Consider the following 72,089-nt stretch of genomic DNA (forward strand, 5'->3'; position numbering starts at 1 on the left):
TACATCTATTTTATTCATTATTTTGTAAGAAATTTGGAAATAAACCATCCCGGAAAATAGATAACTACCCCCTAATTTTTTTATATTACCCCAACTTATTTATATTTTGCCCCAACCTTTACACCTGCGAACCGCCAAATAGTGCCGTGAGGGACAAAAGGTTGGGCAGTATTGCTATCAGTTTCAAGAAAGAAAGGCAGTACAAAATTGCCTCGTGTAGAGCTCGAGCGCCATTATGAGTGATTTGGAGTCAGCCCTTTTCCCATCACTATACACGTGAAACGTGAGAGCTGTACAGAGAGTAGTACTTTAATACAAAGCCTGTTACCTTTGTCTGCCATCTTTCTTTTATTTTTCCCCACTTGAGCTCCCGAACAGAAGTTTTGGCTGTCAGGATTCTACGGTAATTTTTTTTTTACTTTTTTTCAATTTTAATGAAAATTGGCAACACTTTTTTTAGCACATAGCTACAATTGATTTTAATTACTATTTTATTCTTCGTTTTATCTACTATTTTTTTTATTTTCACCATTTTCCAATAACAAAATGTTTTCTATTTTTTTCCCCTCCCAATTCGACTTCATCATCTCATCATGTAGATAAATACAACGTATTATTCCAATTCCAAATAGTGTACAACTGTAAATTAAACCCGTCAAATATAGGCTATAGTTTGATTAATGCACTACTGAATAAATGCTGCTCCGGATCTTATCACGCGCTATCGCGCAATTATTCAATAAAAAAACAGCTATGGGATAGCCTAGTTTGTAACCAAGTACCGGTTAGGTTAATCAATAATAAAACAATAATATAAAAATAATAAAAGGCCCGCGATGGCTAAAATAAGTAAAATAATTGTAGGGCCAAAACGGTACGGTGGGTTAGGTTAGGTTAGGATCACACATTTCCATTCGAATATCGATTCTGAGTTTACTTTCAACACCTTTCCTTAAACGAGGAATATGAGTAATGAAATTTCACTTCAAGCAGAAGGATAAACAATTTGGTACTGAGTTAGAAGTTTGAGATTAATTCTTCCAAAGAGCGATAGCTTCTTGGTTGATGATAATTTCTTCTTGGACATCAGGCAATGGACAGATTTCTTCCCGTTTAACTATACTTAAAAGTTAGTGTTGTTCCAGTACTAACTCGACTTGGAACTTTCAGAAAGAGAAATATGTTCCGCCAAATTTCTTAATATGGCTGACGTCCTTTGAAGAATATGACGCCATCTCTAAGATAGGTAAAGTACACAACGAAAAAAAATAGACAACTATTCTGGGCCCATAACCTGTTGAGTTTTGCAGAGAAGTAAAACACTTTGATTAAATAGTTTTGTATTCAACTAGGTAGTTGCTTCAAGTATTATGGAACTTGGTTAACTCTTCTGAATCAGAAGGTAGATAGAAACGACATTCTCATAGCATGAGAGTAAAAAGACTGGAAGTCTTCTTCTCAACCCTTTGGGAAGAGGTAAAATAACTACACATAGACGATTGTGTTAAGTGGAAACAGAACGTTGATACAGAAGCACAACGTTCGAATATCGATTCTGAGTTTACTTTCAACAGTTTTACATGGAGAATCGAACTGTAGGAAAATTTCACCCAAAAACGAAAACACGCGACACAGGAGGGTTCCTAAATTCACCAACCAATCACAACCCGACCTATAAGACCGAAGTTTGAATTTTGATCAAACAAAAAATATATAGAAAATTAACAAAGAAACCTAGAGATTTGGAAACAAGCCTAGGGCACGTAGTTTTAGACGGCGAATAACGTAAAAAAATAAAAACGAAAAAGTTCCCGTTTCTGCACGCAAAAATTCGCAGCCAATCGCAACCCGGCTGGAACGCCTGGGGAAACAATAAACAGTTTGGGGCCCATAACCACGGAATAGCCTTCTAGCTTTACCAAGGTATATCTCTCAGGGATAAAAATACGTTCTAGGGCAAAATTTGAACACGGTAAAAATCTCCTCTTTTGGAACAAAATAAATTTCGACAATCAATAATGAAACTTAGCGATTGGACCCCGATTAGCTCTAATTAGGTAAACCGCACAACACCGAAAAAGGGCATTTGGGGCTGAATTGAGGTCCTTCTTTTTCAACTGGGGTGGGGCGGGGAAAAAATCGAAGTAAACCCTATTGCACTGACGCCACTTAAAAGTGTGGCCATTCTTACGGTTTCAGGGTAAAATCGGGTCAGGCGGGTAAAACGAGCTATTATCGGGGTTGTTATTGGATTGATCGGTTAAAACAGTAAATCGATTATGTTTTTGCATAAATCGATTGATTGCAATCGGGGTAGCTTCCACGACGTACCTCGATTTAACCCTAATTGAATTCGAGGAGAAGAATTCTCCACACTAAGCCACGCCTCGATGGCTCGAAATGAGAAACCCGATTGGCAAAAAAGCACCTTGATTGTCTCGAGGCCGATCCTGAAATGAAACAATTGCAAATCTTCTTGGCTGTTGGAAGGAGGTCCGTAGAATGTAATTTTTGCACATCCAGTGCACTTCCAAGGTGACTAGCCGACGGACCTCCCTGGAACTTCCCATTGAGCACATGGATATCTACCGGTTGTTCGGCCATGATTTAGACATTTGACAGCAGAAATGTGTTATATGAGTATGGTGGCAAGTCGTTAAACAGCGAGAGCTAATAAGAGAAAAAAAATGGGTCAGCGCCGCACTATTAACTAGTTAACCCCACATCAGCATCCAAAATAAATATAACACTTCTTATATTTACATTTACACATGAATAAATGTGTAAATTGATAAGGAATTCAAGTTTTTAAAATTAAAATAAACAATAAAAATACATAATTTTATTAATAATTTTCGTGCCTTTAGTGAATTTGTTTATTTATTTTTTGCTAGAATACTTTTAGTTTTTGTTAACAAGAAAATAAACTATTACTTTTAAAGCGTAAGTTTTACTACACTCGCTTCCATAAATATGTAGGCCACCGCCCGCGGGTTGTACCGCTTCAAATATACCTTTACGGAATGTTTACTTAAGCTTGTGAAAGGAAGAAAATAAACTTGAGGGATGGGTCAGCAAAACAAAGTTTTTTATTTTAGCGGAAAATTTTTTGTTACAGTGTTTTAGGCAAAGATCAATATTTCGTCCACCCCCCTTCTTCATTTATTACTTCTTGAAGTCGCCGTGGCATACTTTCTATCAGGCTTTCGATATACGTTTCATTACGCATTAACTTTTGCCATTCAGAATTTACTAGGGCGTATAACTCGTCAGCTCCATTTGCGTCGCGTGCGTGAAAAGGCAATCCCTGTTCATTTCTCGATTTGTTGAGGGCAACAACAAGATGACCCCACAAATTTTCGATGGGATTCATATCAGCTCCTTTCACGGGCCAATCGAGAGCAACAATTTCCGGGTGTTCAACTAACCATTGTCGGGTAGTGCGGGAATTATGGACAGAAGAACTAATAAAATATAAAAAAATAAAGTTATCTGCATTATGATTATTATTGTTGTTATAAATACTTGTCCTGAACAAAAACGACAGGTTCCCCATTTGGATATGCTTGGCGAATGTAAGGAAGTAGAGTTCCTTCTAAAACATTCGTTATGTATTGCGCTGAAGTTAAATTATTTTGAACGCGATACAGTGGCGTTAAGCCACCCAACCACACACCACCCCACACGCTTACAGTTGTTCGTCCGCTTCTTTTTATAGAATAGATATTCTTTTTGTTGAATCTCTCATTCTGATGTCGCCGAACGCGGATCTGACCGTGTGCTGCCGATGACCACGATTTTTCATCAGTAAAAAGAACCCACCTCCAAAATTCCACGGGATAGTCAACGTAGCGCCTAGCAAAATGTAGTCTTCCGGCTCTATGTTCCGGAGTTAGAATGTCTTTTATTGCGGCGATTCTAGATTGTAAACCCGATTCATTCAATCGTCTTGAAATAGATTGAATCGATAAGAAATTTATGCCGGCTTTAGCCGCGACGTCAGAAGAATTATCAAAATTATTTATAGTGGCTATAAATGAAATGGTAATTATTAATAAAATTTAGTAAAAAATTAAAATTATTCATTAAGACGATCATACACCTGAACATGCCAACAAAAAATCTTCATTTTCGGAAGTCAATCTTGGAGCCCCTTCATCATTAGCATAAACCTTCAGATTTCTGTCTTCGTTATATCTTTTGATCCACAATTCCACTGATTTTCGATGAATTTGTAATCTACGCGCGATTGTGCGCTGCCCTATGCCGTTTTTATGAAGTCTAATTATTTCAATACGAATTGCATCAGTCAATCTGTAAGATTCACGGTGAAATTCTTCATGCGGACCAAAAACTCGCCCACCTACTCTTGCCATTTTTAACACAGTGTAGCTTTTCATATTTGTAAGAAAAATTTTAAGGAAAAAAAGCCTTGAAATAATAGCTTTTTTGGTTTTCATACTCATCCCATCATTATTTTGGTTTCATAAGTAACCCCTTCCTACTCTATTGTCGAATATACCATAAAGGCGCGCATAAAGGTATTTTTGAAGCGGTACAACCCGCGGGCGGTGGCCTACATATTTATGGAAGCGAGTGTACCACCTTTGTGAACAATTTCCTACTTAAAGTTGTAAAAATTTATCATTTAGGAAAAAACCCTAAAAGGATAAGCTTTTTCCCTTTTTCTCAGTTACTTCACAAAGTAATATTCAAAATTTAGAAACTTCTATTTACATTGATTACATAACATGAAATAGATTATGTCTTTTTATGCAATTGGGATTTTAACCTTCTACCTCACATCAATAGATCTATAGAGGAAGTTATTATCTTCTTAGTATCGGTAAAGTGAGATAAGATACGATAAGATAAGATATTTAAAATATTTTTTGTATCTTTTATATTTAACATTTTTCTACTTTTCTATCTTATCTTATCGGGCTTTTTCCAAATATCAAAAGAAAAAAATTCTCTTAAAAAAATTATTCTCTATAAACACATTATATATACTGAAAGCATTGAACCTTTTTATCCCCTTCTTACTTTTCAAATCTTAGCAAAATAAATTGTTCGAACGCAATTTTTCAATCAATTTAGTAAAAGTGTAGTAAAAATCAATTAAGAAGTCAATTTATTCAATCAAAATTCGACATTTGTTTATGTTTTTGATATCTTTTGTTCTTTTGGCGTTATCTTATCTTGTCTTATCTTTTAAGATTGTAAAATTATCTTATCTTATCGAGATAATGAAAAGCAAAACGATGCAAAATATTGAATGGTGAGATAAAATGATGTAAATATTTATAAATTAACACAAATCTTTGTCAAAAAGGCGATTTCTTACACTCACTGGAATTCTTTAACTTAAAGTTACGATTATTAAGAAACTCTGAATCAAAAAATACATGGAAAGCTCTGTTATTGCTTAATTCCCCGAAGGTTTCCTGGACGGGTTTTTTAGTTGCTGACTAACTCATTAGATGGCCTCTGGGTTTTTTGGTGGTTTCTCTTGTCCATAGATGGCCATTCCAGCGAAAATAAGAAAACTGGGTTTAATGTTAAAGCAGAGTCATAGATGGCCTAACCACGGAGGATGAGAAGAAGGAGAGACGACACTCCATAAGCGCCTGCAGTAAGTATCTGACACACACGTAACCCCCTTACTGAAAAATGCCAGATTGGGGGAATTATACTCGGGAACCAGGAGTGCCAGTTTTAAAAACCCTGCTTTACGTTAGTTTGTTGGAAATTTTCTGCTTCCATGACGACAGACAGTCGTGTCGTCTGCACATCGTCACTCGTTTCGTTGTGTCGAAAGTTGTTTTTGAATTTGAAATGCCTGTGAGGTGCGAAAAATCTATTGAACCAACAGACTGTCGGTGCTCGAAGACGAATATGGCTATTGCGCCGACAGGCTGTCGGTAAAACAGTACAGCTAAAATGAATACAACTTCATCCGTTAGGTGCGCTACAGTCGATCTGTCGGTGCTCGATCCTGCCCTACCCTACGCATGCGCAAATGGTGAATCGCACCACGCTGTCGAAACGCCTTCAGTTACTAATGTGAATTGTGTGTGTATCGTGCTCCAAATCTATTTTTTTTACTGTGATTAGTGAATTACCTCTTTCAGGAATAACCTATATCTATATTGGTAATTATGATTGGGTGTTTTTGTAAATAGTTGTTATATACTATTAATTAGTAGTTGTAATAGTAAAGTGTAATTAGTAGAGTGTTAGTAATAGTAATTGTAGTAACAAACTGTGTCATTGCCCGCTAGCGTTTCACAATTTTTTTTCGCCGCCGGTAACCTTTTTCTTTTTTTTTTGTGGCGCGTGTTGCCCGTCTAAACCTTTTTTTAAGCACGGGTAACTTTTTTTGCGTTGCTTGTGCAGCAACCTATCTCCCGTTTTTTAGCACGGGTAACTTTTTTTGCGTTGCTTGTACAGCAACCTATCGCCCGTTTTTTTAGCACGGGTAACTTTTTTTGCGTTGCTTGTGCAGCAACCTATCGCCTGTTTTTTTAGCACGGGTAACTTTTTTTGCGTTGCTTGTGCAGCAACCTATCTCCCGGTTTTTAGCACGGGTAACTTTTTTTGCGTTGCTTGTACAGCAACCTATCGCCCGTTTTTTTAGCACGGGTAACTTTTTTTGCGTTGCTTGTGCAGCAACCTATCGCCAGTTTTTTTTTTGACTGGCCAACAATGAGCTGTTTAAGAATATTCCGTGTATTATATATTCCGTGTATTATACATTCAGTATTCAATTTGTAAAATATTTGTTGTCAATAAATCAAATAAAGGAAAGAAAATGAAATAAAGTTTCACAAAAAAAATGCACGTTAAATGCAATTGTCAAATTTTCAAAATAATAGTAGCAATAAAAAGAGGAAATAACAGTGTAAAAAACTTAATTAACAATAAAGTAATAAAGAAAGTAATTTTCGGCACAAAGTACAAATAAAAAGTCTTTCTTTTGGGTTTTCTTTAATTCCCTCGCAATGCCAGTGCAGCCACTGGCAACGAACATTGCAAAGAAGGGAGTTTGCTACCTTTGGATCCGTCGATAGGTCGTCAATTACTTCAGTGCATTTTGGACAGGAATATCCTAACTTGTTGTTCTCTTTTAATTTCTTCATCGTTTTCACTAAAGTTCAATAAATTTTAAATGATGCTAAAGTGGTAATAAACAACAACTTACATAAGCTGTTGACAGCTTCCCATGCGTCTTCATCGAAATATTGTTTCATTGTATCCATCTCTTTCTCTACGTCTTCTTCAAGAATAGCAGTACTCACCTGAGCGGGTATGGTCCTTAACTGATCTTCAGTTACCTTCTTTTTGTTCTTTATTGCTGCTTCTGCATAGCTAGCGCCAGTAAGCCAGGTGAGGACCACTAAAGAAGACAACGTAAATTTACATGTAAAATCTATCGTTTGAAATTCTATACTCAGCTACCATCTGAAAACAATAGTATTCTAGTCATTCAAATTCTAAACCTAATGTCATGGTAATTTACTCACCATCAAGCAGGTCCGTTGGCTCATTAGCTCTTAACCTGTTATTTAAAGAACGTAGCATGTTAAGTTTATCGAGCAATGGCGAAAAAGATGTGGTAGGGAATCTTATTTGATTTTCAAGTTCCTTCATATCCCTATCGAGTAGCCGCGAGGTTGCTATGTCCAACAGCGTTTGAAGGACTGTGTTGAATTTCCGTCCTTTTCGATTAAGTACGTTTTTAATGGTCAAATGATACCTGGAAGTGTACAAGACAAATCGTATTAATCCAAAATTCATGCCTCCAACTGAATGCATTTTACCTTTCTATTCTATTGGTAGTGTTATCTCCTAACGTGCAAAGGTTTCGGCGGTGAATAATTGGCCACGTAGTTACCCAATCGGTATTAAACCAAAAGGTGTCAAAATAACGGCCGAGACTGTCATCCTCTGCGCAAACATAGAAACGTTATTTTTAAAATGTTAATAGGTAACAGAAAATATAATCTCACCTAGTGCGCAAAGGTATTCCTGTCCTTCAATGAATGCCTCATTGGTCTGGGCGTATACAGTGTCGTGAAAAACCTGGTAGATTTCTTCTTTAAATCCTTTAGAAAGGTCAGTCTCATTGAGACGGCGATCTACTGCCATCAGAGCATGGAAGTGGCAAAGAAGATGTTTGGCGTTAGGGAAATGACATCTAATGGCAGCTATCTCAGCGCAGTCCTTATCTGTAAGAAACACCTGTGTGATGGAATTATCGTTGTTCTGCAAATAATAATAAATGTGAGTCTTTCTGCTATATAAAACACCTTACGTTGTTTTACCTCGCAAAACTGCTTAAGACCGATGGCAATCGTATCACCGGTTTCTTCCCTTACGAAAAAAAAGCAACCGGTTGGCCGACCCCGTAATTGTCCTTCACAATTAATGTGTATAACGGCATGGGTGTGTTAGTAACGCTATGGGTTCCATCGAGTTGAAGCACTTCGCCATAGCGTTGATAAAATCTTCTTTGCTCCGACAATTGGACGTAAATGCATTTTATTTCCTCTTTTTCGTCAGAGGTTACGTTCACGATGTTTTCTGTATTGCTTGTCAAGTTAGCAAGTATTTCCGTAGTAGATTGCCACACTTCCGAAGACAATCCTAATGTGTATAACATAATTCGTGATAAATAAATGAACAAAATTTATTTTTCATAGCTTTTACCTGTCATTGCCTGTTTCATGTTTTGAAGGTCCTTCCTTTTCAAGAAATGGCCCCAGGTTTGGCTCATTTCTTTTCTAGTTAGCGTTGCATTCCCTCCAACAGCTAAAGCGGAAGTGGCAAATTGATACGCAGCAGGGTTTTCTTTAAGCTTCCTAGGAATGGGAATAAGATTCGGATTAGGAACACATGAGAAATGACAAAATAAATATATTCTTACTGTTTTCTACGGTATAGTTCGATATGATCCTTTGAAATAGCATGGTTTTTATGCTCCAAATTACAAGAAGAAACCTTAAACTTGCCAAGCAAGGGAAAGAAAACTACCCTGAAGTGGAAAGGGCACCCAACTGAGTAAACGCTTTGATTCGGCCTAATTCCAGCTGATCTAGACTTGTGCTTGCCAAAATGTGAGCATTGTACATCTACATGTTTGTACCGCCACTTTTCATCCAATGGCTTTTTTATCTAAAAAAAATAATGGATGGCGTTTACCTTTATTACCAAAATGTAATTACTTACCGATTTGTTGTATGCAACTATAGTTTTTGCGTCACCAAAGTGCAGAGGATAGCAAAGCACTGTTTCTAATTCCTTTATTGTTTTCTCGATATCCTCAAAGGTAGCAAATTCCTTGTCTAACGCAATACTGTCTAAAATAGACATGGTCACAAAAAAAACAAAGATGACAGAGTAAATGTCGATTGTAACGTACGATAAATGTCAATAAACTGACGAAAATTTAAAAAAAAGCAATGAGAACAATGATAGCCGGAAGGAAGTGACAATTTATTGTTTTAAACAACAAAAAACCTAGGCGGGAATTCATTCATAACGCGGGAAAAATTTGAAATATGGGGATGCATTTAGGTCAAGAGCTGTCGAGGAAAACAAATAAATATAGTTCCATTCTATAGTTAGAAATTAAAAGTTAAAAATGTAGTTAAATTTGAAAAAAAACAGTGTATTTTAAACATAAATTAATACAGTACAATACATAATATTGACAGTTACAAGATACAACAGCCATTTACGCATATAGTTATAGTTAGAAATTAAAAGTTAAAAATGTAGTTAAATTTAAAAAAACAGTGTATTGTAAACATAAATTAATACAGTGCATTACATAATATTGACACTTACAAGATTCATTTAATGCCATTTACGCATTCCGCCGACAGCGTCGGTGCAATTGCCATATACGCATACGAGCACCGACAGGCTGTCGATGCAATAGCCATTTACCTCTTCGAGTACCGACAGTCTGTCGGTGCAATAGACCCGACCGTGAGGTGTGCCGTGCCAAAATGTTCTTCTATGAGAGGAAGCTTAACTGCTTCAAAGACTGGCGTTTCTTTTTTTTCAACACCAAAAGATTCGTTGATTCTTAGTCAGTGGGAAAACAACATTGGGCTAATGGATAGTCAGCATCTTACTTCTAAATCCAAAGTGTGTGAACTTCATTTTGCAGAAAGTGATATTATTAAAGGAAAAACGGTTAAGAAAGATGGTCGAGATTCCTTTATCCTCCACAAATATTGGAGATTGAAAGCCAGTGCTGTACCTGTACGTCTATGTGGTAGTTCACCAACATCTGACGTTGATGAACACCTATCCCAACAAGCTTCAGAGGGTAAAGTGTATTTATTGAGTTACGGTGCTTGTTGTCAATGATGAATATTCTATTGTTTTTACAGGAACGACCAGCAACAGTGTCATAGCTGTGAGAGAACCAACGTGTGGATTCGTACAATTGGGTGGAACTAACATCGTTAATTCTACCATTAAACAAAACGCTGGGGAAAAGTGACCGTTGGACACAGCTAACCTACCAACTGAATCAAATGCTGCAAAGCGGAATCGTTTAGACGGTGCTGCACTAAATGTTTCATCTGGTACCTCACCGCAAGTTGTAGGTTTTCCAAATGTATACATTTTATTGACTTTAATTGTTGCATTTCTTTTGTTTTCGTCACTAGGCTTGTGCGTAAATGGAACAACAAGCCATGCTGCCAGGGCTGACGCTTGAAGAGCGGGTCTTAAGCTCGATATTGTCGTCTCCTTACACTAGAGCAAAAGAAGCAGTTATGAACGTACCGTTGCCATCACTCGCGTGGACCTGGGTCAAGGATACGGTTGCCAATGGATGGTCTTGTAGCGAATTCATGTCATTTGATGTGTCAACAGCTACATATGCAATCCGAAAACGTATGTCGATTAACTTCGAAACATTAAAAGTGGACCTATCCGTTTATGGGATGGAGTGTCCTACCCAAGATGTTATTCCAAAATCATTTACGCATAACTCCAACTTATCTGAAGCAATAGCCCGTTTCAAGGAAATGAAAATTTTTTCGGGTGCCCGGTTGGGCAACCATGACCATGACCAAACCTCTCAATTAACGGAAGTCAAGAAGGGTCATTCCACGCCAAAACATCCAGAGCTTGTTGCGACCATCTCACGGATTTTGATAATTTTTAGTGGGTGGGTTCTTTATAGTTAGAAAATAAGGTATGCCCAAATATTATTCGTTCGGATGATATTTGGGTTCAAAGTTTCGATTTTTTCAAAAAAGTCGAAAATTGGGTATTGAGCGCAATAATTTTTAAAACCGATTTAAACTAAAGAATCAATTTTTTTTATGATTAGAATATAAAAAGGGTATAGAAAAATTAATTTTAAGACCAATGCGACCTTTATCAGAAGTTATTATCCCCCCAACGTCATCAGTTTAAAAATATGAGTTTTTGACAAGTTTCATAAGCTTTTTTAGGGTTTTAAAATCGTTGTAGGTGTATGATTTTTCTACCAAGTATTTTTCATGGTAGAGACATTTGACTGTTAAAAAATAAATAGTTTATCTTTTATTTAAAAAAAGATATTAATCTTTAAAGTTAGGAAAAACCACAATTTTGACGAAAATTGGTCTTTTTCAAAAAATTATATCTCGAAACTATAATTTTTTTTTATTTGAAACTTATAGATACTATTGCTCATTATGTCTTCTAAAACATATCAAAAAATTAGAAAGGTATTATTTTTTTGTTCTCAAGATATTTTTATTTTAGTTGGTGACATTTGAAAGTGATAGAAAATTGATATTCAGGTGGAGATTAGTGACATATACAATTCGAATTCTTTAGAAATCAAATTGTTTTCATCGGATGTTATTCCAAAGCTTCTTCCGGATCGTGTTCGTGGTTTAGGAGGGTTAATTTTTACAAGAACATCAGAGATTGAAATGAATACATCGTTTGTTTTGGGGGGCCAAGTATAATTAAGACAGGGACCATTTTCACTGAACAATTTGACATTCACTCCGTTATAGTCGACGTCAAGGATCTTTCCAATCCGCCACTGACTCATGAACACAACAGCAACGTAATCGTCTACAAACAAATCACTGATGGAGACAAAGTTTCTATCCGGTAAACTAGGCAAAACAATAAAAGTTACTTTTGGAAAACCACTATCTTGGACAGAAGTACGAGAGGCTTGTAAAACACCCTTTGAAATTTGTTCGTAAAAATGATATTTTTGTGTTCCGGTTATGGCAAGAGCAGAGTTTAACTTATTGGAAAGCCTTTCTGCGTCGGCCGCAATGATATCTTTAGTTACGTATACAAATTCAATCCCAGGTATATTATCCACTGCCCAGTTGTAAAGATCTAAGGGGGTTAAAATCAATGAAAGTTGAAGGGAAGCTCGTCGAGCTAATCGCTTGACAGTCCCACCGACCCCATCACATGCATTTTTCCCATGACAAGTAGCCCAAAAGTGCCAAACGGCAGGGACACCATGGTCAGATTCGAATAGGGAAAGATTAGCAAAATTGAATCGATTTTTGTAATGTGCCGGTCCACCGTGGCTAAAGAAGAATACCTTTTTTAAATTGGGAATCACAGTTTTATTTTGGGTAAAATTCCCCGAATGAACGAATGAACAGCTACTGCGTCGTGTTTAAGAGAATCAGATATGATACAATAACTTTTTGAGATCAATTCCTCATTTTCTTTGTAATAAATGACGATTGGATGTACTGTCGCTTGGTTGTTTGTCCAATGTGCACCCTGCACTTCATCCTGGCTTTCGAAAGTATAGTTTTCAGCAAAATCTAGCGTGACAAGGCAATCTGAGTTTCCCAACTGTTCTTTTAACGACTTGTAATGAGCTGCTTGGACTTTAGATAGAAAATGATGAGTTCGAAGCTTAAGAAGGAGAGATACTAGTTTCAAAACAAAATCCTCCACTGATTGCTGAACTTTAATCAAGGTAGTACGATCAACAGTTGTCCATTCGCTATACGTTACTGATTCATAATCATCTAGCTTTTCAAAAAGAAATTCTTTCAAAACATCGGAACTTGGACAACGGGAGCATTCTCCAAACATACAAGATTCGTTATCAAGGGAGCAAATGAGAAGTTCAAGAAGTGACTTATAATCAACACCAATATCAGCCCCAGCTAACATTAGCTTAGGGTTTTGGTGCTTGATACAGACGCACACATTATGAGAACCAGAGGAATCAGCCGTAACACACCATTTTGGACGCAGAAAACAAAATTTTGATAGCCCGATTTTAACATTAGGATTATCTTGTTGGAATAAGTAATGAGCTTCCTTCAGGTTTAACAGAATTAATCGTTTACTTACGGGCACTTTCTTTCCTTCCAAATTAACCATCATATAGTCTTTCATCCCAGGGCAGTATCTGCTAATTTCCTCGTCTAAGTAGAATTGTGTTACGACGTCGATTGTAGTTTGTAGAAGGCGATTTCCAGCTGGTTTCGATGTAACAGCAGGCAAAATTCCTTTTTCTTCCTTTAACTTTCTGGCGGCTCGAACAACATGTTCTGAAACTTCAAATTCGGTTGCAACTCTTTCTCGAGACCATGAGTCAGGTGTCAATGTCAATAACTGGATTCTTTCAGAAAATTTCGATGATGCATTCACCTTTTCTTTCAACGCGTCCATCAAGGTACTTAAATCTGCAGCTTGCGATGTCAAGTCAACAAGGGAGTGATTTACTGGTACATATGGTACTTGAATAGCCGTAGATAAATCGTCAACCACTGCAGCAGCAATTGAATCAGCTTTTCTTTTGACCACTTCTATACGATGCAGAGAATTTAGTTTGTTGAAAGTTGTGGCCTTGACTGGAGAAACTTCGAGAAAGAAACAAACGTTCTGAACTCGTGTAAGAGTTCAGTCTAGAACACTGGAGAGATCAACGAATTCTTTGACACTCGACATTTGGCTCGGATATGTGCTTTGGCTACTCCAATTCTCTTCTTGATTGGCAATATCATTTTGCATTTTATCTGAGCACTGATAACACAACAGCAGACCAGGGAAAAGCCGCGGGTTGATTTTCAAGATCAAAGAATCATGTGAAGTAATTGTGTACGTTCCTCCTACTATTAATTTTTGTGGATTGAGAACTAATTTAGTAACTATTCTTCTATTAAACTTTAATTAAATTTAAAATTTACCAAAATGGCCTGAAGAATGAATCTTAAATGGGTTAGTGCACAGTGAGCTATCTGAAGATGATTCAGTCTGCGCTTTCACTTATAACTTGCAAGAAATACAGAGCTTTGTACCAGGAACCAATTTTAACATATGAGCTACCTGTTGGGATTGTGCTACAGAGATAACGTTTGTTCCTATGTATCAGTTCCATAGACACCAAATTAATCTTAGAAACTAAGAAAAATACTTGATCAAAATACCTCTAAATTGAGATTTGTGTTCTTTAAAAGGGTCGACACATTTATCATTTTTCCCATTAAAAAACTTGTCGTTGCTGAGATAATAATGTTCGTGGTGAAAACAGATAGTGGATTCCATATCTAACTGCTCAACACAGAGCCCAGTTCTTAACAACAAAGTATACACTTCATCAGCCGTCAATTCATTCACAATAACTTTTTCTCCTTTCTTAGAAGTTAGCCACAACAATTCACATTCACTTTCTTTTCCAAAAATCATCCCAATGGTACACTTAATTGTCATTCTTGTTAACAAATAAACACTTTCTACCTTGAATATTGAAACTAATACTGACAGACGAAATCTAAATGTCAACATTAGTAGTTGCCAGATATTTAGAATACAAAGTCGAAATAAAATCACTTTCAAATGTCACCGACTAAAATAAAAATATCTTGAGAACAAAAAATAATACCTTTCTAATTTTTTGATATGTTTTAGAAGACATAATGAAAAACAGTATCTATAAGTTTCATATAAAACAAAAATTATGGTTTCGAGATATAATTTTTTGAAAAAGATCAATTTTCGTCAAAATTGTGGTTTTTCCTAACTTTTAAGATTAATATCTTTTTTTGTATAAAAGATAAACTATTTATTTTTTAACAGTCAAATTTCTTTACCATGGACTATACTTGGTAGAAAAATCATACACCTACAATGATTTTAAAACCATCAAACAGCTTATGAAAGTTGTCAAAAACTCATTTTTTTTAACTGATGACGTTGGGGGGATAATAACTTCTGATAAAGGTCGCAATGGTCTTAAAATTAAGTTTTCTATACCTTTTTTATATTCTAATCATAAAAAATATTTATTCTTGAGTTTAAATTGGTTTTAAAAATTATTGCGCACAATACCCAATTTTCGACTCTTTCCGAAACTCATTTATAAAATAATCTGGCAATTATATCGGCGTTTTTGTCTAACGTACTGTGCTAAATAACGTCTGCTTTTTCCTCGTGTGACGTGTGACAAATTTCAACAACATTTAAGATATCAGGTAAGAAAATCATATTCTTTTCATGGTTCATTTGTATTAATGGTTCGCCATTTAAAAACTATTACGTTTCGCATTCTAAGTTACAGACTGTGTTTTAACATTTCTCTTGTGTTGCAGCATCATGAGTGATCACGAACCTGCCGTTGGTATTGTGGAAAATGACAAGTCTCTAGCAAAACACCGAAAAAAAAGGCCAAACAAGAAGATCAAACGGTATGGGATCGCCGGTTCATCTTCGGAATCGCAGCAAAAGGATATAGCTGACCACCCCCCAACTCTTCGACACATGAACCCTCCTGCAATACCCAAAGGTACTTTCAATTACAATTTCCTATTACGAGTTAATAATATCTTTTTATCTTCTAGGCTTGTTGGGTGTTTTGAGTAAAGAATCGGAGGATGGAGGGGAGTTAATCCGTTCAGATGCTACATTAGTGAAAAGAAGGGAAAGACCATCTCGGAAAGAAGTAATGGATGTTGAAGAAGCTCCCCTTTCTCCAAAGGCATCGACATCTACATTTCCAAATGCCACTGAGAAACTTTCGAAACCCATCGAACAAAGGGTGTGGCACGTTTGGCACCAAAGAGACCACACTCTCAAACAAAGGCTACTGATTCTTCATCACTGACTGCCGGCCAAACTTCCCAGTCGGTTAATGGGTATGTCCAGGAGTCAGACACAGGAACAGCAAAACTAGACAGTAACAACAACAATGACAATGCTCCCGCATCGTTGGTCTACCTTCGGAACAACGGCCAATTGGTACCAGTAGTGGCTATGCCACAAACTCCGCCTAACTATATTGATGACATCGTTGCTGTCGGTAAGCAAATTCTCCTTGTTATTATAACGTTATTTCCCTGTTTATATAATGATTATTTCTTTTCGTTTTACATTAGAAAACGATGGAGTTCTCAGTTTATTAATACAAAATATTATGTCTGTGGGCCAGGACGTAAAAACAATTTTGAGGAATCAAGAAAATTTTCATATGAGATTAAGTGCCCTTGAAGGTGAGAGAAATGCCCTTGCCCCAGAAGGTGGAGCATCTATAAGTCTTCCTCTCGACACTGTCGAAGACTTCAAGGAAAAAGAAGAGCAACTGAGTAACGATGCCGTTGCGAGAAAGCAATTGGTAACGCAAAATTTTCTAAAGTTTCTTTGATTTTTCATTAACTACTATCAATATATGTATAGGTTTTGTCTTTGTCGCTCATGGGAGGGTCCAAGGTGTACGACACTAGTGCACTGATGTTGAGGAGTTTGATGTCGAAAGAACTGCGCCTACAATTTACTGCGCAAATCCCCAAAGAGGGGAAGATGGTGTTCAAAAATACGAATCTCTTCCAAGTGGTTCAAGGTGAGATAAAATAATGAGACGTCAGCCTTTTGTTTTCTATTAACGTTTTACTTTATTGTCAGACGCTATCCGGCAGCGGCCACGTTTCGAAAAGGTTTCTACGTCGGAAATTTTAAGGGTGGTCGTGAAAAGCGCCAAGAGGACGCGGCATTTAAAAAAATTGCATTTGAAGAATATAAAAAGTCGCACCCCGAAAAGTTTCAGTCGCGGGGAAAGAAGGAATCTCAAGATGACGGCTCTTCTTCCTACAGTTCTCATTCTTCTGATGAAAATGTTCCAGATACTTGAATATTTATTTTCAATTTTGTAATGCTTTTTTTAAAGATTCTTAAAAAATGTCAATAAATGTTGGGACCACATCTAATAGTGTACACAATGTAACGTAACTGCGACATTGGATCGCCGGTTTTAGCCTCGGTTTGGGCAATAAGTTATTGGGGAAATATGGGATTAACGATATCGGTGTGATAATAAAATATAAGCCTGGGCCACGATCACAAAACTATTTTGGGACAATATCGTTTTCTGTACATGGGCCCAAGTAAGAAATCCACATTGGGGTAAGCTTTGAATAACAATATTGGAATGAGTCGAAAAAATAGGCCTGGACAGCGATTGGAAAGCTTTTTTGGGAATGATACTGGTTTTCGTACATGGGCCCAAGTAAGAAAGCCCCTTTTTGACCCGAGCCGGCGACAAATGCCGAATAGCGGATTCCCAATATCGGAACAACTTTGTAACATTATCGTTGTGCTACCTGTTATTCCAATATTGTTCCAATACAATATTTCCAACAAATTCCCTAATCTCTGTTTCCAAGTTGGCTGGAACGCGGCCCGCGTGCGCATTCAACATTGGGACACAAACTGTTATTCCAATATTGTTCCAATACAATATTTCCAACAAATTCCCTAATCTCTGTTTCCAAGTTGGCTGGGACACGGCCCGCGTAAAAAAACAGCTTCGTTACAAAATCGGGTTGGAACTGGCCATCCAATATCTCATGTTGGCTAAACGACATAGGCACAACATTGGGAAGAGATAGAAATGCTACCCGGGCTTTGCTTAAGCATGGTTTTTTTTTTCTTAACTTACAGTTTTTTTTCTTAACAAACAAATTTATGCTTGAATTTACTATAAACCGTATCCTAGCCTTTTTTTGCTTAGATTTTCTACTTAAGAAAACTTTCAAAGTTGTGTTAATATGCTTAAGTTAGAAAATTTTTGTAAGCCAACTAGATAGTTGGCTTACAGCGATTATTTTCTGGAAATTCCCTGCTTTGAATAATGCTAAAAGCTACTGTTGTCCTAGTTTTCCATATATATAGCATTTTCCATGTTTTGACTTTCAATTTTACAACAACTAACAATTTTCTACCAAGTAACATGGTGTCGTGAGAAATTGTGAATAAAAATTATATGAATATATACATAAATATAAAAATAAAATATGGCTCTATATGCAAATATATATAAATATGAAAAAATACCTTTCTTGCAATATATTAATCATCTACAGTTTTATTTGTAAGGCGGAACAAGCTTTGTCTTTAACTGCTGCCGGGGCCATTATACTCACGTTACTTGTTGACTAGAACAATTAAATACTAATACAGGTTCAAATTACAATAACGAACAGATTTAAAAAGTCTTGTAAGTTGAACAAAAAATTCTACGAGATTCCTTGTATATTTATGTAGCAATAAAGTAAACAGCATCTTTTACTATACAAAATGTCATGAAACGAATATTGTTATTGGTTACGATAAGCTCCACCCTCCAAGAACAAAAAAATTCTATGCTTAAAAATTTTGATTTTATGATTTTAACTTAGCTTAAGTTAAAAAATTAAATAAGAAAAAAATGCTGGACTTCGGTTTTATGGAAATATAAAACTTACAATATTTTCTAACTTGAGTAAGAAAATTTTATAAGATATTTTCGTAAGTTCAAGACTAGAAAATAAGCCAAGGCTAGAATACGGCCCCTGGACCACCAAAGGACGGTAAAAGGACTGCGCTCAAGCCACGATCGTTTTTTTAAAGAAATCACGTCCCTCATAAGACGTCTTATTTGGATCCATTTCTTTAAAAGCCACGTTGCCATAATTAAAAGTGTAGCGTTAGGGTTTAACTTTGTAAGAACTACACCACATTAAACAATAATCTATAATTACCTTTTTCAATACGAAGTGATTGGTTAAGAAAAAGAAGCTCTGTCTATGATGCTGGGTTCCAATGATCAAAACTCATAACAATTATGTTTCTCTTCTTGTATTTTGGTCAAAGAGCGAAAAGTGTCGATTTATTAAATGCTATTTTTTTTTAAATTCATTTCTGGATCATGGAAGCCAAAATTATTTCACTGTATACATTTGTAAGTCTAAAAATATCTGTAAGAGTATTGAATGTTGCGTTCATGGTAGACTACTCGCATGAGATTCGGGAGACCCGTGTACGAATCCGATGACAAAATAATGTTTATAGCATTTTTTTTTGTAGAGTTAAAGTCATCCCAGTGAACGCTAAAATGAGAGCTTTGGTGACCGTAAAAATCCATGTACTAGAGCAGTTTTCGGTCATCAACACCTACTAAAATCATCTTTCAGTCGTCATTGTAGGATTTCAGGACAGAATAAAGAAATCCTAGTAGTGCCGTTAGGATGAATAAATATCCTTTAAACGACGCCACTGTGTGTCGGAAATTCCGACGGACGAAGCTCACAGCCATCGTCCGGGTGCCAACCCTTTGGCCGAAGAAGGCTAGACTCAGACGAGTCACCCTCGGTGGAGTGCCGCGCTACCGAGGGTAAGGAAGTCCATTAGCAGAAGAAAGTGACTTAAGACGGCCTACGGATCACAAGAGCCGTAGATTGGAGGCTGGAGCTCGAGACTGTGTTATTGGAACTAGCAGAGTGCTTTTCCATATATATGGACACACCTGTTGAGGGTGAAAGGAACGACGTGAGGGTTGAACTCATTGAGGCGGAGCCTGCAGAGTTCATCCCGCCAGATTATAGGTTTCGTTCCCGCAGGGTTATCGGGAAGTTTACTGATCGATAACCGGCAATCATCAGCAGCGGTGCCCTCTATTCCAGGATCGGACGTCTGGACAAATTAGACAACGGTGTAGTTTTCTGTGTATAAAGGGGCCGTCGTGCCATGATAATACACTCACTTTTCTCACCGAATTGTCTCCGTCCAGTTGATTCATTTCGCTCCAGTAACCCGTTTTCTCTGTTAAGGTCCGAAGTCCTCCTGCCGCCGCCTCCTCCAGCTTGCCAGCCGCCTCCACTGACGTGCCAGCCCGCGACCGAAGCAGCCATCCTGAGACTTCACTTCACCGCCATGAGTAATACTCTGCGGCCGTTTACACTGTTGAGTCCGATAAGGCTTAACAGAATTTGACCTTGCTCTAGCCCGACAAGGCGAACAGCCGTCTCAGGACTTACCAGCGCAAGCCCGATAAAGGCGAACGCAGTAGTCGCTGAATAAGTGCTACGGCACTACAGATAAGTTTAAACCGACGTAAAGGCACACAGTCTGGCAGGCTTACCACCGTAAGACCCGACTGACCTTCTGCGCCAGCAGTAATCTGGCCTTACGGGACAAGATTCCTGAAACTGTGATGTGCAGGCTTGAAAACCGATACTTTAAAAAACTATTTTCGATTAAGATAGCGATACCCTTAATTTTTTCTACTTTCTATTATCGGGCGATAGTAAAATAAAAAAGTATCGGTATTGCGATGAACGATGATTTTATGATGATTTTTTTAAATTTTGAATAAAAAAAAGAATATGAACAATCAAGATCATATGCTCCAAAAATTTATTGATGCTGAAGCAGGAACATGACCAAATTCTACATTGATTGCGCCTAGACTAGATGCAATAACATTGTACGTGTGTCTCCCAACAACTCTTTTAATAGCAAGACATATACTATTCCTTTCGAACGTTGTAGGGTGTAGCCAATGAAAAGTAATCCCATTATACGACTCCCCATGAGTAGTCCAAAGGTCTGAAGTTGTGCAAACATGATTAAGTTTCAATAAATGTTCAATGATTTTCTCTTTTGCCGTGATATATTTAGCCAATAGTCTCTTTGCCAAAGTTTTCCTGCACATTACTACGTGATCTGAAACGATAAAAGAAATTAAAATATATTTGTAATAATTATAAATCATTGAATTATACTTGGTGAAACATTTCTCATGAGTTCACGAAGTGGATCAGTTTCTACGTGTCTCAAAGGCAAAACACTGTCCACGACGTAATTTAGAACTAAATTGTCAAATTCTTCTTGAAGAACAGGATTTGATGGTTTCCTTAATTTTAATGTAAGTGATTTTTGGATTGTAGCTTGCCTTTTAGTAGGAATTTTTTCAATTCCATCCAAATCTACAACTTCGTCACACTTTCTTTTTTTCGGCAGCGATTCGCCACGAAGGCAAGCAGCTTTAAACGATGACAGTAATCCAGGATGTTTGGACGACAAATGCGAGTACAAGTTTTCTCGAGATTTGTCACTTACAGAAATGGTTTTAACTTGATTACTGCTCTTAATTTTACTCGGGCAATTTGCACATATGTACAGATAATTAACAGCATTTTAAGCGGGCCCATGAAATGTGAAAAAAATCGGAATGTACAAAAATGGTCGATTTAGTCATGTTGACAACAATACCAGACTTGACACATTGAGTCAAGAATAAACGTCTGTTCCTTTTTTTATTTTAAAAAGTATCGGTATCGGCTATTTCATCAATCGATGGTTTTCAAATTATCGATCGATACTCATTTCTAAAAGCATCGGGCGATAGTCGGGAAATTTAAAAAAAACTATTTACGATGAAAAATTCATCGAGTATGTGCAGGATACTGTACAGGTATGTACAGTATCCTGCACTAATGGGAAAAAAAACACTTAGTCATGAGGTCTAGTAGGACCCATGGGCTTAACTGAATGGTGGTAGGGAAAATTGAAGAACGGAATATCGGAAAGTTGAGGCAAAAAGCGAATCAATGGACGGTAATGCAACCAACTTAGTACATCTACGATTGTTCCACACATGCCTTAACTCGTTTTTCGTATTCACGCCGATTTTCCTTGTACAGCTGTGCTGCCATCGAGTTGGCTGGGCTATTGGGATACTGTACAGGTATGTACAGTATCCTGCACAAAAATCCGAACACCGATTTAATTTTTTAAAGCCACCTATTGCCGGGGTAAAGGGTTTTTGTTTGTTTTTCTTTAAGAGGGAGGATAGACGGGGTGACGGACACATAAGGCAGGGTTGGGTAAGTCTAGAATTTTTTTTTATGCCTTAAGCTATTACGCTTTAAGGCAAGTAACAGGTCGGGACATTTTTGCAACCCCCAGGGGTGGAATTCTATCTGTGGCTTAAAGTCAAGTATAAGTTTTAAGTTAAAGTAAGAAAATTTTATACTTAACTAAGTATTACTTTTTTTTAAGACAAACTCGAATTCCAACACGTGCTTAAGTACAGTTTTTGCCTTTACTTAGTTAAGTACTAGGTAGCAAAAGTCGACTTAGACTTCAGTCGGGAGGAGCTTATTTAAATTTGTATAAGCCAATGGAAAACGTCGTTACAAGCACACAAGAAGTTCCAAATAGCAGACTAAATTAACAAGTGATTTTTGATTACGAAATTTCTTCTAGTTTTCCATTCGATTTTTCTTCATTGAACGGATTAATTGATAATAATGGTACGTAACGCATCGGCTACATGGAGTAGTAGTGAAACAGAAATTTTAGTTGACGAGCTCATCGCACGAAAGGTATTGTTGTGTTTATTTTTTACCGTTTCTTATAGTTGTTTAGTCCCATAGTCCGAACGAGACTTACATCTCGTTTCAGTGTGTTTTACAATGATTCTATTGAAAATATTTTTGACTCAATGACATTTGTTTTTTCCATAAGGATATAATATTTGGTGCACAATCAAGTACTGTTACGAACAAAAGCAAACAACAGCATTGGGATGAGATTGTGGCTACAATTAATCAGCAATTTCCAAGCCAGCATCCCCGTGATAGGGAAGAGACTAAGAAAAAATGGAATAATTTGTCGTCAGATGCAAGAAAAAATCTAAAAGAACACAAGAACTCTGTAGAGCAAACCGGTATTGTACTATTTCATTTATGTGCCATTTGAAAACATTTTTCTAATAAAAGAAAATACTGTGATTAATAGGAAAAGGAAAAGCTTTCCCAATGAAACCTTTAAACGAGAAGATTGTCAACATGATTTGGGGAGAAAGTAGCGCAGCTTTGCCGGGAAACAGCATATCCGTATATTATATTAAACTACATTCCACAAATAACATTATTTCAATGAAATTTATCAATTAGGGCGGAGTAGAGACAGACGTGATGGAAAACGCTAATGATACTCTACGTATTAATAATAGTGCCTCTAGTGCTTCTCTCCATACAATGAATGCCTCTAGTTGTGCAGTCTTGTAAGCCATAATATTTCTTTCTTCTTAGCCATACACTAATCCCATTTTTATTCACAGGGCTAAAACGGTTCAATCGTCTTTTCTTGAAAACGAGGAAGACGACTTATCTACATTTGAGTTTGATGATAGCCAATCGAACCAATCATCTTTATGTCAAACATTTAGTAACGCTGACTTTGCTGACGGTGTACCATCCACATCCCGAGTTGTAGCTTTGCTCCCCAAACGCACATCAACTCCGGTATTGTCCACTAAAACAACAGATCATAGTTCTGCAAATATCGTGTTTGCGAAACGCTCTCAAGCAACTTTGGCACCGGTTGAAAAAGATGCTCCACTAGTTGCAGTAACTTCATTTTCTACTACGAATGGAGAATCTTTAAATAAAAATCCTTTAGCTCTTCGTGATATTGTCAATCGCGCCAAAAGAGCACATGCTGAAAAATCAAACGTTTCTGTTTCTAAGAGGTTGATGCGCGATCGCTTTGATTTGCTGCACTCTGTCATTGCAGTAAGACAGCTTATAGGAAAACCAATTGATGCCGAAAAAGACATTCCGGTAGACCTTTTAGAAATGATGAACAACCCGTCTCAATTAATTTGAAAGAGCTATGTTACAAGTTTCGTTTGATTCTGTTAATCAATATGTGCAATACAAACTTAAAAGCAAATTATTTAACGAGTGAAATCATTCAATGTCATTCGATTTCGCTTTTCGAAACCTTGTCTTCGTAGACGTAGAGCTGCTTGAGCCAAATTTTCTTGTCTATCGGGTTGATTGTCATAATCTTGTTCCTCAAAATGATTAACTGCTATATCGTCGTCGAAATCTGGTTGTCTTCGTGATAGGGCTATATTGTGAAGGATGAAGCATGCCATTATCACGCGACAAGCACGACCGGGTTGCATGCGTATTCCAAAGAAAAGAGCCGGAAACCTACGCTTTACCATACCAAAAAACCGTTCGATTACGCACCTAGACTTTTTGTGAGCAACGTTAAATCTTCGTTCTGGTTCATTTCTCGGCACTGCATATGGCGTAAGTAAATAAGGTGTACATGCATAGCCACTGTCCCCGATTAAATGAAAAGGAGAAAAATCTCCTCTTGCTAACCGTTGACCAATTATACTTTCAACAAACATTGCTGCATCATTAGTGCTTCCGGGTTTCTTTGCATAGACGCTTAACGCCCTACCATTGGCATCACAAATAGCCTAAATAATCATTTGAAATGTAACGTGGTTTCCGAATCATATTTTTGAAAAGCGTTGGACTAACCTGTACGTTGATAGAATGAAAATTTTTACGGTTAACATAGATTTTCTCGTCAACCCATGGCCTTGCTATTTTTATATGACATCCATCAATTGCACCAATTATACCACGAAAACCAGCAAATTCTGAGAACTCAAGACATACCTATAAATTAATGTCAATGAGATTAGAATGAGAAACCATATAATTATTTCATATGTACCATATTTAAATTTTCTGGGAAAGAAATCCATTCTCGTGCTATAGAGCATAATGCACTTGAAACGTCATGTACGCTGCGACACACCGATGATTGACTCATTCTAAGAACATGTCCAACCTCTTTTTGAAAAGTTCCAGTGGCATAAAAATTTAGTGCAGCAAGAATTTGCTGCATCGGTGTAAGAAACTTTCGACCATTTAATTTTCGTTCGAGTTTATCATTTATCAATCCTGTATTAATTAGAAATATTTTGTACGCTCATTAACATTAGTGTGGTCCAATTTGTATACCTTCAATAAATTGGAGTGAAGCTCTATCAAAACGAAAGGTTTTGTATAATTGATCGTCATTAAAAAACTCGTCGTACATATCGGTTCGTCTAGAATAGAAAGGAACCATTCTTCTGCGTACTTCAATGCGCCTTTCACGCCGAGCTTCTTCGTCATCACTACTTGTCAATTCGTAGTTCATTTCGTCTAAGTCGTTTAAAAAGAACTCTAGCTCTTCGTTGAAACCTCTATCGTCATTCATTTTAATTGAAACTGTCAATCAACAATACCGTATGTTAAATAGCGCCACCTTAATATGGAGAACATTAATCGGGTTTAGTTTTTAAGTGTACTTTATTGCGTTTAAGCCAAGAAATAGTTGGCTTAAAAAATTGACTACTTTTGCTTAAACTTAAGAGTCCTTTGTCTCCTTGAAAACTTTTGAGTAGGACTTAGAATTCAATATTTAAGTAAAGTACAGAAATAAGTACAAAACTTTGCACTTAAAGTACATACTTCTACTTTAAGCCACAGATAGAATTCCACCCCAGGGTGGTGTGTTTTTTTAAACGACAGTTGGAAATGTTGGACTTAAGCTGTATTATATTCTATACCCAAATAAATTAGATAGCTGCCTGTGCACAATGCTGTCAATACCGATGGCATATGTGTAGAGGCTCTGATTGCCACGCCGTAGATCAGTGTTCGATTCCCGATACTGAATTTCGAGAATATTTAGTATCGTTATAACATTCTTCATTCGAATTTGCTGGGAATATTAATTACTTCAAAACGAAGGGGTTTATTATTTTTTAAATTATAAAATAAAAAAAAAAGCACATAATGCTCGATAAACATTTGTTTCATATATAATCGAGAATTTCTCGTTAGGTAACCACAATTATTCAACACCTCATCTGGAATCGAGCACCGATCTCCAGTATCACATTCAGAAACTCTACACCTACGCCATTGACAACGACGAAAATGTTCACAGGCAGCTGAAACATAAGCTAAATTGTTTCGGTAAGAAACATTACCATGAAGGAGGAAAGGAGGAGGCGCTACTCGCATAAGGCCCTGCAAAGAAAAGTGACGCTATGCTGTTATTGCCGTTGGCAGTAAATTAGTTCTCAATTTCTCACTAGGTGCGGAAGGGTAGTCTTACATGTTGAAATTTAGATGTCGGTTGCCATCGTTACGCAAGTTTAGTCTGCTGTCAGCCAAAATAAATATCCTGTTCTACATCCTAAAACACAACAAGACATTTTCACGTTTGAAATGCTTTCTGTTTTTGGCTGACAGCAGACTAAACTTGCGTAACGATGGCAACCGACATCTAAATTTCAACATGTAAGACTACCCTTCCGCACCTAGTGAGAAATTGAGAACTAATTTACTGCCAACGGCAATAACAGCATAGCGTCACTTTTCAGCCGAAGTGGGCCCTCCTCCATTCCTCCTTCATGACATTACTAAGCCCAAGCCCTAAATTTCCAACTGTCGTTTAAAAAAAAACACCACCCTTGGGGTTGCAAAAATGTCCCGACCTGTAACTTGCCTTAAAGCGTAATACCTTAAGGCACATTTTTTAAATGTCTAGACTTACCCAACCCTGCCCTGACGTGTCCATCACCCCGTCTACTCTCCCCCTTAAAGAAAAACAAACAAAAAACCCACTACCCCACCCATAGGTGGCTTTAAAAAATTAAATCGGTGTTCCGATTTTTGTGCAGGATACTGTACAGTATCCTGCACAAAAATCCGCTCCCCCTTCACGTTTGAAACCATACCGTCCATACCGCAAAGTACAGCCATGATTCCGGAGCTGGCCGAAAGGAGCAGCGCAGTCGAATTCGTCTGCTAGAGAGGGGGAGGAGGGAAAATTTCGACTGCTGGGCTTTACGTGGAGTGAGCCATCTCCTTATCTCTGGCTCTGATTGCGACGCCGTAGATCAGTATTCGATTCCCGATAAGGAATTGCGAAATATTTGGTATCGTTATAATATTCTTCATTCGAATTTGCTGGAAATATTAATTACTTTAGAACGAAGTGCATTATTTTTTTTTTAATGATTTAATAAAAAAACGATTATTGCTCGATGAACATTTGTTTTATATATGAACGAGAATTTCTCGTTGGGTAATCACAATAATTCATCACCTCATCTGGAATCGAACATCGATCTCCAGCGTCACATTCAGAAACGATACACCTACGCCAATGACAACGACGTATACATTCACAGGCAGCTGGAACATAAGCTAAATTGTTTCGGTAAGCAACATTTCCAAGCCCAAGCCCTAAATTTCCAACTGTCGTTTAAAAAAACACACCACCCTGGGTGTTGCAAAAATGTCCCGACCTGTAACTTGCCTTAAAGCGTAATACCTTAAGGCACTTTTTTTAAATGTCTAGACTTACCCAACCCTGCCCTGACGTGTCCATCCCCCCGTCTACTCTCCCCCTTAAAGAAAAACAAACAAAAAACCCACTACCCCACCCATAAGTGGCTTTAAAAAATTAAATCGGTGTTCGGATTTTTGTGCAGGATACTGTACAGTATCCTGTACTTGGCGGTAAGGATTTCCCAGTAGCGCTCCCCCTTCACGTTTGAAACCATACCGTCCATACCGCAAAGTAAAGCCATGATTCCGGAGCTGGCCGAAAGGAGCAGCGCAGTCGAATTCGTCTGCTAGAGAGGGGGAGGAGGGAAAATGTCGACTGCTGGGCTGTACGTGGAGTGAGGCATCTCCTTATCTCTGATCAGAGCCTCTACACATATGCCATCGGTATCGACATAATTGAGCACAGGCAGCTATCTAATTTATTTGGGTAAGGAATATTACACATCCTAAGTCCAACATTTCCAACTGTCGTTAAAAAAAACACACCACCCTGGGGGTTGCAAAAATGTCCCGACCTGTTACTTGCCTTAAAGTGTAATACCTTAAGGCATAAAAAAATGTCTAGACTTACCCAACCCTGACCTATGTGTCCCTCACCCCGTCTACCCTCCCTCTTAAAGAAAAAAAAACAAGAAACCCTTTACCCTGCCAATAGGTGGCTTTAAAAAATTAAATCTGTGTTCGGATTTTTGTGCAGGATACTGTACCTGTCTAGTTTGGGAGTTGTTACTGAAAAAGTTGCGCCCTCAAATTCAAGAGGCTATTTCTTCAAAATAGTCAGTCGTCAGTGGTCAAGCCTTTGGTCATTCAACTGGTGAGTGGCTCACTGTTTTCTATCTGAACCACCAATGGTAGCGGGTCAGTCACGTGCTGCACCCTAGGAGAGGTGTGATTTTCTGGTGACGGCGTGCGGTTCTTATCTAACGATGTACGTGAACGCAGTGATCCGTCTGCCGAAAATCTCGGAGACCTTTCCGGTGACTCAGCTTGCTGCCTTACTCTATTCTCACCTACTCCTGAGAACTCCTATTGTCAGGGCGCCATGGACGACTGGAAACTATTCTCCCTCTTCTCCAATCGTTTCCCTCCTCTTTGGCGTCTAAATCTGACGTCACTGGTTGTAATGTCGGTTCCGATCACCGTTGCTGTCAGTCAACCCGATAATGCTGCTCCATATCTGCATAGTCTTTACTCTTGACGGAGACTGTACCTTTCCCAAGCGCGTCTAATTTCCACTTAAACCTCGCGCTGGTAATCCCGATTTAGACTGTACTGTCTATAAACCCTCTTATCGTATATTGGTTGTTTGACCTGTTGTAATGACGAACAGGGAGAATACAGACGGCCCTCTCCACTCAGCGGTTGACGAAGGGGAGATTTTTATCTCTCACTACCCGAAAATTAGTCGTGATAGTCACGTGCAGATTGATCCCGAAAATGATGGCGTTCGTCTTAATCTCTTTCTCTGTAAGTTTCGTCACGTGGGTCAATCCAGTTCCTTCGATGCTTTTAAAAAAATTCATCAGGGTATAACGAAATTTCTCTCGCTGTACAATATTTAAAGCTCTCCTTTCCGATGACATTCTTTAAAATAAATAAATCTTTCCGTTTTTCCTTTTACATGCTGGACACTCATCACCAGATTTCTTCGTTCTTTTATCAATCCTGTAACAGTAAACACAAAACAACACCTAAAATATGATTTTCGTAAACCATGGGATTTGGACAGTACCAGTTTAGACGGGGTATTTAAGGGAGGATGGGATTGACAAAAACCTTTAGAAACATTTCTAGAGATAAAGATTAAATAAATCGATAATCGATAATTCATATTTTTAACCATTTTTCATTCATTGTTTGCAATAAAGATTACGTTATTGACCATATAATTTTTTTTAGGTTATTAAGTTATAAGCTCCTCCCCCTCTAGGCCCTTTTATTTTCCAACTTTATCCCACAACATTGTCAAAATTCCCTCTTCCTTCCAAAATAAAATTCTATTTAACCTCACATCCTAAAATTTGTTTTTTTGTGTTGCATTGTAGACAAATGAATTATCTACATATCGAGTTCATTTCTTTTTTATTTACTTAAATATCTTGGATTCTACGCCAAATTCAGCGTGGAAAAAATTTGCACATTTTTACCGGAATTTTTATTTTAATCAATAGATCATCTTAGGAAAAACACACTCTTTTTTAACATGGTCTCTTATGGAATTATTTTTTCTAGTTGAAAAATTTCTAAATGGGTTAATGATAGGAAATAGTTAGACACAAGGTGATAAACTATATTATTCAGGTAAAATTTAAAATAGTAGTAAACATAAATGATAACAAACACAAAACAAAAAAATTACTTCTCGGGGGTTCTGTTTAGTGAAGGGAAGATTCTTAGCTTCACGATGTAAATAATTCCCCCTTGTGTCGTCGGAGTGAACCCTACCACCTTTCTGTTTACATATGAAAGGCGGTAGGGTTCACCCTGGCGCCAAGACCAAGTTGCTGAGTTCTTTTAGAAGCACAATGTTCCCATACGTAGTAATGCAATGTTGCCGTCATTAAATAGTATTATGTATAAGTTGGTTTATATAATGTGCAAAATATCAAATGATTATAGTATTGGAAAGCTCAGTGATATAGCACTGGATCGCTGTGAATGAGATATTTTTAGGTTAAGTATTTAAATTACATATATAGAAAGCAAAGTTACTTTTTGCCTTGCTATTCAACAATATTTTTTTTTAAAGCAAAGTTTAGTAAAGTATAGTATATCTATTTCTAGTCTAAGAAACATGTAGTTAAGTAATACTTTACTGTATTTATTTAGTTTAAATTGGGTCGTCTTTTTTTCGTAAAACTAGTATTGATTCCATCATATCTTCGAACGGATCCATTATTCTTAGCCGTCATTTAATGGTATTATGTTTAAATTGGTTCTATACAATGTGTGAAGTATCATACGATTGCATTATTGGGTAGCTTAGTGGTATAGCACTGAATTGGAAAGGATAAGGGTTATGATTTATATCTCAGTTAAATAAGACACTACGTATTTAAATGATGTGTATATTAAGTAAAGTATATACCTTACTATTCAACAATAACTTACTTTGAAAGTAAACTTTAATGTTTTAATTAAGTATATATTAAAGTTTTTAAATATTTATGTTTTATATTTAAACACTTTTTCATTAAATAGCATGGAATTATAGCACGTAAATATTTTTTTATTGATTGTTCAAAATCAAAACATTTAAATTGAAGAATTTTTAGTTGCAGACGAAATTTTTTTATCGTTGTAATTCTATCGGTTGTGATAGTCTGGTGTGTGTACATCTCTTACATTTTGGATAACAAAAACTAGTTTAGGTAACGTTTTTTAGTTTCTATACATGTTTAGTTATCATTGTTAGCAAAATAGTGTTTTTGTAAATCTTTGTTTGTTTCAAGAACGTGTTTTATAGTCAAATTTTATTTATTACTATAATTTACATTTACTTAACTATTTAACTTAATTATTTAACTTAACTTAACTATTTAACTTAGTTTAACTATTTAACTTAACGTAACTGTTTAACTAAACTTTAATTACTTACTATACTGCTTAAGTTACTTACCCACCAAAAACCCCTATTTTGTCTCGCTTTGCTTGGGACTGGTCTTGCTCAGGTACTTAACTAGAGTTTAGTTAAGTTAATTTAGTTAAGTAATGTTGATCTGGTGAAACAGACTTTTAACAAATTAATAAAAAAAGGGACAGCAGGAATTGAGGACACAGTTTACGAGACTTCTTTGGTTTAACTAAAAGTAGAATTCTAAACACATTGTAGTGTCGGCGATAATCTAACATTGGTAAGATACTGACTATCGATATTTTTAGTAGATATTAATCGATAAATGAATATTGAATCTAATATCTAAAATTTTTGTAAACAAATGCATTGCAAACGATCACGTCTGCTAATTATCATGTTTGTTGACTTTTCCTGTGATGTCTTTTGCTTATAGGTGTACGTATTTGGGGTGAGTAATAGAATAACCGAAATCTTCCGTGATTTCTGCTTAAATTCAGTCATATTACAATTGCAGAAAAATATTTTAAATTTATTTGGCGTTTAAAGATATGTGTCCATGTTCTGTCTGAAAGTTAGGCCAATAATTTTCAAGGCTGTTAATGAAATACCCATGAATATAACCAAGATAATATTTTTACAAGAATTGCCAACTATGCGATGTTGATATGAGTATTTCTTTTTCCAGATTAATGACGTCAGTAGTAGACATGGGAAAAGATTCTGCGTTAACTTTCAGGTGTGTTGGTTGTCAACGCCCAAGTCAGTTTTAGATCGAAGAAATCAGTGTTAATCTATTCATTGTTGTTATGAAATGAGACATGCAAATTAAAATATACAACTAGGTAATCGACTCAATGTTGATTGATTAAAGCCTGAGTTTCTTAATATTCATTCATTCTTTACCCAATTTTGATTTCTTGGCCAGGTTTCGAAGGAGAAATGATTTAGACAACCTGAATTGGATGTTTTGGGCATTTATATCATTGTAGCAGGTAACAACAGTTTTTTCTGCCACATGGAAGCAAGTCGTATTAATATTCCTATGCATTTTTGTTCAGAAACAGCAACATGTTTACATTGTCAGGAGAGAGTCTGTTTCTTTCCTCAGAAATTAGTTCCCCAGCAGAAGAAAAAAGTTGTTCACATGGAACTGATATAGCCGGTATGCATTGAAACTTAGTGACCACTTTTATCAATGGCCAAAACTGACCTTCGTCTCTTTTATTTTTTTTAAACAGCAAAGGATCCGAGTTGCGAGGCTGAAGGGGTAAGATGTTATATTCTTCCCTCAGAATTATTCTGTTGGCTTCTTTGTTTGGTCCTTGGGCAGTAATGTTGGCGTTTGACATGGCGAAAGCTTCATCGTGTCCTTCCCAGATCGAAAACTGGTTGTGTTGCATAGATTGAGCTGCCAATTGCTGACTATCTTTACCTCTCTCCTCTGAACTGAAAACGATGTGGTTTCTTGTTCTTTTCTCGGCCTCACTGGAAACCACACTACTGAAATAGAGATCCAGTTTCTTAAATCTGTATAGTAAGTTAATATGTTAAATTTAAATAACGAGGCAATAGAAGTTAGCTTTCGTACCTGGGATCCAGATATGTGGCAATTAAGTGAGGATTTGAATGCGTGCACGTTTTCTGACTATCTTCAAACCTTTTTTAAAGCGCCGTAATTAGAAATGTTAGAAGTTGTTTAAGGCAGTCAACGTAGATGTTTTTGTTGATATTATTCAGCCATTTTGTTATCAAAACAATCGATGGAATAACTTTGGAAATACTCGGGTAATTTTATGAAGATAGATCCTTCGTTAATTCGTCAAACGGCTTTAATATTTCAACCGCGTTGGCTATTATTTCCCATTCAAAGTCATCCAAATATAAATCACGTCGATCAATGACGGGGGAGCGCAACGCATCTTGAACGAATTCTCTAAGATCAATTAACGACCGAATCATTATGAGGCTAGAATTCCATCTCGTCGCCACGTCTTGTGTTAAGACCTTAATATTTCGGTCTTTACATAAAGATGCCAGTTTAGCAGTTGCTTTATGGCTTTGATGGAAAAATGTCACTATTGCTCTCGCACGTAAGAGAATGGCCGAGAATTCAGGAGTTTTTTTCAATTGCTCCTTTTACAATCAAGCTGAGCGTGTGCGCGAAGCAATGAACGTGTCGCCAGCCAGCACAATTCGGTGAGCTTGCAAGTCTTTTTTTGGCACCAACGACATTAAAAGCGTTGTCAGTTACGACAGCAACAACTGTAAAAAATCAGGAAAACTTGAAAAATGTGGCGAATGTATAAGTTAGGTTATCCTTATGGTTACCTTTATTGAAAATATTCCAAGTATCTGCTATTTCTTTCAACTTGTAGGCTAAGTTTTCGCTTGTACAGGACTCTTCCATGTGTTCAGTAGTCAAAACTCGGGATATCATTTTCATCTCCGAATTAATATAGTGAACGGTCACAGTAATATAGTGGCGATTATTGCGGCAAGTCCATCCATCGGTAGTGAGAGCCACCCATCGAATCAGAATGAATTTTTTGAGAAATGTTTTAAATTTCGTTTATTTTCACTGGCTCAGTGTTACAAATGGCAGGAGTGAGAGATGCTCTTGATTTTAGAGTTTGCAAAATGTGAAAGTGGCGTTTATCATGATCATGTACCGTTTTTGACGCGTCTGTAACCAATTTAATCATCCGTTCAACGCCTTGGGTATTGTTAGGAATATCAGGAAATATAAGAATCTCACCAGATTTCACCGATTTCAACAATTGATTTCTGGTAAACGACATTGTCAAAGGGGGTTCAGTAAAGGATTCCACTTTCCAGTCGATAATGTCGATGTAAGATGTTGCGTTAAATTTGATTTTTGGTAGAACAAACTTCCGAACTGAATCAGAAATTTTCTTTTTTCTTATTTTAAGAATTTTCAGAACCGCTCTCTTACGAACAGATGGATCATCGTCAGTGAGCATGGCAATCAAAATACTTTCAGGGTGGGCAGAAAAACAATTAACCTGCATTATTCTTTGGAAAACCCTCTTCTCGTCTTGTCTTAACACTGCAGAAAGTTTGATGAGCTGGAAGAAATTTTTGGCAGCGTCAACAAGACGGGGATGAGACTTGATGAAAAACCAAGACGGAGCGTAAACGTACATAATAATTCTAGCTGGCCTAATAGGAATTAAAAGAAGCCAAAGATAAGGTTTATGAAATTTTTTATGTAATATTCGACTGCTCTTTACCTATTCAGGCTGTCACTAGGATTGACAGTGCTGACGTACAATCTCAGTATACGGTTAGCTTTTGTGAGCCACCTTGCCTCGCAAAGCTTACCAGGGTTCCGAGCACTTAAGCTAATTGGGACTGAGCCTTGACGAACTGCTTTGCACATTTCATAGAAATATTTCTGGTCACTGCTGAAATTGTCGATTACTTCTGTAGGAAGTTGGTTCAACCTTCCTTTTATTCTCTGAAACTTGACGATTGGTTTCATTCGGAGCTCTTCGTCCTTTTCCATAATTGCCTGGCCAATTGGGCCTTTGTATGAAAATGGACCGCTTGTTTTGCCATCAATATGTTCAAATAAATGCCTGAATGGCAGTTCGTTTAGGTGCAACTGGCAAATAGCCCCTTGAAGTGGTCGGCCAAGGGTTTCTTCTACCTTTCTAATCACACCGTTGTTACATCCAGTATTTACCGCTGTTCCGTCTGCACCAATGACACAAAGTGATTGTTCCGAGTCTATTGTTGTTAAAAACTTGACTATTTCTTTGGCTATGTCCAAAGCTTTTCCACTAGCTGGTTCAAAATGATTTCGATAAACACTCCTTGGTTCTTCTACAACAACGTAATGATCTTGAGTAACTACTTCTCTTATTTCGATGCCCCCGCGATTAGATAGAATAGTCTTGGTTAAAGTCTGATCTTTTCTTCAGTCGAACATCAAACAAATCACTTCCTTTCGAGTTTCATCAATTTCAGCAGCCAACTTACTCCCGTATTTCTCGAACATGCGCTGAACCTTACTGTGACACAACCGATTCCAGTCATTCGAAACACCTAGAATCAACAATAAAATCAATTTTAAAAAAATGAATTTATAGATATTAATATAGGCCTACCAAGATCTTTTAACATTGCGTTCCCTAAAACACAGACTGCACGATTGGAAATTCCGAACCTCCTCGCAGCTGCAATAACGTTTGGGTACTCAGTTCTGTTCTGAATGACTTCACTTTTATAGTCTTCGTCTAGTTCGTGCCCATCTTCAACATGTAAACTGAAAGAGTCACATGGAAATTCACCATGACTGTCTTGACGGAGTTGTCTTAATTTAGACAGTTCAATAGGTACATTATCTTGCGCGGATTCTGGACGAGCCACTTCTGAAGAATATTCACGTTTCCTTTTTTCACGTTCTTTCTGGTTGTCTATTTTAAGTTTCCTTTTTCGTAATTGCTCTGATGCGGTTTTGTCAACACTGTTTGAAATAAATAATTGGCGATTTAATTGCTGATTGACATAAAAGTTCCATTCTGTCTCAGGAATTTTGCTACCAAGAGAGACACAAAAGCAGTCGGTAGATTTCACATTGTTCCAATCGACTAGTTTCCCAAATTTTGATTTAAAGCAGGGGCAAGAACACACATCAAATAGATAACTCAATTCACTGAGAAACAAGTCAATTTTCCCTTTATTATCACGCTTACTATTTAACGAATGAGAAAACGAGGAGTACTTTTGAACTAAATATTGCACGTTTTTCAAAATAAGATCTTTACTCGTCGGTGGCAATGAAGCCATTTTCCAAATATTTTCAATCTCATCGACAAGATCAGAATAGATTTCGCATTTCACTTCTTTATCATCACAAGCTGACAAGTTAAGTTTGAATAAATACGCTTTTAAAACGTCAAGTTTAGTTGGTAGCTGTCTGTTAGGCAAACCTGCTGGCTGCCCAACTACGACGTCAACAGTTTTACTCCGAGTCTTTCCCATTTCGTTAATGATTAGATCACACAACAAAGAGTCAATAACTTACACGTTAACACTGGCCGCGTGGTCTTAATGATGGACTGAATGAGGCTGGGGTGATGAATCACACAATAAACGCAGGGAAAATTATGTTGGAGGGGAGGGATTTCCGTTTGGTGTGATTTCTCAAACGTCCTTGAGCCTTAAGATGAGCAATAAGCAAGGTCAACTGAGAATGTCAAACACATTTTTGTACTGTGTTAAAATGAAACGAAATTTGAAAATGTTACAGCATATCTTTTGTTTCTTGGACAAAAAATTCAAATTTCCCGCGGCTATGTGGTGGCGAAAATGGTTTTTTTTTTTTCAAGGAATAATTTGTGTGTTAAACAAATTATATTTGAATTTCAAAAGTAACTAGCATATAGCTCATCATTTTGGCTTTAAAATTGTATATAGCTTGATGCCATTTACTTTTACAGTCATTGAGAAAATTGAATTCTTGCTTAAGACTAGCAGCGCCACAGTGGAATTTCTCATAAGAAAAGAAAAACCACTCCATTTTTATAGTTTTATTAAATTTTCTCAGTAACTAGTAATAATTTTAAAAATCTGAAAACATTTTCTTTAAGCTTATCATTCTGTCAATAACACATCTAATTTAAAAAAAAATAGCTGGTAAGGTACAGATTTTATTCAAAAAACCTGTGACAGGTACCAAATTTTCCGCCTTTTTTCAAGACATAAACAAGCGGCGGGGACACACCAATGGTTCAATTTTCCCCAAATTTTGAACATAACATATTAAAACATAGATAAATAAAATAGCTTGGCTGATTTTTTGAATTTCAAAAAAAAAAAATTTCGATCCAGCCTACTACCAGTGGTTCCAAGAGTCAGGGCCCAAATTCTTGCTCAGTTTATGCCGGTAAACCAAGTTCAGTTTTATGAGTTTAAATTTCGGGACAGGTAGCTGGGAATGGAGGAGCACACGTTGGAGTATTACTACGATGTACTGGATCTTTGTGGTCGGGTAGACCCCAATATGGAAGAGGCGGTCAAACCATATTCTGTGGCGTGGGCTGAAGCCTAGTGTGTTCGAGAAACTTTGAAACCTCAAACCAGGGAAGTGCGACGAATTTTTATAAGAGGTAAAATGCTATCAGGAGATGGCGTCGAGATTACGAAAGGACGAATGGGGCCTGGGAATAGTAGGAAAAAAGACGTCGGTCTGACTTTGACAGCGGTGGGGTCGTTGGGTGACGACCGGATGGAAAGAATGGATAAAATGTTTGGATAATTGATGTGAGTGATGAGAAGAACAATGGGTCAAGGACCGAAAAAAAACGCACCACATGGACACACGTTAGTAGGCCAATATGTTTTAGCTGAAACGAAAGTAGCCACATGTTGAAGTTGAAATTTTAGAGCGAGCGAGTGGCCAGAAGAGAGGGGTCTAATTTCTTCCTCCGATGGAAGGGAAATCTGCTTCTTCTGAAACTAACCAGGGCAAATTTATCTAAATTGCCCACAACGACAGGAAACGAAAACTGTCCAAACTGGACAGAACTGTTAGAAGTATTCGGCAACCTGTTAATTATACTAGTCCAAAGACGAACATTGCTCCATCAATTAATACACTGACATTGAAAACTACTACAATCCTCATGAGTATTGCGCATCTGCTGCCCAGAATAGAAATCACAAAATTCGATGATGATTTTAAAAAAATAGAGGAATTGGTGGGCGATTTTTCGAACAAATATCCATGACAATCAGTCAATGAGCAGACTGCAGACTGCAGCTAGCAGACTGAAATTACACATAACGGAGGAAGCTAGATATCTGGCAATTGTTCAAGTAGTAATTCACCAGCAGGCTCTACTCCACCAGTTTCTCAGTTTATCTCCCAGACAAGCCATTCGACAAAGACGCCCCTGGCTATCAGCATGGCAGAGGTAGCAGGATCGTTCGTGGAAGGCTTAATCGTAAGAGTTGGAAGCTGCAACTTAAAATCGATAGAGATCAACATCAAAAAGTGGAAGAGACAGTGGAAAGCGACACGTACGCAAGAAACTACAACCTGTCGTCCAAATAATTCGGTGATCTTCGCACGGATCACGAGGCACCATCATTTGACTGATCGACCACCTAGGAATGCTGTCCTCCACGGTGACTCGTCTAAACTCAGAGCTGCTGAACGCGGTGGCCGATCAGATGGAGAATTAGAGACAAGACGCGATCGACCTACGTTACGTTCAGCAAATAGGTGAAGCTCGGGAATCAGCCCGAGAACATTTGGAATGAAGAGCCAACGATTCGCCTTCAGAAATTCGGGTACTCGGGGGGCACCCCATTTAACCATTAGCCCCACCATCTGTCGTCGATCAACCTGAGGTTGTGAGAGCAGCAGAACTCGCAATTGCTCATCAGAGAGTCGATGAAGTCCGAATTCAAGCAGACGCCGCATGTATTGCGGCGGAAAATGCAGAAAGAGATCTGCAACAATTAAGCATTGATGACCAAAAACCTTTCAGCTCCGCCCACTACTACAACCCGATCGCGGCCCAAAACGTCGCAGACTGGCTCTTCCGACCTCGAAGAATGTTCGAGCAGCCTGGAGTAAATATTCTATAGTCATCCGACTACTGGATAGACCTGTACTGTTCCGTTACATAATCACCGAACGCTGGTCAACGAAAGTTTCGCTCGACGTTATCAGTAGATTTAGACCTTTTCCATGGGAAATCCCTTGAATGGTTCTCATGGATAGACGTATTCCGTGCACTAGTGCACGCCACAGTGAATTCGCCCGGTGAGAGGTTGGCACTGTTGAAACGGTACCTGCGGGGTAATTGCCTGGATGTGATCTACGGTTTGGGTGGCGGGGAACCAGCTTACATGGAAGCTCTTACACGTTTGAAGCAAACTTGTGGTAGGCGAGACGTCTTGCGGGCCGCTCATCTTCAAGCAATGGGCCAGTTAGAGATCAAGCAAGATCCGGCAACACTCAAGCGATTCGCAGAAAAGGTCCGAACCCACTTTTTCAACCTTAGTAGGATTGACGAGACGTCAACGGCTGACGAATTGATGAATGCAAAATTAATTACCCACAAAATAACTGAAACATTATTTGTTACAGAAATCTCATTGAAAGAGAAGATGGCATTGGTGATCTTATTATGAGACGGCAAAATGATCTCGGAACTATTGGAAATGGCAAGTTGCAAATATACCACAGCCGAGGTACTTACAACTGCCTTGCTAGACATGTTGGAAAAATTAAATATCCCCAAAAGACATCTGGTAGGGTTCTCCATCGACACCTGCAACACTATATTCGGAGAACACAAACTGTCTTTCCAAGATAAAAAAAGACGTTCCTCATCTCGCGAGGTATTTTTACCACAGCCCTCATTTGTGTTCTTTAAAAACCTTCGCTATGCTTCCAACAATCATCAAAGAGTTTGTTCGAGAGCTGCTTACCCATTTAAAGTCTTACAAACAAAAGGATACTTTGGTCGAATTTCAAGAGTTTTGTAAGGTGGAAATCCTTTCTGAAACCCGGACTTACTCGTTGGCTTACGTTACAGCCATGTGCAGTTAGATTTATCGCCCAGTAAATTCCACTCCTTTTCTTCTTCACTGACGCCGTCACGAAAGCAACACCAAGATACCGAACTTTATAAAGGACTCATTCACGAAATATTATCTCAAGGTTCTCGTAATTGTTTTGGACAAATTTAACAAGTTCAATGCGACCTTTCAAAGTAATAGGTCTTTTCTTCACTTATTATAGGAACACGTCAACAAACTCTTTCTTGATCTTTCTCGTTGTTACCTGTAAGAGTCCTACGTTGATAGTCATAATGCTTCCCCTCCCCTTATCGATCCAAGAAATAAAGTGGCTTTTCTCCCTCTGAAAAGTATTTATTTTATATTGATATAGTTTTCTAATGGTTTCTCTAAAAGATTCCATACTATATAAATCAATCAGACCAAATGTCAATTTCTTTTTCAGGAGGTGGAAAGATAGATGAGGCTGTTGGAACAACACGGTCTTCACCCGTGAACGGATTCAGATCCAAGTACGTTATTCCATTAAAACGGATGCCGCGAGTGGTGACCAACGGATTCGTTTCCCTTCACTGATGGGCAAGTAATCGCGCCACCTTTCCTCCGTACATGTGAGTATTATAGTTCGAAGGCGCTCAGATTTGAATCCATTCACGGAAGTAAAAAATCATGTTTCCTTTTTTCAGAGTTTGAATGTTGAATTTCCGTTCACGGATTGTATTTCAATTTTCAGTGTAAAATTTGTATTGCAAGTATTACAATGTTTACAGGATTGGTTTCCGTTTACGGATTGTTTACCTTATTTATACACGTGACTAATTCTTAATTTTCATTAACCACTTAAAACCACTTAATTAATATTGATTGAATTGTTGTTTTCTCCAACAGTTGGTTTTCTTTTGGATTAAAATGCTTTTATCGGAAGAGCTTAAGGCAATAAAACAGATTTGCAGTACAACAGTTTTACGTGTATTAATTAATATTTAAGTTTTGCATGATTAGCAACAAGAAATTTGAAGAACTGAAAGACTGAACTGATAATTACTGAAATACTGCCGTTTAGTGTTATTTATTTAATATTGAATTAGGGATTATTAATAATCAATAATAGTTAAGTGTTTTACGTTTAGTTTTCAATGGAAAAAGACGAAATTTGAACTGGCGCCAAAAAATGATGGCCGCCGTCGTGCTCTTTCACGATTGGTTCATACATATTTGCTGATTCCTAATCTAAAACTATGTTTAATGACGTTTTTTTAAGTATCGCCTTGTCCCTCGTGATAAGAGGATCACGAAAAGTACATTGTATATTAGTTTAAGTGAAGAAAATTATCCGAACGGTGTACGAAAAGTAGGGTGTGTATCTACGTCATCCCCCCTCCTCCCCCAAAGTTGGCAAAATTGAATAATAATTTATTTTATCCAAACGAAAAGTGCCATCATTATGAATTTTATGGCAATCGATAGCTCTCACTAAGAGCTTTCGATTGCCGTAAAAAAAATATTAAAATATTAATATGGAAAGATATACTATCATAATGAAAATGTTTTTTCGCTGTAACGCATAACTCGGTCTAGCCGATAAAACGGAAATTTTTTCATCAAGATAGTTGACGAATTTCACTCGTTGACGAATCATGACCGTTTTACGAATTAACGAAGGATCTATCTTCACAAAATTACCCGAGTATTTCCAAAGTTATTCCATCGATTGTTTTGATAACAAAATGGCTGAATAATATCAACAAAAACATCTACGTTGACTGCCTAAAACAACTTCTAACATTTCTAATTACGGGGCTTAAAGAAAGGTTTGAAGATAGTCAGAAAACGTGCACGCATTCAACTCCTCACTTAATTGCCACATATCTGGATCCCAGGTACGAAAGCTAACTTCTATTGCCTCGTTATTTAAATTTCACTTATTAACATATTAACTTAATATACAGATTTAAGAAACTGGATCTCTATTTCAGTAGTGTGGTTTCCAGTGAGGCCGAGAAAAGAACAAGAAACCACATCGTTTTCAGTTCAGAGGAGAGAGGTAAAGATAGTCAGCAATTGGCAGCTCAATCTATGCAACAAAACAAGTCTTCGATCTGGGAAGGACAAGATGAAGCTTTCGCCATGTCAAACGCCAACATTACTGCCCAAGGACCAAACAAAGAAGCCAACAGAATAATTCTGATGGAAGAATATAACATCTTACCCCTTCAGCCTCGCAACTCGGAATTAATACGACTTGCTTCCATGTGGCAGAAAAAACTGTTGTTACCTGCTACAATAATATAAATGCCCAAAACATCCAATTCAGGTTGTCCGAAAAACCAAAACCGAAAAACCGAAAACTTTGGGACGCCTAAGTTTGGTTAATACGTGTGATCATGGCATAATTTCAGCATAACCGAAACTCAGGTTTCGGCATGGTTTCGGCATTTTTCAAAGAGCGATATTTTTGTTTTCAGATAACTTTAAGGCATAAGTTTAGGCTCTCTGGCATAAGTTGGGCAGGACAATAAAGTTATGCTGAAATTATGCCATGATCACATGTATTAACCAAACTTACGCGTCCCAAAGTTTTCGGTTTCAAGAAAAATGTTAACATTTTTTTCGAAAGTTAACAAAAAAAAATCAAAACTATTTTCTCTTGTTACTAATAGGTGCAAGTCTATTCTTGAAACACACACTTATGCATGAATTAAGACTGAATTGTTTATAGTTTTAGCAAAATTGAATTTTGAAATGTAAACAAAAATTTTATTTTTACAAGTCTGGCAACAGATCAGCAGACGACGTTTCAGTGTGTCATTTGCTCAGTGTATCCTTTTTTGTGTTTACTTGCAATAATGACATTGAGTGAAATTTTTTGGAATCTTGGCCATAAAATAACTTGTCATAACTTACGGGGAAGCATTAGTATGGGTTATCGTTTATTTCGTTCTTTTTTCGGGACATCCCCGCAAGTGTATGCAATCGTTTGGGATATTTTGTCAACTCAACGCCCGCCTAATTCAACACCAAATCATCTCTTATGGGGATTTTTATTGTTAAAGCAGTACAACATCGAGAGTGTTAATGCTGTCCTCGTTGGAGCAAGTGAAAAGACTTTTCGAAAATGGTCTTCAATTTATGTTCGTCTTATAGCCAATCTTCCAGTGGTAAATCAAATTATTTTTTTGAAATCTTGCTCATTCCAATATGTACATTTACTTTTACTTCAAAATATTAGCTTGATTGGGAGAAAGTCTCGAAAACGCACCTGAAGGCACCACTACGTCTGTCTCTCTTGATGGCACTGATTGTCAAATTTTGGAGCCCACTGAATTCGACCCAAAATTGTTTTCGCATAAATTCAGCGGACCTGGCGTTCGCTATGAAATTGGACTTTGCATCGCAACGGGGAATATTGTTTGGGCCCACGGCGGATACCCATGCGGCGAATGGCCCGACTTGAGATTAGCTCGTGATGCTTTCATCGATCATCTTGACATTGACGAAAAGGCTTTAGCTGACAAGGGCTACCGAGATAACAATTACTTTGTAAATCCTAATGGAGATCCGCTGAAAAAAAAAATCCTAGCTAGACACGAAACAGCAAACAAAAGAGTAAAACAATTTTACTGTATGAAAGATGTATTTCTGCATGTTTTAACTTTGCATCCTTCTTTTTTTCGTGCCGTTAATATAAATTCGTGCCGTTAACATAATGATCGTTAATGGCGAACCTTTGTATGATGTTGAGCCATTAGAACAATAAATGAGTCTTTTAGTCGTCGATTTATATGCTTACAAATTTAAATTCTGGTACGTTATCTTAAACCAGGTTATTTTTTTAATTCGTCATAAATTGCGTTTTACCGCAGCTCCCTGGACAAGAGGTTCTTGAAACTTCTATGATTCCATTACTTAGAGGTATGAAACAATGTAGTTTATGCGTTCCCTTAATCGTAACAGATTTCTCAAATCTTGAAAGTAATTTTTCTGAGTTTACATCTATTTCACTTTGATTTACATACTTTGATTTACGCTGAGACATCGACTAGCATGTCTTGGCTTGAAAGTGGACTGGAATCAGGGCTCGTAACTTCGCTAAGTGGAGAAAAATCTAGATCTTGAACATCCACTGCATTAACTATGCTTTTTATTTCATGGTAACAAAGGTTGCAGAGCTTATTGTCAATAACGAGGCTTAGATGGGCTAAACATGGCTTTTCCGATTGCCCTTTAGTAATAGAATTATTTCCTGTGCACACATGAATAATTTCAATTAATACTAGATATTTCTCTTTATCCATGAAACTAATTAGCTTACCAATACAAGGAATTGGATGCTTATTAAAAGGGTCGCAACAGTTTGATTTCTGTTCATCAATTTTCCCCTGGACAAATATATTGCACCCAACACATAACAGCAATCCAGGAATAAGTTTAATGGTCTTACTTAGTTTTCTGGATTGACTTAAGGTTATAGTGCGTGAGCCTAAACCAATAAAAAAACGTTTATCACTGTACATTTATGCCATTTAAGAAATTTAAATTACCCTTTCTTATTTTTGATGGATGGCATTTATAAGGATCGCAACAGTTCTTTCCATGACCCTCATGCAACTTAAAGTCCACTAAATAATAATCCTCGTGATATTTGCATATGGTAGAGTCACTTGATAGTTGGCCATGGTGTAGTTTTGCTCTCAATGTCAAAATTTCAATGACGTCTGGGGATAGAAGGGATAAATTTTTTTCATACAGTTCCCCATTCTCATTCTTTTGAAAAACACACACACTTTTTCCAACTAAAAACCCAACTGTACAGCTATTGGAAGCCATTATTTACTTAGAAACTGAGAAATAATGACACAAGCAGCCCTTTTACGTAATTTAGATAAACAAAAAAACAGGGTTGCATGAAATTGAAATAAAATGAATACTAGAAATAATACATCTTTCATTTTTTTAATATGTTATAGATAAGATATCATTCCGTTTATGATTAAAAAATGAAAGGGATCGCGGAACAAGGTTTTCCACAAATAATTTTTAAAAAAGGTCAATTTTGTGAAAATTTTGATTTTTTACGACTTTGATTGAAAAAATAGTAGTGATACGGAGCTTGGATGGCGATAAAAATTACTGGGATAGTATTTCTAACCCTATTCTACATTAATATGTAAAAAAAAAAAAAATATGTAGTGATAACACCCGATAACGTGATTTTGAAATCACGAAATATATCATACATAAATTAAGCGTGCTTGCTATCTAAAACAGCATCACATCCCCCAAACTATACATGTAAATTAAGTTTGTGATTGACTTAGTTTATTTAATAAAAAAAAATTCTTAATATCGCAGTAATTCCCACGGTAAAAATGATTATTAAACTATACCTAATTTAAGCGCGCTAAAAACTTTGAAAGCCTGTAACACGGGAACGGGTGATTTATTTTCAAAAAATTTTTGGATACTAACTAGTACAGTATATATCAACAATAAAACATGAAAAAATTGAAAATCGGCGAGATGACCGTCACTGTCATTGGTTGATTTCATATGGAATGACCCTAGAATTCATGACTTGCAAGCGCTTGAGTCGCAAAGTACTTTTTTACAAATCGCCAAATTGGAACTAAGAGATGTATAGGCTATCTCTGTATACATTCGGTGGCTAATCGTTATGTCATCGTTAAGTCAGAACAACTACTGCGTCGATCGTAGCAAATGTATCTATTTGAGGTGTGTATTGGATTACCTGCATTGGATGTGTGTTTTCAACAAACTTCGAATTTCACCCACGGCCCCATTGGAGTGTTCTCAAATTTCATGAAAATAAATAGCATGCAAATAAAGTCGAACAAGGTAGCGTTGGAATACAATGGTGCAATCATTGCTCTCTTTTCGTCCTCCAGGCTAGTCAACCAACATAGCACAGGTCAGTCCCACGGATATCCACAGGATATCGAATTAGGATAAGAGTGACATCTTACGTCCATCCGTTGAACTGCCTGACCTCCGGATTAGATGTCCCTCGGTTAACGATGGAATATTACAAGAAATCCCGGAAAGATTCCGTCGGACATTTTAAGGACATTCAAATGGGATTCTTCTGGCTATAAACAAGATACTTATAGCGAAAACAAGTATTCCGAATCGCAATTCAGACCCGAGTCTCTGGCGTCTGCATCTAGCCTTCTTGCAATCAGCCATCACAATCCTGAAGTAAATAAAAATCTTTTTATACTATTTCTAAATATTGTGAAATACTTACGAAATATTTATTGGTTATTTCTCATGTTGGTTTTTTGGTATTTTTCATTCTTACTAGCGAAGTTGAATGTTTGCTGCTAGAGATGCCCAACAGCTTTCTTATGTAATTATCTGCTGAGTACATTTTTTTACTTGGATAGACATATTATTTTAATTCTATTATTTTTCGGTGTGTTCTTGTTACATTACGAATCATTCACACAAGTTACCGAGTAGATCGGATGTTTAAAAAAAAGCCAAAATAAATCGTATAAAATTATTTCTCAGAATAAATAATTTACTTTAATCTGCCAAATAGTTTACAAAAAGTTAAGAGTGTCTTAAACCCCCAAACCCAATCTAGCCCTTTTGTGTGCCAGTCTAAACACGTTTTGGTTGAAAATTTTAATTCGGTTAAGTTCCCCTTTTTTTGAACAAAACTAATTTGGACCATCAAAAACTAAACAATTTAAAATCTTCCTGTCTGTTGGAAGAACGTCGGTAGAATCTAATTTGTGGACATTTAATGCACTTTAAATGTGACTAGCCGGTGGACATCCCTGGAACTACCCATAGAGGACCTTATTTTCCTCCCTCCTTCCCGCAGATTAGTTGGGAATGACATGTGCCATTTTGCTGCCTCTCGCTATTCGAACTGAATTCAAATCTTTTGTTTTCCTTCTTCTCGATTTTGGTCGAACTAACTCTGTCAAAATCTAAGAAATCCGTAGCTAACTTATCAACTTGGTCTCACCACCGTGGGAAGGGGGGAGGCTGTTCCCCTTACCCACCGAGGAATCAAGGTATTCCGAGGTACAAGGTGTACCATAATTGTTAAGAGATGTTTTAAGGGATTTTCTAATGCTGTTGGGTGTCCACAGAAGCAAGAGAGCAAAGTTCAAATACAAACCATAAAGCAGAGCAAGTACGATTCAAGTTTCAATCGTGGAAACGCTTTCCATGTATTTAAACTATTCTCTGGCACTCCAAATAGAATGTACAGTATCCTCCACAAAAAAGAGGCACCCCCCCGGTAGCCCAAAAAATAAAAATTACTTATGAGCGCTAGATGGCATAGTTTTTAATTGCAAAATACAAACAAAAAAAAGCATGCATTTTTTTTTTGGCGCAAAATCATCATAACCCCCTTATGATGATTTTGCGCCAAAACCACCCATTACCCAACCCCCCGTTGGGTAATGTCAGTCCAGATACTTTTTTTTTTGCCCTAGGTATTAAATGTCTGGAAAAAAGTGTAGACTGTATCATCGGTAGACTCCCCTACCCCCCGGCTAAGTAGAACAATTTTTACAATACAAAGAGTCTTTCCGTTACTCGTTATTATCATTATCGGGTCGGGTAATCGGGTAGCATATGGAAACACAAAATTATTTTTATCAGTATGCTAGCTATTTGTTATTAAATTGTTAGTGGCTTATTGAATATGTTTCCGTCGTAGCATATCGATAGCACTCATCAAGATCTATCTATTTCTATAAAAAGGTATTTTCCCTGAGAGATTTTCCTTGGGAAAGATTGAAGGCTATCCCGTGGTTATGGACCCCAAAATGTTTATTGTTTCCCCAGGGGTTCCAGCCGGGTTTTGATTGGTTGTCAATTGGAGGGAATTATCGCGTGTAAACTGGGGAACATTTCGTTTTTATTTCTTTTTTATTCGATTCGCCGTATTAAACTACGTGTCTGGGCAAATTTTCAAGTCTGTTGATGTTTTTCTTCATTTTATATATTTATTTATTCGGTCGAAATTCAAATTTTTGAGGTTCCCGCCGGTTTGTGATTGGCTGCAAAATTGGGGGGAATTATCGCGTGTAAACTGGGGAACTTTTCGTTTTCATTTATTTCTTATTCGATTTGCCGTATTAAACTACGTGTCTGAGCAGAATTTCAAATCTGTTGGTGTTTGTGTTCATTTCATAACTTTTATTTTGTGTTTGACTGTTTGTTTACAAATATCGTAGGCGACTGTCGTTTGTCATTTGTTTTATTAGCATTTTAAGAACAATGAAGTCAGCCGTGAAAACTGCTTGTACAATCAGTCATTCGTGTGGTGCCATCTAGTGGCAAAGGCAACGATGAAATGTACGATCCTAACCTAACCTAACCCACCGTAGCGTTTTGGCACTACAACTATTTTACTTATTTTAGCCATCGTGGGCCTTTTATTATTTTTATTTGATTATTTTATTATTGATCAACTTAACCGGTACTTGTTTTCAAACTAGGCTATCCCGTTGCTGTTTTTTTAATTGAATAATTGCGCAATAGCGCGCCACTTCACCATTCAGCCCGGTTCAGCCATTGACGTATGCCCAACTAAATCTCAAAGGCGGACACCCAGTGGCCTTATTTAAGTCAAAATTTAACGGAAGTGGATAGCCCCATCATCGGCTATGAAAAAAAAAGGGTGGGCAAGTGAAGGAAAATAAATAAAACTATAATGTATTGCACAAAACAAGTCAAATAGGGTACACAGTAATGATTTCGGATTTTGAAACCGGTTTCACTACCCGAATGCCCATGAATTGAAATTCATAATTATTACAGTAATTTTAATGAAATTATACCATTGCTTAATTAAGTAATATTCTAATAAATAAAAACAAAATTATAAAGTTATTCTAATAAATAAAAACAAAATTATAAAGTTAAAAGGCATTGTATTACGGAAAGGAAACAGAAAGAAAAATAAACAATTAACATAAATAATAACAAACACAACACAACAAACACAAAACAAAAAAATAACGGCTCGGGGTTTTGTGTAGAGGATTGAATTGAGCTGCCTATCTCTTGCTGCAAATTGAGGCCAGGGACCTGAACCCTACCAGGAGTTGTCGTCATGTTTTGCCTGACAGGGTTCAGGTCCCTGAACGAGATGGAGTTGTTTAACAGTCAGCGTTAGCGCGGGGGGTTGTCAAATCGAAAAAATATTCGTACACCACAATATTTTTAGGCAAAAAATACAAAAAATACAAAAAAATACGAAAAAATATGAAAAATATAAAATATATTTTAGAATTTAACATCCGCAATAGTTCTACTTCATACATTGAAATTCTTATACGGGCGCAGTTATGATCCTAACGGAAATAGGTAAAATAGAAGAACCCTATCGTAAAATAAGATTTACGCCAAACAATTAGTTTTTTTACACAATTTTTACCTGGACCCAACATATGCCTTCCAACTGTAGCAGGTGTTAGATGGCGCAGGTCAACAATAACATTACATCAAAGCTTATCTCGTATTCGAAAATCGAATTTCGAAAAAAAATTCGGGTCGGGTGGGTCGGGTTGGTTTTTTGAGTAAACCAGGGTGACCCGTAATCATTTTTATTGATGAACTGTCAATGACGGTTTAGGAATCCAAAATTTTAATATTCGAAATTTTTATTCGTTTTTTTTTTTTTTTTTTGTTTTTTGTTTTGTTTTTTTATTTGCGAAACGAGTAACATTTTCTGTTACCCAACATTATTTCATTCAGTATTACATTTATCGAAAGTGGTAGCTATAGTACTAAGGCAATAAGGACATGGGATAGAGAATCTAGGGTTCTGAAGTTCAAGTCCCGGAGCTGATTTGCTTTTATTTTACAGTAAATTAAACTTTAGGCTTCATTTGCTGAAGAAAATCTACATTTTTAATTATTTAAGGGTTAATAAAGTTTTTTTTTGTAAGAAAGCATGAAAAACATGTAAAAAAAAAGATCTAAAAATGTTTCACAAAATTTAACAAACCTGGAAAATATGAAAAATTTGAAAAAATATGAAGGAATATGGAAGAATATGAAAAAACACGGAAAAAATATGAAAAAATACAAAAATATGAAAAAATTGAAAAAATATGTAAAAATACAAAATTTATTTAAAAATTTATTTTTATTTTTAAATTCGTACACTCAAATTACGAGTCGACAACCCCCTGCGTTAGCGCTTTTGTTCTAAGATAATTTTACATGTTTGTCAGAATCCAAGTGATCAGGGTAGCACTCGACCCCGATGGACCGACCGGTTATCCGTAACCAGATTGATACCGGAAGGTACTGGCGCGGCACACGTTAAATGTCTTTGAAAGCCTGGTTTTTAGCTGGGGCTCAACCCCGTTTAAACTACCGGAAGCTACTGGTGCGATAGTGAAAACTAAATCCTCTTTATGTACGTCGCGCCAGTACCTTCCGCTAGTAATCCGGTCACGGTTACCCAGCTGAAAACCAGGCCTCCAAAAAAGGAAGATATTTAAAGAAAATAATAAAAAAAAATTCGTTAATGTGAAAATCTGCTTATTATTTTTTTTTATCGAACAATAAGGTTATTTCGTTATTTGTTTTTTTTTTTCGTGTCGTTTTTTAAATAATAACGGCTTTATTAAAAAGTGAAGCTTATATAACTTTTTCTAAAATCAAAATGTAGGGCTCAAATGCATGATTAAGATCCAAAATGAAACACTTACAGTACCACAAAAAATATCACGTTGTTTTAATAGCTTTGAAGTAAATACGTGAATAAAAATTAAGACTTTGACTGTACCTTTGAAGCATTGCCCCCCAGTTTAGAAAAATTACTATTTCATACTCTTCCATACCTGAAATCTAAAGGATTCATAGGCAGACCCTATTTGTACATATAGTATCTGTTTTATAGAATTTGGCAAAAGGTGATTCTTTAGCCCACTAACCTTGATCAAGAATAGATTTTAGTTATTTTAGTTTACTCCGTTTGAAAACGCCTCTGAGTTCGCAACCCCTCTTGTTGAGTGAGCACAAAAATGCCTGTATCGACTCCTGCTTCTTTGAGCCCATATTTGATCTAGCAAACGAGTGTTGAGCTTTTGACGATTTTATGATGTCTTGTAGAGCTGATAAACATGAAGTAGTTTTTACTCTCGTTTCTTAGTGAAGCGGTCTTAGAGATGTAGGATTCGATACACCGGACAGGGAAAATTGCTGGAATTTTGCGGCCATGCTTGAATGTAAATTCGTCGTAATGAACCAGGCCAGGGTGCAATAAACTCAATAATCCGCCTCTACTTCATGCTGACTCCGATATGAGTGCATGATATACGCTAAGATAACAAAACTTTTGAAAATATCACAAGTGGTATTATCTTAGCATAACCTACGATTTCGGCGTGATCAACTTGGGTCCCACAAAATCCCTTACAATACAAGTTTAAGGCAGAAGCTTAATCTAAGTCAGGGTGCAGTAAGTCAGGGTGCAGTAAACTAAATAACCTGCCTCTACCACTGGTCGTGCATTGTCACTTGAACGGCGCGGCCATGTTTAGAATCTACTAGTCTCATCTGTGACTCATTTAATAAAAATAAATAATCCAACCAATTTGTTTAATTGTTTTATGTTTTTAAAAAGGGGTAGGGAATAAGCTAGGGTCGGCCCAGGATGGGAGAATATTCTTTGCCTTTTGCCCCACCCGGGTCAAGGAAAAGTCTATGCCTATGGTAGTGGAGACATTGGTATTACAATTCATGAACGAATTGGTTCCTAGTCTTACATTGTTTTCCATCCTTAAATGATAAATTATAATTTGTCTTTTAAAAACATAATAGCCTATTTCATCCTACCTTTTTTTTTTTTTTTATTTCTGGATTAGTTCTTTTTTTATTCATACCTCTTTGCTTGGCCTTCTTTTTGCTTGCCTTCAAGAGAGGCACATAATCTGTATAATGGTGCCTTTTAGCTTTTGGGAGTAATGTGAATTTTTACTCCATTATTTGATTCAGTGACACCATTAAGAAATTATTATTACCATTCGCAACACACATATCGTCACTGGATTCAGTACAATCTTGACGTTGGGTTATAAACTTTACCCTTGCGCTTTTACTATTTATTTGTTTCATTTGTCATGTTTATAATTTGAATGCAGGACGCGTAATAGTGGGTGGTATTTCTGTAGTTAGTTGTCATGTAAAAATCGACCCAAAACGCAAGGACCGTTCACGTAGAGATTCTTGACCGAATCGAGAGGTAGTTAGATTCACTAGGCTGTGCTGAGAAGAAAGATGCTGTGATCTGTCCGCCCTTTGGGAGAAGCCCAAGCGTTGGCGCCCAAGGGAACATGTACGTGGGATCAATACTAGTATGGCCAACTTACACGAAATCGTATCAAAAAGTCCCACTGTCCAGTGAATTATTCTTTTATCGAAACTCGCGGAATCTGCGGGTTTTACGCAATTGTTGGATACGCACGTGTACAACTTGTATCTAGGACGAATGTAGAAAACAAAAGATAATGTCTCTGTTTGGTTACAAGGTGTGATGAACAATCCAAAAAAGTGAAAGTGATTTGATTTATTATGGTAGCTCTATAGTTCGTCCATTGACTCGTTGGTAGGCAGGCTAGCATAAAGTTGTAGTGCTGGTGTGATGGTTGGCATCAGATGGTTTCCAGCCTAGGGATGTGTATCGATTTTTTTTCTTCCTTGCTAGAATGAAGGTGGGGGTGAGTGTGGACGATGTGAAGCTAAGCTATCTTATTTGAGGAGATCGCCTATAGAGCTCAACAAACATCGGATATGGAAGGTGGACTGCGCTAGATTGTAGGGTGAGAAAGTGTAATTACTACATGTAAAAAAAAAAAGGCAACGATGTGATATGCCAGACGCTATATCTCCACACGAGAAAGGTGGTCCAATTCCGGTGCTCCCCCTTTTTTCTCACCGCTATCTTGTTCGTTTGATGGCAGAAAAACGTTTCGACCCAACACGAGGACGACCGAGATAATACAACCCCTCTGCTTGGTTGCTTTTGAGCTTGTAAATTGTGGTAACTGTTTCATTATCGTCTTTAGAACCTTAGTCGACTCAACACCCCCGAGATGTTGGCTTATACTACGTTTGATGGCTCGACCGGGCTGTAGAGTTTGGGCGACGCTCCGTCTTCTTTTTGTTGGGTTAGGCATTTCATTTCAGCGACGCTATCGCGATAAGTGCGAGCTGCAACCGTGATTTAACGAGTTGGTGGCTACGGAGGCTTGGCATAATGGTCCCCGAAACACCAATTTATACAACGACTCGTCTGAGGAGGATGAATTTTTGCTTTTATTATTTTTCTTTTCTTTCTTCTCTTTTTTTTTTTTTTTTTTCATTACTTTCTTCTTTCCTGCACCGTTTCTTGGAGGGAAAGGTGGGAGGTAATGGTGCTATTGCACGCAGACTTACATGTAAAATATGCGCCGGATCTAGGCAATCTGTACATGTATATATGGCGTCTCTCTTGCCAAAATAGCCACTCCGCAAGAAAATGTTTCAAAATAAAAAAGCAAACAAAATGTTTGGTGATCCATCTTTTTTTTATGAACAATAATATTAAACTCCGAGAGCAGGCAAAAACTTATTATTGTTGCCACGAGATTGCTTGGTTCCGATAATTTGGCTGGAATTCCTTTTAAGGAAAGACAATATTTTCTGATTTCTCTTCGTCTCATGACAGTCTGCCAGTGTTTTCGCCAAAATTATATTCCAAACCAATCGTGTAAAAATTCTATTTAATGTCGCAAACCCAGTGACGGCTGTCTCCAACTTACCAGTCTTGCATTATATCGATATTGTATGTATGTAATGACGTTGCCTATACAATTTCGGCTGGCATATAATATATATGACCCATGACTCTGGAGAGCGAGTAAAAAGAAAAAAGAGGAAACTGTCGGCTCAACATGGGGAAAGGAAAGAGGGTGCGACTGGAGTCTGAAGATGTGTTCCTTCTACCCCAACAACCGTCTGTCCGTCGTGTTCGAAACAAAAGAAGTTGAGACAGCAGACAGTGCCTTTATTGAATAATATAACTCTATTGGTACCACTGGACTTGTACTTTGTACCTCCGGCACCCTCCGACACTTTATTCGATTGAGCTAGTGTTTCTTTGTCTTTGGTTCGTCGTTTCTTTTTCCGATCCTAAATAACGCAAGACTGTCGGACGTACATATCAAGTGTGACGTAGCTGCTGATGCTATAGAATTGTTTAGCGTCGATTAAATGAAATCAAGCATCCGCTTACGAACGGATTCCGTACGTCCATTGAAATGTTTTTTCTTTTGTTTGTTGGTTTTTTTGTTTTTTTTCCGAACGTCTGATTTTTGTTTTTTTTGTTTGTTTTTTTCACATAAAATAGAAAGAAACGGTGTAATGTCGATGTAGATTTACTACCTATTTCCGGCGAATTGATTTGCCAAAGTGGTTGTGCTATTTGATCTCTGTTTCTTTTTCTTTTTTTTTTGCCACGCGTTTCGGAGCCTAACAAGAACGTACTCTTGTCTAATTAGTTCGCCCTTAGAACTTCACCAACGAGGAGCTGCGTGCTGTGTGTAATCTTCTTGGGTCTAATCTTGGATTGGGTGCTGATAGCCTTTGTAAGAAGCTGCCATCTCTACCCTTTAGGCCTCTTTTGTTTTCTCATCCTACTAACGTCTATTTGATATTACAGCGTTCATATTAGATGAGGATCGCAGCTGTGGCCCTATTCTGCACGCGCCCAACATGGCGGAGCATTCGGTAAAGACGTTGAGCAACAGCCTACACGAAACTGCGTCGTACAATAACGATAGATTGCAATAGTATTGCATCTACACCAAACGCGCCAAGCACTGAATCAAAGTGTTGCTGTAGTGGATGCGCCTTCCGTCAGCTAACCACGATGCTTTTCCGACGTGAGGGCGCGGCTGGCTGCTGCACGAGTGGCATCTGCCGTCAATCAGCTCCTCTTCCAATGCCCTAGCCAATTGCTTTCGGACATTGCGCGTTGGGCAAGAGAGCGTTTTATTGCATATCTTTGATTATCTTTCAACGCCAAATGGATCAACCCGACCCTGCGCATCAACATCCACCGCTGTTGCTCCACGCCGTCCTGGACGAGATACGAAACTAGCGTGTATTTGAGGTAACACATCGTCACCTGCTTAATGGTCTCCGTGGGAGCTGTCTTTTCTAGTTTGCCATTAGGTTGCGTAGGTAGAAGCCAGGGCAGACAGAGTCCGCATACCACCTCCGAGTGAAGCCGTTTGATGAAATGTTATTTCAACTTCTTCATGTTATTTCTTCATTCATTCTTCTTCATACCGTTTGTTGATTTGTTCTTATTATTTCAGTCATCACATGTCATCGTTTATAGGGTCGCCGGAAGTCCTATCGAGTTCAGTACCAAGTTTTAATAAACGGCCAGAGTTACACTTTGGAAGCTAAATCCAGTTCTTTGCTAGCCTTCATGCCGATCGGTTATCGCGAGACTCTTGTTTTGTCTCTCTCAGTCGAGTGGCTCTTTTCCATATGCACTGAACAGGACGTACAAGAGAAGCACGTTGCCGATCGGCTTTCAAAGCTTTTAAATGGACAAAAATGCGATGAGTTGTACGCATGAGTTTTGTGAGATTGGTATGATGGATCGGACGTATACAGAATCATCATCGCTCACGATACGGTGCCCGTCGATGCATAACGTTAACCCCTCGCTATTCAACGCGGTCGTGAAAAGGCTACGTACCATTGTCGCCCCAATCAAATCAATCACCATTTCGAATCTTTCATGTTCCATGATTCCCTTATATATGTTCTTATGCTGGAGCCAATGTGTCCCTTTTTAGTCGCTTTTAATAGTCAGTCGCGAGTATTCACGTATACCTTTCGATGACTTATGGAATTCAATTCTATATTCAAGAATGTGCAAAGTGCAATGAGAAAGTGGGGGACGGAGGGAAAAGATGTCGCCATCGATGTCAGCCAGTCAATGTTTGCCTGCTTGGTATACAGAAAAAAAGTGAGCGACGGGCAGCTTCCTGTTTTGGGTAAGAAAGTACTCTGCGGGGAACTCAAAAAAAAAAAAAAGAGAGAGACTGGGTTTTTGAATAAGACGAGTTGTATGTCATCCAGCACGGCGACGGGCTAAAACGTTTGGTAGAGGGAGAGAAGGTTGAGAATGGAGTAAAGCGTCGCTTGCATATGGAGCGAACAGACTAGCTCCGTTTCTGTGTTACTTGTGTTAGTCGTGACGTCATAAGCGAGCGCCAAAGTGTATTTTCCTTTCCATCATCGAGTCGGTCGTTTCTCTAAAAGCATTATCATATGGTTGGAACAAAAAATTGTCAAAGTTTATTGAAAGTCAGCATCTGCATCATCCATTCACAGAAGGACTGCCGTTCTTTTCAACAGTCTTTGTTTACATGACATTAAATGGGCATAAGTTGGGAATAGAGTGACAGAAGCGACCAGCGGTCGCACACGCCCAAGCAAACACTTCCAGCAACGTAGGAGGTGGAAGAAAAGAAAACAAAGAAAAGGTTTTTCCTTTTAAAAGACGAAAGATGCATACACAATGCGAATAACACTGTGCACTTTAAGGAGTAGGGACTTTACATAAGAAACCAAAAAATCATTTGGGCTAGTCTCGAAACTTTGAATTTTGCTGATGCGATGACTTTCGAGTGGGCGATGTGATGAATGTAACGCGTGACAATGGGCCACGGCGTTCAAAGACAATTGGCGCCGGAAATGTTGGAAGAGTCAGGAAATTGGGCGGGAATGGATGAAGGAGAGAAATGAGAGGGAGGAGAATAAATGGGAAATGGGGTAAGAAAAAAACCAGTAAGCGAAAAAAGGGTGAAAATAAGAGGAAAGAGTAAAGATGTCTTTGATTGAAAACCGCGTGAGAGGAGGGGCTAGGTGACACTGGCTGGCACCGTGAATTTGAAGTCGGGGGGGGGGGACAAAAATAAAGGGGTGGAGACCGACGCCGTTACTTTGATCAATCCCAACAAAACGGTGAACGGCAGTAGGTCGGAGAATGAATGACATCAGCTGTCTATAGCGAAAGGGGGGTAGACACACGAAAGAGAAGTAGAGTAGGGTCTATACACATTTGGCCGGGTACACGCGTGCATGAATGCATGTGTGTGTGTGTGTGTGACTGTAGAAGGGTGGCTGGAATGGACCCCATAATTGAATCGACTAATGGAGGTCACCGTCCGTCGTCAGGGTGGCAAAGAAACGGAGCGAGAATGAGAGTGAGAACAACGGAAAAAAAAATAGTGTACAAGAGAAGGAAAGCAACGGAAAGAAGGCACTGCTGTATACCAGCTATATCGAATATAAAGGAAAGTTTAAAAAATAATAAAAAAAAAAGGAAAATAAAAAAAAATAAAAATAAAAAGTATGTCGGCTTATAACTGTTTAAGCCCTGACTGTCGAGAGATTAGCCGAGGACGGCCCGGCCGCCGTCCAATTAATGAACTCGAAAAGAAATACGATCCCCATCGTCGCTTTGGTTTGGATTTCACGTCCTTATTTTAAAAGGATATATATAATTGAGGGTCGGTGTCTATATTCCCTGCTGCTTTTTCGTTTTTTGTTTTGTTTTGTTTTTTATTCATAGTGGGTGCCTTACAAGAGAAGAAAAATAATGGATGAACGGGAAACTGATAAATTCGTCATCCCCTACAGGCTCCTGACTATCGCGTAAAAGGTAATAATAAATTTGCCAATTCCGTGAGTAGAAACGTCATGTCTAAGGACTGGATACCGCCACAAATACCGCCCATTATCGATAACATATGACGTATCCATCGATGAGCATTGATGAGAGAAAAGAGAATTCTTGTGACTAGGCACTGGAATAAATGCGGTCGTACTCAAGTGGCTGTAATTTTCACAATCCGAAAATGCATGTATCATGAGGCTTTGTTCTCATCTTGTTTTGTTTTTTTTCGTGATCTTCAGGAGGTCTGGCGTCCTTGCCCAAACACTTGATTAGTCCATTGGTTCGATGCTTTATTTATCAAAGACAAATGTGAATGTCAGTATTTATTACCAGCTCAAGTCGACTGGTATGAGTCCTGGTTGTCACAATTGTGTTTGTTGTGTTGCTTGTCCTCTGGCGTCCTCAAGCAATTTCGGACTTGCACGGAGACCCACCGTGTTTTAAGCTTGCTATTTAAACAACGGTATCGCGCTGTCGGAACATGTTTAATAAAACCTGCTTTGATGGTTGTCGTTTTTAGCCTGCCCGCTGTACCGGCATTACAAATGTTAAGGATTATTGCTAGCGCAGCGACATGGCAGTTCTATTGGTGCGTCCGCTTTATCATGTTTGAAAATTGAACGTGCAAAATGTTTCATCTCGTTGCGTTTTAATTGGATTTTCGTTCACTGTTCCAAACAGGACCTGAACCTCTTACATTCGAAGGAAAACAGAATAAATGAAAAGCTTTTGCGTATCATATCGTATCGTATCGTATCGTATTTTTTTTTTTTTTTACCTCATTTTCCCTTGTTTCTTGGTGTCCCACTGTCCGCGTCCCATTTTCATTTGATTCGTAAACACGAAAAAGAGATGAAATTACAGACATACTCTACCGCATTAGCATCCGGGCTTCTCTGCTTCGACGATCCATAAAACAACTCAAACTATACGCAAACGGATAAATCGGCTGACCCGACCGCTTCATTTTCAAAATGTCAACTAACATCAAAAACATCTTCGACAACAAGCAACATTTTGAGGTTTATTTATGAGCATATAATATTCAGCAGTGGATCGTGTTTATGATCGGGCGTGCAATGGTACCAAACTCCTTTCTTATATGCTGCACAATATGCTATATTTACGTTCGTGTATTTATAAGGCTCTCGGACAGCGATGTGATCATATTTCCTGGTAGAATTACTCCCGCTGAGAGCAGATTGGATTGGATCGTCTTGGGTGGGAACATTGAAAATAAATACAAAACGAGAGCACAAAGCGTCGAGATGGGTGAAGACGAGGATAAAGTATAAAGAAGGAAAGCTGGTAGCCATCTGAAAAAAGAAAAATGCATCAGGAAACTGGTGGTCAGAAGGACGAGCACAACTAGTAGAACACGAGTTTGTGTTTTTTTTTTTTTCTTTCTTTCTTTACGGACATTCGTAGAAAATGGGAATGCTTAGACGACGTGCGGATCTATTGAATAGACGCCATCATGGCCAGAGAGTGACCATCAATAGACCTCTTCCTCTGTCTCCTTTTCCCATCATGTCTACTTACAACATACACTCTATATTCTCTGCATTATGGTGGACTCTTTCTCTCTTTCAAATGCATACATATATTCACAGGCTGTAGGTTTTTTTTTATATTATTATTCTTTCTTTTCCTCATTCTTACTTCCTCGTACCATTACTGTAAATGTCAAAGCCGATTTGCTATAAAGACTTATTATTCACTGGAGCGCAGATAGACCGAATATATAGGGACGAGTGGACGTGAACGCGCACCGGCCAGATGTTCATCGTTGACGGAGATGCACGTGGGGGTTATAGTAAATGCATTTGGCCATCATCTACTACTGCCTTCAACCCATAATTTTGAAAAAAAAAAAAAGAAAAAAATCTACGGCTTGCCTAGACGGTGGCACATGGTTGTCGAATGTGTCGATGTATAAATTCTCTTTGATATATTATGATAGGTGATATGCATCAGTAGCTAATAGTCGGCAAAGCTCGATTTTACGACAAACATCAAACGGCAGTGATGGTTGGTTTTCTGGCAATTGGACTCACCAGCAGCGGCTTTCTCGTTCCCAATCTGAGTGACGAGAGACTAGAAAATACAGAGCGTTCAATCCCCCTACATCGTCCACGGTCCAATCAGTTAATTAAAAGAAATGTTGAAAGCTTCGTTCCCAATGGTGGTCGGTAAGTAAGAATGTCGAGCGCTCGTTGGAGAGGATATACAACAAGAGCAGCAGCAAGTTTTTTTCTTCCTTTCGTGCTTCCGATAAGAAAACTCTGAAAGCAGAGTAGAAAGACTCGAAACTCAAAGTTGGTCTCCTCTACATCCGCTCATCATGGCGGCGGCGCGGATGGGCTTTACGGGTAAATCGACATCCGTAAAGCCGTAGAGTCGGACAAGTTTCATCAGATATCCTGCCGTTTGAGTATCCTTAAGAAATGTTTTAGTCTCTCGTGGAAGGTGGATGCGTATAAGTCTCGTAGATGGATGCAAAGCCATGGGACGGGGATATCAACTCCTTGGGGAAGTACTGTCAAGATCGCTCCGGCTGTCCCGGATCGGATGTTGTGTTCCACCATCGCTCCCCTCCTTCCCCAAAGGAGGACACTGTTAGCAACTTGGAACTGGGGCGCTGTCATATAGCAGTAGTATAGCGAACGGAAAGAGGATAAACTCACCTTATGAAAAATTAAAGCGGGATCGTAAAGCGAATAGTTATCAAACTGAAAGCTACGGCAAAGCTCCCGTTTTCCCATTAGGAGTTTTTGATGCACTTCCTCGTTCAACGTCTATCTATAGTTTATTTGGTATATGCCTACAACAGACTAGATTGCAGTTATACGGGGCCAAAAAGTGTAGAGAGGCGCAGCCTACTCTGTCTGTTGTACAGGAAAAAAAGCGAGCCGATTGATCAATATAACTCGAACGATCCTGCCTTCTCTCTATCTCGCTTTCTCTCACTTTTCCTGGAATTGAAACTTTGTTACTTTACACTCGCCTAGTTTTATTTTTTATTTGATTTTCTTTAAACGAAACTAAATGAATAACGATTCAAAAGTAGTCTGATGCGCTAGCAAATCAACGAGAAATACGTTGGCGTATTGCCATATAGCGCTCTGCTATCGGGTTGGAGGAAAAGCGAATGAAAAACTTTTTCCTTTAAAAATGCGTCGCTACAAAAGTTTAGACGGGCTGCTTTCAGCTCCGGCTGTAAGTAGCTGTAAGCTGCGAAGGTTATTTCCGACCTTTTCAGCTATTCATGTCATGATTTCATCATGAGATTCATGACTTTCCAAACAAAGAACGGATGGAATTGAAGGTATAGGCGAGGGGTTCGCCCAGCCCTGCTTATACGCTATACCATGGTATGCGCCATATATCCAATGAGATGGTAAGGAGGCAGCAAGAGTCATTAATAGCCATCTAGTTTCGTTGCGGCACCTTGCCAGATCAGGGTGGAGATCACACGCTTGCCCCCAAAACAAGCGAAATTGATGAAAACAGCAGCAGCGCAAAACAAAAATGAAATGAACGAGGAGAATTTCAACTGCGTAGGCTGCGCCGATGAAACCATTGAAGCAGCAATGAAAATAGCGCTTGTGATTACACAGTCGAAACGTGATAGCAAATAAATGGCTGCTGGGTCTCGGTGGCTGCCGACTTTTTCTGCTTCGTTCTTTCTCTTTTAACGTCCGGGCAGTATCAATCATATCAAGCCAATCTCACGGCTAGTCGTGTTTGGCTTTTCAACCCAATCTTTTTTTGATACCTGCCTTGTTTTATTTCTTTTTGCTCTTTAGTTATTTTATTTTTTTTATTATTTATTCAGTTTTTGTTGTTGTTGTTGTTGTTTCTCTTGTATTTTCAGACAGCATCGAAAGGCTAATGTTTATAAGTACTTGTTGGCTCCTCTGTAGCGAAAGCCAAAACAACAACGAAAAACGGGTTGTTGCTGTATAGGATTGGTGGGCTCTCCCGTGTCTTTCAGCACAGCAGGAGGATGCCGCTGCGTTTTGTTTCTGGGTGTCAATCGTTCCACCTTTTTTCTCCCCTTTTATATACCGTTGTGTTTTTCTTTTGGGTTTTTGTTTTTCCTGTTTTTTGTTTTGTTTTTTTTTTTCCCTCTCATCTCTCAACAGTGAGACTACGGCCCCACCTATGTGTGTGGTTCGGACCGCACACGTCGGCTATGCCCTTTCCCTTTTCTTGTATATTATTTTTCAATTTTGGTTCGGCTATTTTTGTGTGTAGCTTTTTGAAGAGTTTCATCATTTTCATTTTTCTTTCCCTTCTAGCGCTGTCTGTTTTCTGCCCGCGATTTGTTTAGTTCTCTTTTTTTTTTTAACCTTTTCTTCTTGTTGTAGAGGGAAAGACTAACGAGAAGGGAGTAAAGTGCGTTCGACGTATAGCGAGGCCACAGTGACCCATTGAGACATGGCAATAAGATTTGGTGTATTTGGCTCGGCTCCAACCTCATCGCTTGGCAGTTATCATAGAAAAAAGAAAAAAATATTAACAACGAAAAAAAAAAGAGGAAAAACCTTCGGCCGACCCTTGCCGTGTATGGTTCGAATCGTACAAGTATGGCATCATTTAATCAATCATTGTAGATGGCCACAACAAACCATCACCGTTGTTTGTAGTTTCCGTCTGGCGGATCACGTTCTTCTTGTCAGCTGGATACCTGTTGACTTCGACCTCAAGGCAAGTAAGTCCAAAAAAGGAGATCAAGAACGAATAGCACCGATTCGTCTCCGTGAATCTCTTGCAGATGAGGAGAGCACGCATTCATTCGGCTGCTCTATAATAAGAAGAACAAAGCACCGAATCGCTTTGGGTCGTGACGTTTTTCATGTTCTCATTTTTGTTGTTGTAACATTTTTTTGTTTTTGTTTGTTTTGATGACCAAAAAGAAAAAACTAGATTGCCAGATGCGCTATAGGCAATTGTTGGCCGTTCACTCGAAATTGAACCAGCGTCGTAACATGTTTAGTAACTTGAATCTGAATCAACTATTGTCCCTGCGTTTTCAATGTGACTCGTTGCGAAGGCGTAGACATATCGGAGAAGTAATGAAAAACCAACCTACATATTCCTGCCATTTGAAATATGAAAATGAAATATTCAATCATATGAAAAGTGGCTTCTATTTTCGTCGGGAAATGATTAATAGTTCGTTGATGGCATCGATTTTTCCAGGTTGCCGTGCTGAGGGTAGCCGTTCGAAAGCAACAGGCTCTAAAAGTCTGCAAATAAAGTTGTTTCACGTTTCGTCTTCTCGTGAGGAACACTCTGGGATGGGCAAAGGGAGGTGTGTACCGTACAAGTCACATACGGCAGACATAACTTTGGAAACAGACACTTGATTGGAAAGTTTCGTTGGCAAGTTCATTCCCGGCAATGAAATATGTGCAATGTGAAACGGTTCTCTTCTTTCCCTATACGCTTTCAACGGCCATCGCATATAGTCAGTAAATATAAATTACGCTTCACCTGCAGCTAGAAGCATTCTTACATTCCGTACAGAAACTGTCTACCCTTTAAATTGCCAAAAAGATAAAAAAAAAAAAAAAAAATTCCACCGGCTTAATCGATATTTCAAAAGGTAAAAGATTGTTTCGTTTTATCAGTAGATAATGCGCAGCTCTCACAGAGTCGGAACACACAAAAAAAATGAAGAGTAGAGAGTTTTGTGTTCGAGCTTTTCCATACGTGACTCATTTGTCTATGCATACGCAAGCCGGGGGGAGGCAAGCATTGTGAACTTGCGTTGATACAACGAGGCTCCTTTAATGAGTTGCATCGCTATCAAATAGTGCTCGGGTGTACTAAACTATACGAGGGAGCATAGAGGCTGCAGAATAAAGGAGAGGGATGATGTGTCGCCCGGCGGAGATGAAGTGGCACACCCACCCAAGCATGTGCTATGCATACTGGAAGACTATGTAGTGACTGTGTAGTAGTATTTAGTGCTTATTAGTTGCTCGAAGATGAACAGGCCTTGGGACGTAGACGAGGGTTGGTGCATAATAACATCGGTGACTGCCGGCATACACGTGATCCACATGCTAATTGGATGTCAGACGACCTACACAATGGCATATCGTTCTAATGAAGAGTTTCGTCAACAAGATGGGAATTCGTGTCCAATCCTTGCTATTCATTTGCCAGCAAATATACCCAAGTCAAAATTGAGGACAATGTTTTTGTTTTACCGGCATATATCGTCCGTTTTGATTGCTATGGAGAGCCGTTTTGTGTGTGTCCAACGAGAGTTGGACACTGTTTATGGACAGAGAGTTGAATATATATAACAAGCAAATTCATCGTACAGCTCAGGCTTATTTGTGCTTTGGAGATTGGACGTCTATATACGTGTAACTAGTTGCTAGTTAAGAGTAAATAGAGAACATTATCATGCAAGTTTGTGTTTGGATCTTCAATTTAGTGTATAACCCGAGAGCCCAATGGGCGGATTCCAATACTCGGCATACTGTCGATGTCAATACTGCTGGAATTAACAGGGATGCAAGAGAAATCTACATGGCGTGACTGGATGACTTTGTGTCTCCACATTTCGCTGTGGAGTCCCTGTGACGAAGCATTTTTTTTAGATTTTACATTTTAGATTTTTGTTCATAATATTTTTTTCACTTTATTTTTATTTCTTATTTTTTTCCTTAAAACATCTTCTTGTAGGCTAGGCTTGGTCGGAGCACGCAACTCATACATATTTCTTCCTCGTCGATGCTGACTAGGCGATACGACTCCGAGGGCTCATATATTTCTCTCTTTTTTCCCCTCTCTTGTCTTGCTTGTTTCGACTTTGACTGGCTTGCCAGTTTTACCTTTTGAAACATTGTCACTGTTTTTAAATAGACATGTTGTCTTGTTCGACAGCTCAGCGTCCATACATTCTTTGCCTCCATCAACGGCTATACGTCGATCGGCTGGCTGGAGAAGGAGCCTTCTGGTCTTCCATGGCGTGTGCCTGATGGGGGATGCACCCAGCGTTCCAGAATGCGGTCGGCGTCTTAGGAAGCTCTTGCCTGTATGCAACATCTTAAAAAGGCAGAATATCCGTATATAAATCAAGAGGAAAAAGTCATTATCGTGCCGACTGAATCTTTTTGAGCATTTGAATTATTTTTAGCTTTTCTTTTTCAATGCAACGCTGCACCTGAATAGCATCAGCCCGGCCTTTCAATTCCTACTGCCGCCGTATGGGATTTTAATGGCCTATTGGATGTTGTAGGGGGAGGCGCATTACAGTTTTTTTTTTTTTTTTTTTTCTAGACCTGCTTATTACTAACCCAACTCTTGTCAGTCAGAGATGTGAATCTGATTAAATTGAGTACCCAGCCAGCTGACTGAAGAGACCGGGGTGATTTTTGTTCGATTGGTTGTTAGCTGTTTGTGAGGTGAATATCGGATGAATGAATTTGAAGAGTAGTGTTGTTTATTACAAGCACTACATGCCCTATTTTTCTCTACTAGAGTTTAGAAAATGAATAAAAATATTAAAAAAGCCTTCAACGCTATAAGCAAAAAAATGTTTATTGATCAGTCGACATCCACTGTTCCATGGCTTTTAATGAGGCCGGATTAAGCGTTTCTCTGTTCACTGGAGAATGCGTAACGAATGACTGGTGCCTCTTCATTCCCTTCACTCTACTGCACGCTAGCAGTGATGCAGCCATCAAGTTGTGGAGCCCTATGGCGCTGCTGCTGTTCAAACACTGTCGACGCGCAAAAAAATCTATCGAACCAGCAACTAAACAAAGTGGTCCTATTCGTTGTCGTTCTCATTCTTTAAACTAAAAGATTAAAAAACATATTCATAACACACGCAAGTATAGATTAACGCAACAAAACGCAACGTTTTTTGAGTTTAGGTTACAGGTAATCACCAAATGAAAGAAATGTCGCCACTTTATCGAAAATTGATTGTGTGTGTACATACAGAGCAAAGTATCAAGTTGCGTTGTTGTTTATGAGCATGAAAGCGGATCACCTGTTTGTACCTGGCCTATGAAAGCAACAAATGTTACATATAATGGCATGGGTGCGTACAGGCCCCCTAACTGAAGGAAATGCCACAGTGGAATATAGACATAGTATACCCATCGTCAATGGGCATGCCAAGTATTTTCCTCGTTGGCTAGCATCAGGTTTGCAGGTTGACTATAGTCGTCCATCATGCACGTCTCTCTGTGTGTGTATGTTTACGTGAGACAATAGGACGAGAAAAGTCGTTACGAAGGAGGGGAAAACCGTTTCTGGAGATCCATCGATCTACACGACATATCTTACAATTTTTGCCTTCGATTTCGTTGACAAGGGGACAAACGCAGTCCGTGGCCGTGCGGAGAATGCGAGGAACGTTATCCGTGACCGAACAAAACGCGTTTTCTCTCTTTGTTGTACCTCACTCTCTTTTGGCCCTTCTCTTCCGGCTATCTGGACCTGTTCGTCTACGATGAATCATACATGTAGCCACAGCGAGAGAGAAATGGAAACGCACGAGACCATTGGCTGTTTACATTCTATATACATTTTATATACTGCTACGTTATAGAGAAAATAAAAGGCATTTTTAGAACTCTTTGTTCAAATCTTGTACGCGCGTGATGGAGGGACTGATTTCCTTTTCTATATTTTCTTTTTTTTTTTTTTCTTTTTCCCCTTGAGAAGGTCTCACCGAGACGTCGACGTTATTGCGCCATCACAAATCACGTCTCGCAGTCCTTGTTGGAAATCATTATGAATCACCCGCCCTGTAACGAATCATATTTTCACATTTTCTACGACACGGGGAAATTTGACGTGATCGTTCACCCTAGACACACGGGTCACACAATACCACGAAGTCTATTGGACGAAAAATGGGTGGGAGGAGATCTATTACTGGTGAGAAGAGTTGACTTGCAACACGCTATTGTTGGGGGGGGGGGGAGAAAAATAAAAACGAGACAACAACAATACACGGCAAAAGACATCCTTTACAAGAATAAGCCCCAGCCAGAAGTGAGAGAGAGAGAGAATTAAAAAAAAAAAAAAAAACGAACATAAAAGCGATTTGTCAAACGTTTTCCACGTTCCTGTGATAAAACAATGTTACATTTCCAAGAATAGTTTTGTAAGGTACCGTGTTTTGTTTTTACGTATTTTCCTCGTTTCATGACACATATTAAAGACAGCTGTCAATAATGATAAAAAGTCACAATCGTCTACTCAAATCTTTTGAAACGATTGCTGAGCTGTTTCGAATCATGACGATCCCGAGTCTACATAAATTCCTGTAGCCTTTGAAATGTTTTTTTATTCGGCATACTTCTGTAGATGTATACGTTCTAACTGGTTCTTAAGCCACACGACGTAATGGAACGACATAAACTATTGTGGGCGCAAATTGTTGATGCATATAAACGAGCTAGACAACGATTTCTTCCCTAAGCCATCCACGGCTTTTGGGGAGGGGGAGGGGGGACGTAAAAGCCCAGATTTATGGGAGTCTCGATGCTTAGCCTCCTCAAGATTCTCTATGCTGATCTCGATAAGCTGGACGGAAGATCGACATCTTGGTGGATCGATACTCTTCCGTTACGGCTATCTTTTGCTTATGGCAGTGAGCGACATTGCAGGCGCTTTACCTGCGGCTCTTTAGCCCCGATGTTGCGCCATAAGTCTTATAACCGACAAGCTTTTGGAAAATGCTTGCCGTAAATGGGACCATTATTCATGACGAGGCGATTTCTAAACAGAGAGGATCCACGTGAAGAGCCGTTTGTTTCGACTATAGGCTGTGCTGGATAATCCACCAGTGTTTTTTCCTGCGTTCCTCCCCCTCTTTTTTTTTATATTTTCCTTGTCGTATGTTTGGTGGCAACATTGCGCCGTTGGAACATCCAAAAAAAAAAGGGAGAAAAAAAAAACTCGTCGTTGATGAGGAAGGAGGGACAAAAGAGGGTGGACGACTATAAACGAGAGAAAAAAAGAGCTATCGCTCTCTGGAACAGCTTCCAGTTGGCAAAACCATCAGGAAAGATAAAAAAAAAAAAAAAAAGGATGGAATTGAAGGGGGTGAAAGCCCATCAGGCGAGGGCGGAGTAGAAAGAGAGAGAAAAAAGGGTAGATCCAACATCTCTTCCATACGCGCCCAAGGGGTGACGGATGCTGCTGGTACCGTCGGCTGAAAAGTCGATACTATTCACGTATGGAAGAACCAGTGCGGCACTAACTGCACCGAGAATGATTCCGGCTATTGCCGCAAGGCATTTCTAAAGCTCTTTTTTGTTGTTTTTTTTCTTTTTCCTTACCAAAAAAAACACAATTGCACTTGATCACCCAACACCACGGTTCGTGTTGTGTGTTGCCCTTCGTTTGAGAAGGGATGCCGATTCCCTGTTGAATTGCTTTTGCTTTTTCACTGCAATATTCAAGTTGAATTGGCTAGACAAGTTGGAACATCAAGACAGAAGAGCTCGATGCTCGGGATATGTATTTGATTCCGATGCGTCCTGACGAAGGATGAAGGCAGAAGAGAGATGCTGTTAAAGCTGGCAGGGGAGATATTCCCTGCTTTCATTTGAAAGGCTCTTCTTTTTCCTTCTCTCTATACTCGTAGTCCAACCCTCAATCTCTACATATATCCCCTCTCGTTTCTTATAGTGTCCTTCCAATTTGAGGAGAGCAAGACTGGGCCGGAATAGACAATGAACTGGATTACATGTCTCCCCCCTCTATATCTTCATATGCTTCATGGTATCATCTATACCTTCATGCTCTTTGCTGCACCTCCCGCTATCTGAGTCTACATGGCGTGTGCCCGCTTGCTTCTCAATGCGTCTACAAAGCTTTCCCTATTTTCTTTTCTCTCTCGCTCTCTCTCTCTGCGCTGCAGATTTGCTTCTTCAAAGAGATGCGGAAAGAAGAGGAGTCTTGTATAGTAACGTGGAACTATGTACACGTCCTCATTCCTACTGCATGAAAGATTCATGCAAAACTCTGCGTCAGACGCTCACCCTAGGAATCACCAAGTACATGACCGGAAACTTTATATCTATAGAGTTTGAGAGGATTTTTTAAAAACTTTATTTTACAGGCAAATTTTACCTTTTTTCCCGTTCGTGTAATTTCTTTTGCAGTGCGCGTTCACAAGAAGAATTGCTGTGTCAATATTACGTTAGGTCTATCAAACGTTGGCCATTACACAATTAGCAAAGGGTTTGAACCTCCAGCAAATTGCGTTTCGATTCATTTTGGCCGTTTCTGTGTTTGCCACAAAAATCAACGTCATTTAGCGAGACTCGATTTTTCTTTTTTAAGGCAAAAGTCTTTTTTTTTCTCAAAGTCTTCAAAAAATAACATTGCCTACTAAACATGTCAATTAACTCGTCTGCGCGCAAAGTTGGATGTAAGAAAAGGTTGCTGAAGTCGATAATAGAGCATAGGGATTTTCTTTCTTTTTTAATTTTCTCTTGTTTGACGAAAATGGCAGGAACGTTGCTGGCTAATTTCCAAGTTCGTACAAGTAGGGGGTTACGGCGTGAGTGACGGAAGGCAAAAAGAAAACGAGAGAAGAAAGAAGAGCTCGTTATCTACATTTCCGAGCGAAGGAAAGCAGGGACGATTCACTGAAGGGTATCGTCATGAAACAAATGCTAGACATTCTTTAAATACATAATCACATTCAAGATCCCTCTAAAAAAAATAAAGTAATGCTGTTCAAGAAATAATGGGACAGAGATAAGGGGATTGAAAGGAAGGTGTCAAAAATAATGGGACTCTCTTTTGATCCGGTTTTCTAAGGATTCGTCTCACACCAATTTCCATCGGGCAAAAAGAAAAACAACAACAAACGAAGAGCTCGTCGTCTCGATCGTGAAATAGAGGAACATCCGCAGATAAAAAAGAATGGAAGCGACGACGTTGTCTGGATGAGTGGCAATCCTTACTTGTTAACCGCTGGATTGGTATATATACGGGCTAACAAGACGAGAGAATTCCTAAACTATAACGCTGCCTATTTCCCGAGCCAAGATTCCACCAGTTCCCGCTTTCCCGAACGTTATTCGAATTGACGTGATTAGTTGCTCGTATTTTCGTTAACGTTTAGTTAACAGTCTCTCAACACACGGTATTTTATTTATAGAGGGCGCGTATTTGGACATTAACAAAAGCGAAGAATTTGTCCAGCGACTGCTGGACTTTTTAAGAGTCCATGTTTGTGTACAGTGACTGAATGCCTTGGAAAATGTAACGTGAAGTAGAGCAAGTCACTTTGATGGATCATTGCTCGGGAAGAGAAAAATCTATTCAGTCAAAGAGACCAGTTTCTTTGTTTTCGTTGGCGTTTGCGAGAAAAATCACTTTGCCCTTTATCGAAAAATTCGAAAGACAAAGGCGAAAATTGATTGTTGTTGTTGATTATAAACTTGTCGGGGCAGATTGGATACGTAGAATGTCAAGTTGGAAAAAAAGAAAGAAAAAAATTCGAGTGATGACGGTTTGACGAAACGCTCGATATTATAACCGGTCTCCCTTGTTAGTAGATTGTCACTTTTCCACGACCTTGTTAGTATATTTATCCCGTTCATGCGACGTGCACGCCAACTTCTGAAAACCTTGATTCGGGTCTTTGAGTCGACTGTAGAAGTCTGTTGAGTTTACTCTTGGTAACTTTCAAGTTATCTTTTTTTTTTTTTTAGTTTTTTTTTATCTTAGTAGGTCCTTTTTTTCTACTTCATTTTTTTTTTTTTTTGCTTTCTCTCTTCAGAAATCCAGGCAGTGGTGACGTTAACAGTGCGTCCGTTGCTATCAATTATGGTAATTCACCGATTCTATCCTGTCGACGTACCCAACTAGTTCCGAGCGATGCGTCGCTCTCCTTCCTTTTCTATCTGCTTGTTCCCCCCCTGCTCTCTTGATTTTCAAAAAGTGGATTGATTCACCCCCACTACTTTCGATTGGGATCTAGGTAAAAATGATGATTGCTACTCCGGATGGAATCGAGTGACTAGCCCACCCCAAACGACAGCATCAAACACCATTTCATTCCTAATTGGGTTTGTCGATTCCTTTCATTCCCTACTCCCTCCATCTCTCCACTTTCCCACCTTAAATAACCCTCTTCTCTTTCCAATCCCTTTCAAATGTTATTTTTGTGTGCCCTTATATCGTCAAACCTACGGTTGACGAACAAGATGCAAAGATATAATAGGATATGCAGTGTTGCACACCCAACTGCGGTTGGTGCGAGAGATAACGACCAGAGAGCAATCAATGATGCGAGGTCAAAGATTTTTCGGTGCCACGTACGAAACTCGCTGTAGATATTTATCACATCGTAAGATGTTTCTTTTCCCCCAGTGGTATAAGATGCGCGCGGTGCTTTTCTTCTTTAATTACCGAGGCGACGCCCTTAAAGGAAGACTCTTTTTCGTCTGCTATCATTAACGATCATTTATTCGTTTAGAGTAGGATGACAGGAAAAACGATATTTGTTGTGCTGACGGGACGACATATTGAAAGCGTACCTGTGTCGCATAGAATCGGTCGATAAAAAGAAGTCGAAACTGCTTCAATAAATTCAGAGTGTTCACAGAGATTTGGGAGGGGAGGAAAAAAAAACCATGAAAAGCAATAGAATATTCTGTTCCAAATAGGGTTCCGTTCTCGTTTGAATATGTGAACTTTCAATAACCCTTTCGTGAAGCCTTGGTAAAAGAACACGAATATTTCGGTAGAAATGGTTTTTCGATTTAATGCCAGGATGGTTCTTGAGAAAACTTTGCATTCATCACGATGAATTTTTGATCATTCAAATGTTGACTGTTTGTTTTACGAGTTTCTACGTCCATTCCAAATGGGGATGGCCGACTTTATTTCATTTTTTTTTTCTGTCTGAATGGCTGTTCGTTTTCCCCCGCTCCGTTTATATTGTTCTTGCTTGGTTTGTTTCCCTGCCTCAAGGGCCTGATATGTTTCCGTGTACGTTCGCCGTCTTTTCTCCAATTTATATAGAAAAAAAGATTGAAAAACACAGAATTCCCTGTGATGTTTGACAAGATAAGCCGCCGCATCTTGTCGTGATGGTGGCTACCGTTATAATACATATAAAATAATAACATCACCCCTTGAAGTTATATACGGTTATATAGTACGTCTGTGTTATCTAAGGCACCTTCCCAATTTCCCCTGTTCCTGCCTTCTCTACTCTTTCCGTCTGCCTGCCATACAAATTGTTTCATACTAGCCTCAAAGGCTCGTCGGACCCGACCGAGGGATGTACAATTGAACATCAAAAACCAAAGTTGAAGAGGGTCGAAATCACAACCGTGGAGAGTGGAACATCCCTCTCTCGACGTTCCTAGTCATCCGGTGGCTATTCGGAACGCCCGAGTCGTTGGCAATAAGGGGAAAAGAAAAATTCCAAAAATAAAGGTCGGAGGGGGTTATTATTATTGGAGTGATAGCATCAGTTGTAGAGGACTCGGCTTCGATGATGGCAATAATGGAACAATAGCGCGTTGTACAACAAGCGGTTGATTATAAAAGGCCTATTGGATAGCTCGTCCTACCGGCTATTATACATCTAGAGAGGTGAGGCAGGGAACATAGAAAAATAGGAAAGAATAAAAATGGATGTTTGAAGTTGGTCGGGGTGGAGAGTTGAGCAAAGAAATGAAACTACCAGGTGCTGGCG

At 38.4% G+C, this 72,089-nt stretch overlaps 4 protein-coding genes, 2 long non-coding RNA genes and 3 pseudogenes across 6 annotated transcripts; 6 read left to right on the forward strand and 3 right to left on the reverse strand.

Moving 5' to 3' along the window:
* Positions 1-7,518: 7,518 nt before the first annotated feature.
* On the reverse strand, positions 7,519-9,390 carry LOC116933294. The gene is given in 8 exon segments (XM_045178426.1): positions 7,519-7,759; positions 7,824-7,950; positions 8,013-8,268; positions 8,328-8,392; positions 8,395-8,649; positions 8,713-8,864; positions 8,930-9,177; positions 9,232-9,390. Coding segments are annotated over 8 exon segments (1,488 nt in total). The 5' UTR covers positions 9,376-9,390.
* Positions 9,391-9,864: 474 nt separating this feature from the next.
* Positions 9,865-10,563, forward strand: LOC116922572. Its single transcript, XM_032928949.2, has 2 exons — positions 9,865-10,342; positions 10,407-10,563. The coding sequence occupies exons 1-2, from the start codon at positions 9,865-9,867 to the stop codon at positions 10,517-10,519; spliced, it is 591 nt and encodes a 196-aa protein (XP_032784840.2). The 3' UTR covers positions 10,520-10,563.
* A 5,046-nt stretch (positions 10,564-15,609) lies between these two features.
* LOC116922591 lies at positions 15,610-16,909 on the forward strand (annotated as a pseudogene).
* Positions 16,910-20,662: 3,753 nt separating this feature from the next.
* Positions 20,663-21,462, reverse strand: LOC116922599 (the record flags this gene model as incomplete). The annotated part of the gene is made up of 2 exons (XM_032928981.2): positions 20,663-20,988; positions 21,048-21,462. Coding segments are annotated over 2 exons (741 nt in total), but the record flags the coding sequence as incomplete, so codon positions are not given.
* Positions 21,463-22,454: 992 nt separating this feature from the next.
* Positions 22,455-23,983, forward strand: LOC123475221 (annotated as a pseudogene).
* Positions 23,984-24,010: 27 nt separating this feature from the next.
* LOC123475562 (putative nuclease HARBI1) lies at positions 24,011-25,350 on the reverse strand. The gene is made up of 4 exons (XM_045178428.1): positions 25,104-25,350; positions 24,814-25,043; positions 24,615-24,755; positions 24,011-24,550 (listed from the first exon to the last, which is right to left on the reverse strand). The coding sequence occupies exons 1-4, from the start codon at positions 25,342-25,344 to the stop codon at positions 24,011-24,013; spliced, it is 1,152 nt and encodes a 383-aa protein (XP_045034363.1). The 5' UTR covers positions 25,345-25,350.
* A 2,871-nt stretch (positions 25,351-28,221) lies between these two features.
* Positions 28,222-29,601, forward strand: LOC123475260. The gene is made up of 2 exons (XR_006650134.1): positions 28,222-28,742; positions 28,822-29,601. It is a non-coding gene; the product is annotated as an uncharacterized LOC123475260 (long non-coding RNA).
* Positions 29,602-31,757: 2,156 nt separating this feature from the next.
* LOC116915496 lies at positions 31,758-32,598 on the forward strand. Its single transcript, XR_004390050.2, has 4 exons — positions 31,758-31,910; positions 31,994-32,060; positions 32,127-32,230; positions 32,307-32,598. It is a non-coding gene; the product is annotated as an uncharacterized LOC116915496 (long non-coding RNA).
* A 9,839-nt stretch (positions 32,599-42,437) lies between these two features.
* LOC116916323 lies at positions 42,438-43,404 on the forward strand (annotated as a pseudogene).
* Positions 43,405-72,089: the final 28,685 nt, after the last annotated feature.

Source organism: Daphnia magna, linkage group LG8 (assembly GCF_020631705.1).
Source record: "Daphnia magna isolate NIES linkage group LG8, ASM2063170v1.1, whole genome shotgun sequence".
NCBI classification, from domain to species: Eukaryota; Metazoa; Arthropoda; class Branchiopoda; order Diplostraca; family Daphniidae; genus Daphnia; species Daphnia magna.

Bases quoted from the DNA above. Each gene is read 5' to 3' on its own strand.
- LOC116922572 (XM_032928949.2), top strand. From the start codon at position 9,865: ATGCCATTTACGCATTCCGCCGACAGCGTCGGTGCAATTGCCATATAC. The intron at 10,343-10,406 runs GTAAAGTGTATT...TTGTTTTTACAG, and splicing joins ATCCCAACAAGCTTCAGAGG to GAACGACCAGCAACAGTGTC.
- LOC123475562 (XM_045178428.1), bottom strand. From the start codon at position 25,344: ATGAATGACGATAGAGGTTTCAACGAAGAGCTAGAGTTCTTTTTAAAC. The intron at 24,756-24,813 runs GTACATATGAAA...ATTAATTTATAG, and splicing joins TCCCAGAAAATTTAAATATG to GTATGTCTTGAGTTCTCAGA. The intron at 24,551-24,614 runs GTTAGTCCAACG...ATGATTATTTAG, and splicing joins TTCATTCTATCAACGTACAG to GCTATTTGTGATGCCAATGG.